At 43.2% G+C, this 72,089-nt stretch overlaps 2 non-coding genes across 2 annotated transcripts; one reads left to right on the plus strand and one right to left on the minus strand.

Moving 5' to 3' along the window:
• Positions 1 to 1,608: 1,608 nt before the first annotated feature.
• Positions 1,609 to 1,746, minus strand: LOC119935327. Its single transcript, XR_005453213.1, has one exon. It is a non-coding gene; the product is annotated as a small nucleolar RNA SNORA7 (small nucleolar RNA).
• A 38,769-nt stretch (positions 1,747 to 40,515) lies between these two features.
• Positions 40,516 to 40,653, plus strand: LOC119935434. Its single transcript, XR_005453317.1, has one exon. It is a non-coding gene; the product is annotated as a small nucleolar RNA SNORA7 (small nucleolar RNA).
• Positions 40,654 to 72,089: the final 31,436 nt, after the last annotated feature.

A 72,089-nucleotide genomic window follows, 5' to 3' on the forward strand; every position in this document is an offset into this window, starting at 1 on the left:
CTCTGCTTGCTTCCTGTTGGTATTTGCAGAGAACCCATACATGGATATGTTTGGCTTTAGCTCACTGAACCTTGATCTCATCTTTCTTGCTGCTGACCGCTTGACCACATCCTCCTCCGGGCCCAGAACTCCCTTCCCCTTCATAAATGGGAGACGATCACTCTCCCTATCTTGAAGCCTTAATAAAAACATATCTCCTCCAAGAGGCTTTCCCAGATTTCCCTTCTGAGCCCCCTGTGGCACTTGCGTCTGTATCCCTTAAGCACCTTGATATTCACTCCTCCCCCAGCTCCACAGCTCTTATGTACATATCCACCTGTAATTCATTTTTATATCAGTATCCCCCTATAGTCTATAACCCCCTTGTGGGAGGGGATCATTTTGTACTTTCTAAAGTGCTTAGTACAGTGCTCTACACGCAGTAAGTGCTCAATAATTACCATTGATTGATTGATGTAGCTGAAAAGGCCAATGCGTTATTGACAGTACCTTACATTGTGTATGCAGTTATCCTTTTCTCTGTTTCATTGCTATTTGTGCCTGTGGCAGCTTTCAGTGTTGTCTCTTGGGATCATATTCTTCCTGAGTCTCTGCTGTAAGAAGGATACCCTATCCTAATTGTTACGTGGCTAGTTCGGCAGTTTTGATTTTTTTCTAAGCATTCCTAAACTACACTGCGCAGGTTAAGCTGGTGTTTTACTGCATCAAATGGATGAAGGCTCAGCGGTATCTGCTGCCATTGAGGTCTCATAAATTTTCTATTGGGTGACCACAGAGTGCACCCATTCTCCCTCCCAGCTCTCCTGTAGGGGAGTACCAGGTGAGAGAGTGGGAATGGCTCCTGGAGAGCCATCACTACTGCTCTAAAAACGATTCAAGCACATATGCGGCTGGCAGTAGGACATAACTTTCCCCATTTAACCAATGGTGTCTGATCAAAGGTTTCAGCTCTCTCCCCACTGCTTATACTCATTCCTCTTCAACTGTACTCCAACTCATATGCCTCATTCCCCTCAGGCCAACCCAGTCCCCATGCCTCATTCTCAACTCTATAGACTGTGAGCCCACTGTTGGGTAGGGACCATCTGTATATGTTGCCAACTTGTACTTCCCAAGCGCTTAGTATAGTGCTCCGCACACAGTAAGTGCTCAATAAATACGATTGAATGAATGATTGAACGAACTCTCTGGCTCCCCTCCTCTTGTTCACACTCTCCCTTCTACAGGCTACTCCCTCCACTGTCATGGCAGACCTCTGCTATCCTCCCTGAGGCCTTTCCTGATTAATCTCTCATCTTCCCTCCATATTTCCCCCTTACTGCCATTACAGCACTTTTGTGCCACTCAAACATTTGGGTACTCACTCCATCCCTAACATTTATGTCCTGTCTTATGCCGTCGAGCTGTTTCTGATCCGTAGCGACGCCACGGACACATCTCTCCCAGAACGCCCCACCTCCATCTGCAATTTTTCTGGTATTGGACTAATAGAGTTTTCTTGGAAAAAATACAGAAGTGGTTTACCATTTCCTCCTTCCATTCAGTCAACTTGAGTCTCCGTCCTCGACTCCCTCCCATGCCGCTGCTGCCCAGCACAGGTAAATTCTGACTTGTAGCAGGTGGCCTTCCACTCGCTAGCCACTGCCCAAGCTAGGAATGGAATGGGTAGGCCTCTGCTTGACTCTCCCTCCCACAGTCGAGACTGGTAGAGTACTGGAAACTCACCAAGTGTGATCCTGAGAGGGGAGCATTTATGTACATATCTTTGAATATTGTTGCTTTCCTCTACCTGTAATTTATTTTAATGTCTTGTCCTCCACTAGACTGAAGCTTGGTGAGGGCAGGGATTGTGTCTATCAGTCAATCAATCAATCAGTGGTATTTATACATAAATTATGTGTGGAGCACTGTACTAAGCACTTGGGAAAATACAACAGAGTTGTATTGAGTGCTACAGTATCTCCTAACTCTCCTGAAGGCTCTGCACAGAGTAAGTTCTTAAATACTATTGATTGATTGATATCTACTATATTTTCATGTGGACATGTATTTCAGGGAAGAAAGTGTGTAAGAAATTGTCTCAACAACACTCACTCATGGATGCATTCTCACCATTGTCAATGGCATCTTTGAACTAAAGGACTACTAAAATAAAATGCTTATTTTGCCCATTTGCTTACAGCTCCCATGTATCAGTTGATGATTTAGCCACTGTTTAAATGTCCTTCATTCTCCCTCAGAGTCCTGTGAAATTATAATTCATTCATTCAATTGTATTTATTGAGTGCTTACTGTGTGCAGAGCACTGTACTAAGCGCTTGGGAAGTACAATGGAACATGAATTGTTTCAATAATAATAATAATAGTGGTATTTGTTAAGTGCTTAACTATGTGTCAGGCAATGTAGTAAGGGCTGGGGTGGATGCAAGCAGATTGGGTTGGACAGAGTCCCTGTCCCACATGGGGCTCACAGTCTCAATCCCCATTTTACAGATGAGTGAACTGAGGCCCAGAGAAGTGAAGTGACTTGTCCAAGATCCCACAGCAGACCAGTGGCAAAGACGGGATTAGACTCCCGGGTCTGGGTCTAATAGAGCCCAAACCCGGGCTCATCATCATCATTATCATCAATCGTATTTATTGAGCACTTACTGTGTGCAGAGCGCTGTACTAAGCGCTTGGGAAGTACAAGTTGGCAACATATAGAGACAGGCCCTACCCAATAGTAGGCTCACAGTCTAAAAGGAGGAGACAGAGAACAAAACCAAACATCCTAATAAAATTAAATAAATAGAATAGATAAGTACAAGTAAAATAAATAAATAAATACATGGAGTAATAAATATGTACAAACATATATTCATATATACAGGTGCTGTGGGGAAGGGAAGGAGGTAAGATGAGGGGGACGAGGGGGAGAGGAAGGAAGGGGCTCAGTGTGGGAAGGCCTCCTGGGGGAGGTGAGCTACTCTGAGAGTAGGGCCTTGAAGGGAGGAAGAGAGCTAGCTTGGCGGAGGGGCAGAGGGAGGCCATTTGAGGCCCGGGGGAGAACGTGGGCCGGGGGTCGATGGCAGGACGGGTGAGAACGAGGCCCGGTGAGGAGATTAGTGGAGGCAGAGGAGCGGAGGGTGCCGGCTGGGCTAGAGAAGGAGAGAAGGGAGGTGAGGTAGGAGGGGGTGAGGTGATGGACAGCCTTGAAGCCCAGGGTGAGGAGTTTCTGCCTGATGCGCAGATTGATTGGTAGCCACTGGAGATTTTTGAGGACTCTATTCTATATGATTTTTGAGGGCTCTATTCACTATGCCATGCTGCTTCTCTATGTTGGTGAACTGACTGTGTTCCAGGACCTCAACTATTTGTGATCATGTCACGACATTTGAGAGTGATTAAAATATATAGCCATAGTTGTCAGAACCCAAAAATTTGGATGGGATGACTTTGGTAGGCTGAAACGAAAGAGCCCGTGCTTCGGAGTCAGAGGTCATGGGTTCAAATTCCGGCTCTGCTGCTTGTCAGCTGTGTGACTTTGGGCAAGTCACTTAACTTCTCTGTGCCTCAGTTACTTCATCTGTAAAATGGGGATTAAGATTGTGAGCCCCACATGGGCACAACCTGATCACCTTGTATTGCTTCCCCAGCACTTAGAACAGTGCTTTGCACATAGTAAGCGCTTAACAAATACCAAAATTATTATTAGTATATACAGCAGGGGCTAACACAATGGCTATTTGGTAAACTCCCAGTTCAATCTGAAATGTAATGCCACATTGCTTTGGCACCATGCTCCGCCTACCACTCTCTCAAAGCCTACGCTGGGCCTTGTTGACTGGATTTTCTACCGTTTGTCTATTAACCCATCAGTTGTCAATATGCTTTTTTGGAACAGAAATCAGATGACATTCAAATTTAACTCTGAGATGTCAATGGAACTCTTTGACTGATGTAGGACTTCTCAGTTATAGATTGGTACTTAAAATCAGTTTGTAATTCTTGGCTAATTCACAGGCCACACAACTTTGCGATTTCTACAAAGCAGTTCATTTTTTTCCTCCTCCTTGTATTGTGTTTACAGAGCACAATCAACTTTGTATAGCAGCTCTTGTATGCTAAGGAGGGAGCAGGGGCCTGGGAATCTGAAGGACCTGGGTTCTACTCCCAGCTCTGCCGCTCATCTGCTGCGTGACTTTGGGCAAGTCACTTGACTTCTCTGTGCCTCAGTTACCTCATCTGTAAAATGGGGATTAAGACTGTGAGCCCCATGTGGGACATGGACTGTATCCAACCTCATTAGTCTCTATCTACCCCAGCTCTTAGAACAGTGCCTGGCACGTAATAAGCGCTTAACAAATACCATAAAAAAAGTTCACACCTGTTGAACTGGAAGAATTTCCCAGAGGATCAGAAACATTCACGAATGCCAGCTTCCAGCTCTTCTACCCTCAATCATGCAGTGTTGGATAGGTTGAACAAAAACGGGGCCCGCCACACACAGCAGTGCTATACTTTGTTAGTAAGATTCAGACTAGGAATGCCAGTACTGACGTGACTAGCCATGCCATCATTTGAGACGATATAGGATATAATAATATATAATAATAATAATAATAATAATAATATAATAATATCGAGATGATATAATCCACCAATAAACTTTTCAGATCAACTGAACGTGTCTAGTAGTTGGCAGACTTGCCCATGAGGTTAAACCGAAGTGCCTATAAAATGGGTTGGAGGGTGGGGCTTGAAAAAGCAAAAAAATCAGAAAGGCTGGGGAACACAAAGAGAAAAAAGCAGAGAAAGAAAATCACAGAATCAGACAGGGGAGACAAAGAAAGGAGAGTGAGTGGGGGAAGGCAGAGGATACTTTCATTCATTCATTCTATCGTATTTATTAAGCGCTTACTGTGTGCAGAGCACTGTACTAAGCGCTTGGGAAGTGCAAGATGGCAACATATAGAGACGGCCCCTACCCAACAGCGGGGTCACAGTCTAGAATGGGGAGACAGACAACAAAACAAAGTATATTAACAAAATAAAATAGAATAAATATGTACAAGTAAAATAAATACATAGAGTAATAAATATGTACAAACTTGACTCTGAAGGTTAGGGAAGTATGGGAAAATTCCAAGTTTTCCTTCCTTCACCCCTTCTGTTCTAAATGACTTCACTCCGTGTACTCTTCAAAACAAAGGTGTAATACTTAGATGCTCAACTGAATTATATTCCCGAACCTCCACTGGCTTCTCACACCCCATATCTTTTCTCCCTCTCTGATGGATCTTTCAGCCTATATCCTACTTGTAAGAATGCTCTCTAATTTCTTTAGTCCTAGTGCCCTACACTGAGACCCCTTTAGGGCTAATCAGGAAACTGAGGCATAGTTGGGAATGCAGGTTAGTTGTAGAACTGGAAGCGCGAACTCAAGTCTTCTGAATCCACCAACGCTGCTCAGCTGTAGTTCAGTTGAACTTGATTTTGGAATTCAACATTGACGGTGGCCTAGGCGCCTCAGAAGGTAATGGGTTCTAATCCTGGTTCTGACACATGTCTACTGAGCGACCTTGGGCAAGTCACTTCACTTCTCTGAGCCTCAGTTACCTCATCTGTAAAATGAGGATAGAGACTGGGAGCCCCACGTGGAACGGGGACTGTCCAGCCCGATTTGCTTGAATCCACTCCAGCCCGTAGTACAGTACCTGACACATATCAGGCACTTAGCCGATATCGCCATTATTATTATTATTATTACTGTTACCCCAGACTTTGCACTTTCAGCTCAGGAAGTATGAGACTCCGTTGGCAACTGGTAATATGAATTTTAGCAGCTTTTGCTACATCCACACCTGCTGCCTCTTCTTCAAGCAGCCATATTGGCAGCTTCAGTGCTCTTCTGCATCTGAACTCCATTTTCTTTTGGCCTTGTCGAATGTAAGAACAAACAGCTAAGGATCAGAGAAAGTTCCTCCCCTCCGTCCCCCGCCCCCTGCTCCCCCCGCCACAAGGCAGGCAATTTTAGGGGGGTCAAAAAACCATTTCTCTTGCGTGGCGTATTCTTTTGCCATCACGATTTTCTATTTGAACATTTTATTGAAGCATGAGGTCTGGCAATTGAACTAATGCTTGGTTCTTTTTATTAGCACCTTGGTGAAAGGCAGAGTTTTCATTGCTTTGAGGTGGGAAGAGGTTTTATGACTGACGTCAGGGTCTGTGGCAAAAGCTCTGCTCACAGTGTAAGATACAGTGCTGACTATTTTATGGCTACTAAATTATTTATTCATATTAACGTCTGTCTCCCCCTCTAGACTGTAAACTCATTTTGGTCAGGTGACGTTTCTGCTAATTCTCTTGTACTCTCCCAAACAGAACAGTGCTGTGCACACAGTAAGCATTCAATAAATACCATTGATTGATTAATAATAATGGCATTTATTAAGCGCTTACTATGTACACAGCACAATTCTAAGCGCTAGGGAGGTTACAAGGTGATCAGGTTGTCCCACATGGGGCTCACAGTCTTAATCCCCATTGTACAGATGAGGTAACTGAGGCACAGAGAAGTTTAGTGACTTGTCCAAAGTCACACAGCTGACAAGTGGCAGAGCTGGGATTTGAACCCATGACCTCTGATTCCAATGCCCGGGCTCTGTCCACTGAGCCACGCTGCTTCCCCAATTGATTGGTACTAAACAAATAGTATCCTGATGAAGATGATTGTGCAAAGGGAGAGCCATCAATCATTTTATTCCACCACTGGTTTTAAAGTGAATGACTATGATGCAGAACACAGACACTCCCAATCCCTTTGGGGATGCAGATAGGATATGAGGAGATTGCGTTAGCAAGTTCTGCTAAGATTTTGCAAAGTACCATAATGTTGCCACCAACTGTTGTGGCTGATTGCAGCCGCTAAAATAATTACCATGGTATTTGCTAAGCGCTTACTATGTGCCAGGCACCATACTAGGCACTAAAGTAGGTACAAGATAATCAGGTCGGACTGAGCCCCTGTTCCACATGGGGCTCACAGTCTAAGTAGGAGGGAGAACAGGTTTTTAGTCCCTATTTTACAGTTGAGGCACAGAAGTTAAGCGACTTTCGCAAGGTCACCTAGTAGGCAAGTGGCAGAGCGGGGATTAAAATCCACATCCTCTGACTTCCCACTTGGCCATACTGATGCTATACTCACCCTTCATCATCATCATCATCAATCGTATTTATTGAGCACTTACTGTTTGCAGAGCACTGTACTAAGCGCTTGGGAAGTACAAGTTGGCAACATATAGAGACAGTCCCTACCCAACAGTGGGCTCACAGTCTAAAAGGGGGAGACAGAGAACAAAACCAAACATACTAACAAAATAAAATAAATAGAATAGATATGTACAAGTAAAATAAATGAATAGAGTAACAAATATGTACAAACATATATACAGGTGCAGTGGGGAAGGGAAGGAGGTAAGATGGGGGGGATGGAGAGGGAGACAAGGGGGAGAGGAAGGAAGGGGCTCAGTCTGGGAAGGCCTCCTGGAGTAGGTGAGCTCTCAGTAGGGCCTTGAAAGGAGGCCCTTCGCACCCTTCCACCCCCCAGAAAAACCCCACCAAATCATTTGAACCAATACATTTTAAAACTCAAACCTTGGTTGCCATACAAATTTCATGGAAGCAGGAATGGTAAGAGCGTTGGGGAAGAGAGGTCTGGAGGTGATGTGAATGTTGCGGCAGATTTGCATCTTTCTGAGTAGAAATTATGTCTTGGTATTTGAATTTACCTTTCACTCCTGGAACATGGTCTTCCCATTCTCACTGTAATTTCAAACCTATGAAACCCGGGGCCAAATTTCTTTTCCTCTTCAGTGCACCTTCTCTTACCCTCATTGGTAGTAAGGTTAAATTGCCTTTAATTAGATAAGATGACTGCTTTTATTCACCTTCTGAGTAAATACAAGCTATGCGCTTGATCATTTAGAAGTACCCCAAATGCCAGGTGCCCAAAATGCTCTGACTTGAATAGGAACTGCTGAGAACTCTGTTACTTCGCAGAGATGGCTGCGTTGTATCAAACAGTAACCACTGCTACTGAAGGGATTTCGAGATGCCCTAGCTAATCTTCAGGCCTACGTGCCGGTAAACACAAGGCCCCTATTCTCGAAGTGTTCTGAGGAAAATTGCGACCCCTCAGTTGCCTCAATTTGGAGGCTGGCATTTTTTAAAAGCTCCTTCCATATTCAAGCCAAGAAGGGAAATTCCATCAGGGAAGGTCCTTGGCGAAAGAGTTGGAAGTAGTGTTAATGGGGAAGGGGGTTGGGAGCGGAGATGGGCACAGTTGTAAGGAAAAGCTACTTAAAGCAAATGCTAATGATTTAAAATGTTATTCCTTCTGTGCTTTTAGAAAAAAAAATAAAATTAAAGTAATAAAGACTCCCAGCCTGTACCTCATCTCCAGTCACTCCGCTCAAATTCCCGAGGGAATCTCCGACTCCCCTCTCCCCTCTTTAAAAATGGTCGACCTGGAACCACTTACAGGAGGGATTTAATAAGAGGCAAATGTGTTTTATATTTTGTATCTTGTTAAGTGAAAAAAGATGGATTCTCACAAGTAGTCTCCTGGTGCAGATTTGAGTGGTCTGTGCAGGCAAACGTTCTGATGCTTCGGCTGCTAGCATCTCCTTTTCAGTCCCCCTTGGCTACTTAAAATCCCGCCCCACCCCTCCCCCAGACCTGGCAGAGATGAAATTGCTTGCTTCATTTGTAGAATGGATCTGCAGATCTAGAGAACTTGTTTCTATCTGATTTGCTGATAATTTCCTCCTCATTTGATTTCAAAAGAAAAAAAAGAAGGAAGAAAGAAAACGACATCTCAGCTCACATATCCCTTCCCTAAGGAAAGAAGGGTGGCTCTGTGGTCTGAGGAAATCATGATTGAAAGCAACTGAAAAAATTAATAAAGATTTACACAAAGATTGCCAATTTATTAGAGGAAAAGGAAAAAAAAATTCTCACATCTGTGGCAAAGAGGCATAATTCTTTACTTACATTCAAATTTCCTGGAGACGGTTTTAAAAAATTCATCTTGAGTTCTTTATTTAATCTTTTCATTTTTTTCATTGAGACCCACTCCCCTTCTGATGCTCTTTTTTATGACCTTTGGTGCAAGATAGTGCCATGCATGCTGTCTGCTTTCACTATTCAGTGTTGAGGAAACCCATTCTATCTGTCTTTGATCCAGAGATCTGGATTGCTAAAACTGATGGCCACAATTAAAGACAGTCCTGTTGAAAACCTGACCTCTGTCTGCTCTCAACTTCATGTAAACTTTTCAATATGGATGTAATTTGGTATTAAATTACCCATGCTTTATTGCTTTTTAGTACAGCGCTGTCTGTTGCCTTTTAAAGATAAAGGTAACATAAAAGAAAAATTGTAGTGTGTCTGCATAATTATGTAATTATAAACTTGTTTTCCTACATTCAGAAAATCCTTTGTGTATGTGTGCATCTATTGAAAAGTAATAGGCTGATAGTATTTGAGAAGAAACTGTTCCATTTCCCCCCCCCCCCCCATGCTTTGCTCCATTTGGGAACACGCTTTCCTAGATAGTGTTCCTGAATTTAACAATTCTGGTCTTGGTTTACATAGGCTATTCTTGATTTAGTCTTGGACAAGATTGCACGTTGTGTCAGTTTGGTTATTCTTTAATGATGGCGAGGCCTGAATGGAATTAATTCTGAGGTTGCCAGATGGAACTTGCCTAGTCACCATTCATTGTTCAGGTCCGTTATGTCAGAATAATCATTTTTTTTAAAGTCTGTTTTCACATTTTGATGGTTTATACTGAACTGCCCTTGAAATGAAATGATTGCACATTTTTAGTTTCTTTCCCTTTTGGTTTTTCCTCCTGCAAAAAATTTTGATGGGGAAGAACCAACGTGTAACTAGATACTTTCTCTACTCAGTACACTCACCATCTTTACATTCCTCTCCTTCTATTCCACCCCTCTCCCTTAGAGTTTAGAGCCTTTGCATTTTAATTGTATTTAACTAAATTTTCCATTCACAAATTGCCTGTAATTTGTTTTGTTTCTGTAGTATCTGGTCACTTTTCAGGCCTGAGCAGGTACCGCTCCCTTTGGGTCCCATCAGGTTCTTTGGTTCTTTGTCTTCTTTTCTCCACTCTTGTTGCAAGATGTACCTCTTGAGGTTTATATTTCTCCTCTCTCAGGGGTCTAAATCCTAGGGTGTGTTCTTCACCTGTGCATCTGCTTGGTTTCGTGAGTATTTATTTGTGAATTTTAAGTACTTAGTTTGTGCCAACCACCCTATTGAGTGCTGGGGAAGGGTACAAGGGTAATAATTCATTGTCTGCTGAGTGACCTCAGGCAAGTCATTTAATTTTGTGCCTCAGTTACCTCATCTGAAAATTGGGGATTAAGACCTTGAGCCCCATGTAAGACAAAGACTGGGCCCAACCCGATAAGCTTTTATTTACCCCACCAGAGCTTAGTACAGTGCCTGGCACATAGTAAGTGTTTAGCAAATGCCATTTTTTTTTTAAAGAAAGATAGGGTCTATGGACGCAGAGGGTTCTCACTATAAAGTGGGGAAGGAGAACTGGTGATTCATCCTTGAGGAAAGAATCAGTCGATAAAACAAAACCAATAAATAAAATGTGCACCAGGAAAACAGTAAGAGCTGCAGTACATTCCCGCTGAAGGGCAGTTCTCCATCATCAACCAATCAGTCGTATTTATTGAGCACCTACTATGTGCAAAGCACTGTACTAAATGCTTGGGCAAGTATAACACAACAGAATTAGCACATTCCCTGCCCATAACGAGAATCTTTAAGTCCTTCAGATTTTATGGGACGCCTCACTTTCTGCCTCTCTACCAGGTTGCTTGTTTCTTTTCCCTGAAGAATTCAGTCCCGTTCCAAATGGAGCTCCCGTTTCTCTTTCTTTGGTGTTCAAGCTATGTGTACATTCATTCATTCATTCAATCATATTTATTGAGCGCTTACTGTCTGCAGAGCACTGTATTAAGTGCTTGGGAAGTACAAGTCGGCAACATAAGAGAGGGTCCCTACCCACCAACGGGCTCACAGTCTAGAAGGGGGAGACAGACAACAAGACAAAACATGTAGGCAGGTGTCAAAACCATCAGAATAAACAGAATTATAGCTCTATGCACAGCCTTAATAATTAGAGTAGTAAGTATGTACAAGTAAAATAGAGTAATGAATATGTACAAATATATACAAGTGCTGTGGGGAGGGGAAGGAGGTAGAGCAGAATGGGGGGCAATGGGGAGGAGGAGAGGAAAAAGGGGGCTCAGTCTGGGAAGGCCTCCTGGAGGAGGTGAGCTTTGAAGGGAGGAAGAGAGCTAGTTTGGCGGCTGTGTGGAGGGAGGGCATTCCAGGCCAGGGGAAGGATGTGGGGCAGGGGTCGATGGCGGGACAGGCGAAAACGAGGCACGGTGAGGAGGTTAGCGGCGTCAGAGAAGCGGAGAGTGTGGGCTGGGCTGGAGAAGGAGAGAAGGGAGGTGAGGTGGCGAGGTGATGGACAGCCTTGAAGCCGAGAGTGAGGAGTTTATGCTTGATATATCCATTTCTACATCATTGCACATCCATTTCTACCTGTCTGCCCCTACCTTCTCTTCTCTCTCCTTCTTCTTTGGCATTTGTGGAGTCTTTCTCACAGGCTCCTCTTCCTCTTTCCTGCCTATTCCCTCCCTCACTATTTTGGCTTTGCTTTCTCTTTTTTTAATTGCTTACTATGTGCCACGCACTGTACTAAGTCCTGGGGTAGATAGAAGATAATCAGGTTGGACATAGTCGCTCTCACCCATAATAACAATGTTGAAAGCTCTGGTATCTGTTAAGAGCTTACGATACGTCAAGCACTGTACTAAGGGTTTACTATGTGTCAAGCACTGTACTAAACACTGAACTTGACACAAGATAATCAGGTCCTGTATGGGGCTTACTGTTCAAATAGGAGGGAGTAGAATTTAATCCCCATTTTTCAAAGGAGGAAACTGAGGCCCAGAGAATCTGTGACTTGCCCAAGGGCACGCAACAGGCAAGTGCCAGAAGTCTAAAGTTCATGGGTTCTCTTCCCGGCCCAGCTGCTTGTCTTCTGTGTGGCCTTGGGCAAGTCACTTCACTTCTCTGTGCCTCAGTTACCTCATCTGTAAAATGGGGATTGAGGTTGTGAGCCCCATGTGGGACAGGGAATGTGTCCAACACGATTTGCTTGTATCCACTCCAGTGCTTAGTACAGTGCCTGACACATACTAAGCGCTTAACAAATAGCACAATTGTTGTTATTAACCCAGCTCCTCTGATTCCCAGGCCTGTACTCTTCCCACTAGGCCTTTCTGCTTTCTCTCCTCACTTGCCATGCTCAAAGCTCAGCCACCTCTCATTTAGCCTTCCTTTTTGTTCTTGTCTCCCTTTTGGCTTTCCCTTTCATATTAAGTCTCCTGTTTTCATTTCATTCATTCATTCAATCGTATTTATTCATTCATTCATTCAATCTTATTTATTGAGCACTTACTATGTGCAGAGCACTGTACTAAGCGCTTGGGAAGTACAAGTTGGGAACATATAGAGACGGTCCCTACTCGACAGTGGGCTCACATTTATTGAGCACTTATTGTGTGCAGAGCACTGTACTAAGCGCTTGGGAAGTACAAGTTGGCAACATATTCATTCATTCATTCAATCGTATTTATTGAGCACTTACTGTGCACAGAGCACTGTACTAAACGCTTGGGAAGTACAAGTTGGCAACATAAGGAGACGGTCCCTACCCAACAGCGGTCTCACAGTCTAGAAGGGGGAGACAGAGAACAAAACAAAACATATTAACAAAATAAAATAAATAGAATAAATATGTACAAATAAAATAGAGTAATAAATATGTACAAACATGTATACATATATACAGATGCTGTGAGGAGGGGAAGGAGGTAAGGCGGGAGGGATGGGGAGGGACCATATAGAGATGGTCCCTACCCAACAGCGGGCTCACAGTCTAGAAGGGGGAGAGAGATAAAACAAAACATAGTAACAAAATAAAATAAATAGAATAAATATGTACAAGTAAAATAGAGTTATAAATATGTACAGACATATATACAGGTGCCCTCAGTCTGTTTTCTCTTCCCCTTTTGCCCATCTATGCCTGTTTCTCTCCGTTTACTTGGCTTTCTGCCCTCCTCAATCTTTCTCTCCGTGTTCAGTTTACTTCCTGCCTCTCCACTGCACTTTCAACAATTGTCCACACGCATGCAGAGCAGTCAGGGACAGATGTTGAAGGCTGCTATTATATTAGATTCAGAATTAGATTTTTTTCTATCCACCTCCCTGCTTAATTCCAAATCAGTGAGGTTTCAGTATCTCTGTATTAAGGGTATCGGGAGGCTGTCTCCCTGATTTTCTAGAAGTGACTGCTGTATGGATCGCTACCTCTGAGTACTCCCGTGAGGTTGTAGGTGGTACCCGGGAAGTGTTGGTTGGGAGGGATGAGGCGTGAGATGAGTAGGAGCCAAAAAGAGGAAAAGGCAAGAATCTTATACGACTGTGACTCAAGAGCTTTGAGCCATCAGTAGATGGGGGGACAGAGAGGGAAGGAGGGAAAGAGAGCGAGAGATAGGGAGGTGGAAGTGAGGGTGAAGGTAGAGACAGGGACTGAGTCAAGGTTAGAAATATCCATGTACTTACCAGCTATTTCTACTACAGTATTTATAGCTGCGAAACTTTGTCACATTCTTTTTTTATGGTATTTAAGTGGTTATTATGTGCCAGGCACTGTACTAAGTGCTGGGGTAGATTGAAGATAACCAGGATGGACACTGTCCATGTCCCTTATGGGGTTCACCCTTAATCCCCATTTTATAGCTGAGGTAGCTGAGACACTGAGAAATGAAGTGACTTGCCTAAGGTCACGCAACAGACAAGTGGCAGAGCCGGGATTAGAATCCAGGTCCTCCAACTCCCGGGCCTGTGCTCTTTTCAGTGGCTCATGCTGCTTCTCTGTTGCTTCTCCTTTTGGACTCTCATATATTCCTTCTTCAGTCTGTTTCCTACTAGACCCTTTTATAATGTTTTGCCGAAGTTCTGTATATTTTCATTTCCTCCCTCCTCCATTCCCATCTTCCCTTTTGGAGTCTTTCTGTCTTCCCATGATCGACTCCTTCCGTCCTTCTCTCCTCCAACTCTATGCCATTTCCCTACTAACTACCCTGTCTCATTTTCTCTGTCTCTGTCAGTGTACTTTGTGTTTGCTTCTTGCAGTTTCTTGATTTCCCAGAAGCAAGTTTTTCCGCAGGTTTCTTGCAGCCTGCATTTCTAAGTACCGCTAACACAATGGGGATAGACAGGGCAGGGTGGAAGAGGAGGACTGGTAAAGGTCTGCTGGTAGTGCCCTCTCCCCACACTATTTTGCTTTTTTTTTCTTATGGTATTTGTTAGGTGCCCACTACGTGCCAGGCACTGTACTAAGCACTGGGGTAGATACAAGCTAATAATAATAATAATAATAATGATGGCATTTGTTAAGCACTTATTATGTGCAAAACACTGTTCTAAGTACTGGAGGGGGATACAAGGTGATCAGGTTGTCCCATGTGGGGCTTCCAGTCTTAATTCCCATTTTACAGATGAGGAGAAGTTAACTGACTTGCCCAAGGTCACACAGCTGACAATTGGCGGAGCCAGGATTTGAACCCATGACCTCTGACTCCCAAGCCCGTGCTCTTTCCATTGAGCCACACTGCTTCTAATCAGGCCGGACACAGTCCGTGTTCCACCTGGGGCTCACAGTCTTAATCTCCATTTTACAGACGAGGTAACTGAGGCACAGAGAAGTGAAGTGGGCTTAGAGAAGCAGCGTGGCTCAGTGAAAAGAGCACGGGCTTTGGAGTCAGAGGTCACGGGTTCAAATCCCGGCTCCGCCAGTTGTCAGCTGTGTGACTTTGGGCAAGTCACTTAAATTCTCTGGGCCTCAGTTCCCTCCTCTGTAAAATGAGGATGAAGACTGTGAGTCCCCAGTGGGACAACCTGATCACCTTGTAACCTCCCCAGTGCTTAGAACAGTGCTTTGTACATAGTAAGCGCTTAATAAATGCCATCATTATTACTAAGTGTCTTGCCGACGGTCACACATCAGGCAAGTGGTTCTGTCCTGTCTCTGAGGCTTTGGCAGCCACATGGGATGCAGACTGCAAGATGGGGTACTGATGGGGAAGCAGTAGCAGCTGGAGAAGTTAAAAAAGTGTCACATGCATCAGGCCTAATTATGGATGGGGGGCTGTCCTGGCAAGGGGAAGTTGTGGGGGGCCCCTTGGGGAATGGGAGGGATAAGTTTGGGGCAATGAGATGCTGTAGAGGTTTGGGGGAAGGAGCTTTCTAAGAGCTGCGGGAGGGAATTGGGGGAAGGGACAGAAGACAGCGGGGCTTTGAGGGAGAGTAGGGCTTCGGTGCAGAGGGAATGGGAGAGGTGTGGGCAATAAGATAGGATTCCATATAAAAAGACATCCAATGGGATTCATGAGGAAGTAATAGTAACAATAACTGTGGCATTTGTTAAGCACTTTCTATGGGTCAAGCACTGTACTAAGTGCCAAGATGGATAGAGGATAATCAGGGTGGACTCAGTTCCTAGCCCACATGGGACTCAGTCGAAGTTGGGAGGAGAACAGGTATCAAATCCCCATTTTAAAGAAGAGAAAACAGGCTCACAGAAGTTAAGTGACTTGCCCAAGGTCACAGAGCAGTGGACTTTGCCACTACTCTCAGGGTTTCTGCAAGCTGTTTTATAATAATAATAATAATAATGGCATTTATTAAGTGCTTACTGTGTGCAAAGCACTGGGGAGGTTACAAGGTGATCAGGTTGTCCCACGGGTGGCTCATGGTCTTAACCCCCATTTTACAAATGAGAGAACTGAGGCCCAGAGAAGTGAAGTGACTTGCCCAAAGTCACACAGCTGACAGTTGGCGGAGCCGGGATTTGAACCCATGACCTCTGACTCCGAAGCCCGTGCTCTTTCCAATGAGCCACGCTGCTTCTGCTGCTTTTATGTTGCTCTCTGCTTCTAGGGGACAGGATAAAATCCTTCCCACACCTCGATGGGGTCCTACAGGCGCCAGGCAGTCTCCCTGCTTGTTCCACTAATGCCCAACAAACTAAACCTGACCCCAAAACTGCCACTGGCCCTTTATCTTGGATTGCCACCCCTAGTTGGTTTGGTTCCCCCAAAGCCTAAGTGATGACCGGAGCCCCGGCAACGTATTCTAGAACTGCAATATCTGTTTTGAGGTACAGTTGAAATCCCAAGCCTGTCATTAAACCTGGAGGAAGAAAAATTTGCAGGCCCCTGGAAATGTGCAATAATTCTGTGTTTAAATGGGATTTTTTGGCGTGCTTCCTCTTGTTAAATGTACCATAGAATGATTTTCCAGTAGAACCGTGTAAAAAGCCAAGCAGATAAAGAAACGGATATCAAAACAAACAAACCAGAGGAAGGAAAATCTCTAGAAGGCCTAAAATACAATAAAGCAAAGATTTTTAAGGGGGTAAAAAACACAGTCCACCTAATGTCTCTCGGTTCTTCCCTTGATCCACGATGCCTCTGGTCTCATCTCCCTTCTCTACCGAAGAATTGCAACTCGATCCATGTTGTAATTTATCCAGGTGCCTGTAAAAAATGCATCTTGTGGAAAACATATGCTGCATGTGGTTTTATCGGCTCCCATGCAAAATGTAATTCCAGAATATCTAGGATGTTTTGAAAATGGTTTCCGTGCCCTATTTTTTTTTTTCTGAGCAGTTTGTTTGCGGATAGAAAACGCTTTATAGTGAAAGTAAGAACAAACACATCGAAAGTGAGGCTACAGGTGTTGTTATATTTTTCAAGCTAATGTTTAAATAAGGGATCATCATCTTTTTTTTCCATCCAACTCCCTGCTGTTGTGTTTATTTCTTTCCCATGCTTTACCTTTACCAATAAACTATTGTAGGTAGGAATATAAATAAAGGTATAGACCGGAATCAGGAGCCAATATGGAACAGCGAAGATGTGAATAATTCATGTATCACCGGCCTTGTGATTCCCAAGAGAGTGGGCACATTTATACATGAGATAACTGCCATAGCATTTGGAAAGAAATGAAGAAAGTTAACAATGCCTGGCTACTGTTTAATGGTGCAAACGTTACTGGCTTTATTTGCCGTCTAACGGCAGAGGGTTTAGTAACTAGTCGTATTACGGGACTCAGGATGGTTCACCTGGCAACTCCTCAGCAGATTTGTGATGGGTGTTCCTTGTGTTTTCCTCCCATTTGAGCTAGGAGACAGCAGAGACCGGGAACTCTAGTCATTCTGTCCTACTTCCCATATTCCTGGTAACAGCACAGAAGCCACGTAGGGTAGCAATTTGGGAGGCTGATGGAGATGAGGGAGTAGAAGGGCCTAAAATGATCTTTTTCAATCTAGTTCACAGGTTGCTGTAGGAATTGCCTCCTGCAGAATTATAGTGCTTATAATAGATTCTGCTTAAAACAAAAACAAAAGCAAAAAAAAAAAAAAACCCCAACAATTCCCCAAATGTGCTGACTTTGTAAAACCGTATGAAAATCTTGAATTAAGAAAGCCAAGACAAAAACACTGGGACAGTGGATCCTTTGAGTCATATGGTAATGATGGTAACTTAATTTGATATTCTTATTTGAATGTTTTGATTGGTATGCATAATTTGGGGGGGAAAAAAAGAGAAGTCAGTTTGTCTTTTTGACCTTTCTGAGCTCAGCTAGAAAGTTCCTGTTAGCAGCATAGGTATGTGTGTTATTCAGAATTGCTAATAGAGCCACTGTTTTGACTTGCTACACCAGAAGCAGCAGCAGTTAAAGAACTGTACAGAACTTCTCCCCCTTCTCCAAAGCCAAACTTTGTTATGCAATTGTGGGGCCTTATACGAAAGGGAAATTGAAATAATAATTAATTTTCTTCAAGTCCTTACAATGCTACCGAATTCTCATGCGGCTATGGAAAACGTGGCGATGAATATGTCCATGCTGCCTCACTCTCCAGTAGCTTGACTACTGCAACTGAGAGATACCGCCCTTCGGCTGCAGCAGCCCAATGCCAACTTCCGGAAAAAATAGGTTAGGCACTGTGGACAACATTGTAACACCGTATTCAACACAATTTGTTCTTTTTCCAATTTCTTGCCATCATTATTTTTTTAATGACTGGATCAGGGCCCTGGGTTTTGTTTCGTTTAATTTATGCTACTATGACCATCTTTGCTATGAGGTTTTTACAGAGAAGAGCCTTCTGCCTCAAGGTGATTGTAATCCAGGGGAGGACTGTATACTCTAGAGGAGGCATTCACAATCTTTGTGGAGTAGATAGAACCTTTTCTGCTAAACACTTAGTGCCACCTTAATTTTGTGCTCATTGGAGGCGCCTCTGGATAGCCCACTGTCACTTCTATCTTTGTAGGTCTAAAACTGAAATACTCCAACTGAACTTTCCCATCACAGTCAATATAATAATGATGGCATTTGTTAAGTGCTTACCATGTGCAAAGCAGTGTTCTAAGCGCTGGGGAGGTTACAGGGTGGACACAGGGCTCACAGTCTTAATCCCTATTTTACAGATGAGGTAACTGAGGCACAGAGAAGTTGTGACTTGCCCAAAGTCACACAGCTGACAAGCGGCAGAGCTGAGATTTGAACCCAAGACCACTAACTCCCAAGCCCATGCTCTTTCCACTGAGCCACACTGTTTCTCAATATCAACAGTGTACTGCCTGTTTCAAAGCCCCCAACCTTGGGACTGTATTTGAGTCCTTGCTGTCAATCGACTCTCGCGTTCAGTACTAAATCTAGCCACTCTTTTCTCCACAGCACTTCCCGAATCTGCTCTTCTTTACGGTATTTGTTAAGCACTTACTGTGTGTCAAAATCTAAGTTCTGGGGTAGGTATAAGTTGATGAGGTCAGACACAGCCCTTATCCCACATGGGGCTCGCAGTCGAAGTAGGAGGCAAAACAGGTATCCCCATTTTACAGTTGAGGAAACTGAGACAGAGAAGTGAAGTGACTGGCCCTAGGTCACAAAGCAAGCAATTGGCAGAGCTGGGATTTGAACCCTGGTCCTTCTGACTCTCAGGCTACTCTCTCTCCACTAGACCACACTGTTTCTCTGCTCTTTCCTATTTTGCCCAACAGCCACCACTTTGGTCCAGACGCCCATCATATTCCGGCTTGATTGCTATATCAGCCTTCTCACTGGTCTCCCTGCCTCCATTCTGTTTCCATTCCAGTCTCTACCTCCCTCCTATTTGATTCTGGATCAAGCAGAAACTACTGACCAGTGGCTGTAAGACACTACAGCTCTCTCCCTCTTACCCTGGGCAAATCACTTCACTTCTCTGTGCCTCACTTTTCTCAACTGTAAAATGGGGATTCAATACCTGTTCTCCCTCCTACTTAAGACTGTGAAACATGTGGGACAGGGACTGTGGCTGACACAGGTAACCTGTACTTACCCCAGCACTTAGAACAGTGTTTGACACATAGTAAACATTTAACGAATACCTTAAAAAGAGTACTTACTATATGCAGAGCACTATAATAAGCACTTGAGAGAGTTCAATACCATTTTGATACAATAACAGTAGAGTTGGTAAACTACACAAGAATTCTTTCACAGCAGAATCTGTGTCTCCTCATTTGTACTCTTCCAAGCATTTAGTCTAGTGTTCGGTTCACAGTCATTGCTCATTAAATATTATTAATTGATTTAAAGCCCTTACCTTGTCTCACAGAATGTATGTCTTTGGCTTAAGTCTGAGTAACAGAGTGATTGAAGTGCCCACCGTGCTGGGTATAGGATTACCTTGCTGCCTCTCCTGAACATCTAATCTTGACCATGAATCTCCCTCTGAATGGACCTATCAACTGTCTCCTGTCCATCTTCGACTTTGACTCTGAATGTGTGTTCTCTTTTCCTTCTCCCTCTTCTCATTCATTCATTCGTTCAATCATTTATTGAGCGCTTACTGTGTTCAGAGCACTGTACTAAGTGCTTGGAAAGTACAGTTCAGCAATAAAGAGAGACAATCTCTGCCCACGACGGTCTTACAGTCTCATTTCACCCATAATATTTGACATGTAGCCGACTGCTTCCCTCCCTACAGCCCTAACACACACACACACATTTCCATTTCTGTTTTCTTTTTCCCCCCATCCTGCTGCAGGCACTCACTAAGCCTGTTACTTTCCCTAGGAGATCATCATCATCAATCGTATTTATTGAGCGCTTACTATGTGCAGAGCACTGTACTAAGCGCTTGGGAAGTACAAATTGGCAACATATAGAGACAGTCCCTACCCAACAGTGGGCTCACAGTCTAAAAGGACTAGGAGATGGAGCACTGGGCTCTATCTCCAAAGCCCTGTAGCTGTAATTGCTGCTCCACCTGTTCCTCCTCCATTCTGTTCTCAAGCATTTCCAAGGTTGTATTTTGAATTTTTCCTCTACCCCGTTCTTTCCCCCAAACCCACTGCCACTCCAGGAGCCTTAGGAGAGACTCTGGAATCCAGGCTGAGGATGAGACGAGAGAGGCAGCACAATCAAACAATCAGTGGTATTTATTGCCTGCTTATTGTTTTCAGGGCACTGTACTAAGTGCTTGGGAGAGTTCGGCATGACAGAGTTGGTAAGCATGTTCCCTGTCCACAAGAAGCTGATAGTCTAGAAGGGGAGACAGACATTAATGTAAATGAATAAATTACGGCTATGTACGTAAGTGCTGAGGAGCTGAGAAGCGGGGTGAATAAAAGGTACAGATCCAAATATAAGGGTGACGCAGAAGGGAGAGTATTTAGGGGAGTAGAGGAAATGAGGGCTTCGCTGGGGCCTAGTCTTCCATCGGATTTATTCAGAATCTTCTTAACCTCGAAGCCCACTAGGTGGCAAATAAACCTTGCTAAATTCCTCTTTTAACCACAGCCTATCCAATTCTAGGTTCAGACTCCACGAACTGTTTTCAAACTGGTATTTTTTTTTTATCACATGCAGGACAGTCACCTCCATGAATATTGTGATCAAAGTGACCTGGTAGCAAGCTTAATCCCTCTCTACACTGTCCACATGGGATCAGATGGGATGGAAATCCAACCGAATAGCCAGGTGCTGCTCAGAGGTATAGAATAGTAATAATTAAGGCCTGTGTTAAGCAATTACCATGTGACAAGCACTGCACTAAGTGCTGGGGTAATAATAATAATAATGTTGGTATTTGTTAAGTGCTTACTATGTGCCAAACACTGTTCTAAGCGCTGGGTGGGGGTACAGGGTAATCAAGGTTGTCCCACGTGGGGCTCACAGTCTTAATCCCCATTTTACAGATGAGGAAACTGAGGCACAGAGAAGTGAAGTGACTTGCCCAAAGTCACACAGCTGACAATTGGCAAAGCCGGGATTTGAACCCACGACCTCTGACTCCAAAGCCCGTGCTCTTTCCACTGAACCACGCTGCTTTATGTAGAAGGGAGAACAGTCCCTGAAGCCTCTCGAGTGCCACTCAATTTGCTGTATTCATTCATTCATTCATTCATTCAATTGTATTTATGCTGTACAAATGCTGTAATAATAGTAGTTCATTCATTCATTCAATCATATTTATTGAGCACTTACTGTGTGCAGAGCATTCATTCATTCATTCAATTGTATTTATTGAGCGCTTACTGTGTGCAGAGCACTGTACTAAACTCTTGGGAAGTACAAGTTGGCAACATATAGAGACGGTCCCTACCCAACAGCGGGCTCACAGTCTAGAAGGGGGAGACAGACAACAAAACCAAACATATTAACCAAATAAAATAAATAGAATAAATATGTACAAGTAAAATAAACAGAGTAATAAATCAGTACAAACATATATACCTATATACAGGTGCTGTGGGGAGGGGAAGGAGGTAAGGCGGGGGGGGATGGGGAGGGGGAGTAATCACGCTCTGAAGTCCAGTTTTGGCGTCCTCTTGTCAGCTAGCTCCAGACTGGAGGGCAGCTAGGCTCCTTTCTCGAGCTGTTGTTCCCTGCCTGCCCCACAACGGTAGCACCCCTTTAAGAGTCTGCGCAAGGTCTCATTCCCCCTCTCCTCCGTAAGAGAAGCAGCATGGCCTGGTGGCAAGAGCCCGGGCCTGGGACTCATGAGGTCATAATAATAATAATAATAATAATAATGATGGCATTTATTAAGCGCTTAATATTGCAAAGAACTGTACTAAGCTCTGGGGAGATTACAAGGAGGTCAGGTCCCACGGGGGGCTCACAGTCTTAATCCCCATTTTACAGATGAGGGAACTGAGGCCCAGAGAAGTTAAGTGACTTGCCCAAAGTCACACAGCTGACAATTGGCAGAGCCAGGATTCAAACTCATGACCCCTGACTCCAAAGCCCGGGCTCTTTCTACTGAGCCACGCTCCTTCTCTAATGGGTTCTAATCCCGGCTCCACCACTTGCCTGTTGCGTGACCTTGGGCAAGTCACTTCACTTCTCTGGGCTTCAGTTACCTCACCTGGAAAATGGGGATTGAGACCATAGCTCCACGTGGGACAGCCTAATGACCTTGTATCTACCCCAGTGCACACAGTAAGCGCTTAACAAATGCTGTAATAATAGTAGTTCATTCATTCATTCATTCAATCATATTTATTGAGTGCTTACTGTGTGCAGAGCACGGTACTAAGCGCTTGGGAAGTACAAGTTGGCAACATATGTGAGCCAACAATGGGCTCACAGTCTAGAAGGGGGAGACAGACAACAAAACATATTAACAAAATAAAATTAATAGCGTAGTAAATATGTACAAGTAAAATAAATAGAGTAATAAATCTGTACAAACATATATGCAGGTGCTTTTGGGAGGAGGAGGAGGTAGGGTGGGGGGGATGGGGAGGGGGAGAGGAAGGAGGGGGCTCAGTTTGGGAAAACTGCCCTCTCCTTCCCTGCAGGAGATATTTAAAATGGTCATTATGATACATGCACAGTATCATAGCTGGGTGTTGGGGAGGGAGGGCGGGGGAAGGGGAACAGGGCCTCAAGCAGTAAGCGCTCAGTAAATACGATGGAATGAATTACACGTCAATTGTTGTGCCAACCCAATCTTTCCGATGGTGCTTGTCCCAGGGTCCTTTGTTTGCGGCCCCTAAATCCCCTTTTTGTCATTCCAGCACTATTGATGAGTCGAGGATAATACCAAGATGGCATGTTTAAGAAACAGGCTTGGGAGTCAGAGGTACTGGGTTCTAATCCCAGCTCTGCCACATGCCCATTGTGTGACATTCAGCAAGTCACTTAACGGCTCCTGGCCTCAGGTTCCTCATCTGTCTCTTCCCCCCTTTCCCCCCTTTCTCCATCCCCCCGGCTCTCAACACTCTCTGCTACTCTCCCATCCTTCCCAGCGGTATCCTCAGAGGAACTCTCCTCCCTCCTCTCAAGTGCCACTCCGGCCACCTGTGCTTCTGACCCCATTCCCTCTCATCTTATGAAATCTCTCGCTCCATCCCTTCTCCCCTCCTTAACTTCCATCTTCAACCGCTCACTCTCCACTGGTTCCTTCCCTTCTGCCTTCAAACATGCCCATGTCTCTCCCATCCTAAAAAAACCCTCTCTTGACCCCACCTCACCTTCTAGTTATCGTCCCATATCCCTCCTACCATTCCTTTCCAAACTCCTTGAACGAGTTGTCTACACGCGCTGCCTAGAATTCCTCAACGATAACTCTCTCCTCGACCCCCTCCAGTCTGGCTTCCGTCCCCTTCATTCCATGGAAACTGCGCTCTCAAAGGTCACCAATGACCTCCTGCTTGCCAAATCCAACGGCTCATATTCTGTCCTAATCCTCCTCGACCTCTCAGCTGCCTTTGACACTGTGGACCACCCCCTTCTCCTCCACACGCTATCTGACCTTGGCTTCACAGACTCCGTCCTCTCCTGGTTCTCCTCTTATCTCTCCGGTCGTTCTTTCTCAGTCTCTTTTGCAGGCTCCTCCTCCCCCTCCCATCCCCTTACTGTGGGGGTTCCCCAAGGTTCAGTGCTTGGTCCCCTTCTGTTCTCAATCTACACTCACTCCCTTGGTGACCTCATTCGCTCCCACGGCTTCAACTATCATCTCTACGCTGATGACACCCAGATCTACATCTCTGCCCCTGCTCTCTCCCCCTCCCTCCAGGCTCGCATCTCCTCCTGCCTTCAGGACATCTCCATCTGGATGTCCGCCCGCCACCTAAAGCTCAACATGTCGAAGACTGAGCTCCTTGTCTTCCCTCCCAAACCTTGTCCTCTCCCTGACTTTCCCATCTCTGTTGACGGCACTACCATCCTTCCCGTCTCACAAGCCCGCAACCTTGGTGTCATCCTCGACTCCGCTCTCTCATTCACCCCTCACATCCAAGCCGTCACCAAAACCTGCCGGTCTCAGCTCCGCAACATTGCCAAGATCCGCCCTTTCCTCTCCATCCAAACTGCTACCCTGCTCATTCAAGCTCTCATCCTATCCCGTCCGGACTACTGCACCAGCCTTCTCTCTGATCTCCCATCCTCGTGTCTCTCTCCACTTCAATCCATACTTCATGCTGCTGCCCGGATTATCTTTGTCCAGAAACGCTCTGGGCATATTACTCCCCTCCTCAAAAATCTCCAGTGGCTACCAATCAATCTGCGCATCAGGCAGAAACTCCTCACCCTGGGCTTCAAGGCTCTCCATCACCTCGCCCCCTCCTACCTCACCTCCCTTCTCTCCTTCTACTGCCCAGCCCGCAACCTCCGCTCCTCCACCGCTAATCTCCTCACTGTACCTCATTCTCGCCTGTCCCGCCGTCGACCCCCGGCCCACGTCATCCCCCGGGCCTGAAATGCCCTCCCTCTGCCCCTCCGCCAAGCTAGCTCTCTTCCTCCCTTCAAGGCCCTGCTGAGAGCTCACCTCCTCCAGGAGGCCTTCCCAGACTGAGCCCCTTCCTTCCTCTCCCCCTCGTCCCCCTCTCCATCCCCCCATCTTACCTCCTTCCCTTCCCCATAGCACCTGTATATATGTATATATGGTTGTACATATTTATTACTCTATTTATTTATTTATTTATTTATTTTACTTGTACATTTCTATCCTATTTTATTTTGTTGGTATGTTTGGTTCTGTTCTCTGTCTCCCCCTTTTAGACTGTGAGCCCACTGTTGGGTAGGGACTGTCTCTATGTGTTGCCAATTTGTACTTCCCAAGCGCTTAGTACAGTGCTCTGCACATAGTAAGCGCTCAATAAATATGATTGATTGATTGATTGATCTGTAAAATGGGGCTTCAGGACCTGCTCTTCCTCCTACTAAGACTGTGAACTCCAGGCAGGACGGGGACTGTGTCCCACCTGATGAAACTTGCAAATGTCCAAGTGCTTAATACAGTGCTGCAGACATAGGAAGAGCTCAAGAAATACCATTATTATTGTTATTATTATCACCATTATTATTATTGTTTTTGTTATTAGATGGAGAGTGTTTCCAGGAGAAGGGTGTAGTCCGCAAGTCTAAGGTGACTAAGAAATCAGAGCATAAGGATAAAATAGTCTGTTTGAATAGGTGATCATTGATAAGCATTCTGTGTATGAGGATTCATTCTATCTCTTTACATTGACACTACTGATGCCCGTCTACTTGTTTTGTTTTGTGTTGTTGTCTGCCTCCCCACTCCTAGACTGTGAGCTAGTTGTTGGGTAGAGATCATCTATCTGTTGCCGAATTGTACTTCCCAAGTGCTTAGTACAGTGCTCTGCACACAGTAAGCGCTCAATAAATATGATTGAATGAATGAATTCAACCAAAAACAGCAGGAAGCACTGAGGAAAGAATAAATGAATCAGTAAATGACAAAATAAGTCAACATATACATAAGGATGAAGGTGGCTACTTGTTTGACACAATTAGTTGAGGGCTTCCTCCCGGGGGAGTTGGGGTTTTTTTTTCTGGATAATTTTGAAGGTCGGAAGGATCGTGATTTGGTGGATTAGAAAAGGGAGAAGCCACTGGATCCATAATGCCACAGTAGCCATTGTGTGATCGGTGGAGTGGGATCTCTGAGAAGCAGCGTGGCTCAGTGGAAAGAGCACGGGCTTTGGAGTCAGGGGTCATGGGTTCAAATCCTGGCTTGGGCACTTGTCAGCTGTGTGACTTTGGGCAAGTCACCTAACTTCTCTGTGCCTCAGTGACCTCATCTGTAAAATGGGGATTAAGGCTGTGAGCCCTCCGTGGGACAACCTGATCTCCTCATAACCTCCCCAGTGCTTAGAACAATGCTGTGCACGTAGTAAGTGCTTAATAAATGCCATTATTATTATTATCCGTGACAGGGTATATAAAGCAGGAAATAAACCCATGAAAGACCTGCAGAACTAGATAGTTTAGGGTGACTCTTGGATTTAACCAGGAAGAGGATGAAAATCAGTTAATACATGTGCGGCGCTCGTGATACAAACCAGATCACTCGTGCAGCCGGTCTGCTGGAGTAGGATGTGATCCCAGGTGGATGGTGACCTGGTCACCACTAGGACTGTGCATGCTTTATTATTCTTTTTTTCACCACTACTGCTCACTCCGTCATCCTACAATAGACTTAACAATGAAGGTTTGGCCTTATTTCCTCCCTCACTAGTACCAGTAAAGGTAGAGACTCCCGGTGCCGGCCTTAATTCCCCAAAGGAGGAAAAATTGAGATTTATGTAGATCCCTTTAAATCTGAAGCAAGAGAAGATAAAAAGGTTGCATTCAACATTCTGTAAAGCAGACAGTGGGTATAGGTGAATTCTGAACGAAATCACATACTGTACCAACCCTCTGGTTCTGGAGACTGTGCTCATTTTACCAATGACATAAAAGCCGTTTTAACACAGCAGGACTTTCAGGTTTAGATTAGGCATTTACAGTCAAAATGCCTTTTATTTTTCTGTCCAAGTTGATTTAAAGATCAGTGCGGATCTAGCAGGTTTATGAGATTTTTTCATCACTTGGAACAAATGGAAACTTCCCAAACAGGTGAGCTGCAGGATTTAGGTCAGACTGACCTCTTGGCGAGTCCTTGGCAATCCACTTTTCAGTGGAGGGGGGTTCATAGGGACCAACTTTGGGTACAGGATGGGGACAAGCACCTCCAGGAGGGAAATTGGGGAGGCTGCAATTTTCATTCCCATATAGTCCTACGGATATGATCCCGGACTTTGGGGAGCAGAAGAAAACCCTGCTAGGCCAGTGGACAGTGCTTTATATACATATCAAAAATATATAAACGTGTATATTTATTTCTATCCACACCTATGTGTATGTATATATTTTGCCTTTGTTTTCAAAGATGCCACTCCTGAAAGTAACAGTCTGTCCATGCGTGCCATGCGTGACTGCAAAGACAGATGGGTGAACAACACTCCCTTTCGCACTGTGTGTATGTAAGGATTCACAACTTCTCTTGAATCCACTCTTTCCTCTGCATCCAAACTGTTACCATGCTGATCCAAGCCCTCATCATTTCCAGCCTTGACTGCTGCATCAGCCTCCTTCAGCACTTCCAAGTGTCCATAGATTGTAAGCCCCATGAAGTCAGGGGTCATGTCTACTAACTCTATGGTCCTAAGGGCGTACTACAGTGCTCCACATGCAGTAAGTGCTCAGTAAATGCCCCAGATTGATTGACTGCAATCAACTGGCGCAGCCAAGCATAGAGGCCTTGACACAGCAAGGCCAGACCTCAGGCTTCAGGTGACTATGCCCTGAACTATACGGGACCGGTAATAATAATGAGAAGCAGTGTAGCTCAGTGGAAAGTGCACGGGCTTTGGAGTCAGAGGTCATGTGTTCAAATCCCGGCTCCACCAATTGTCAGCTGTGTGACTTTGGGTAAGTCACTTAACTTCTCTGTGCTGGTTACCTCATCTGTAAAATGGGGATGAAGACTGGGAGCCCCCTGTGGGACAACCTGGTCACCTTGTAACCTCCCCAGTGCTTAGAACGGTGCTTTGCACATACTAAGCGCTTAATAAGTGCCATTGTTATTGTTATTATTATTATTAATAACGATGATGTTATTTATTAAGCACTTGCTATGTGCCAACCATTGTTCCAGGCACTGGGGTAGTTACAGAATAATCAGGTTGTCCCACGTGGGGCTCACAATCTTAATCCCCATTTTACAGCTGAGGTCACTAAGGCACAGAGAAGTAAAGTGACTTACCCAAGGTCACACGGCAGACAAGTGGCAGAGCTGGGATTAGAACCCACGTCCTCTGACCCCGAAGCCTGTGCTCTGGCCACTTGGCCACACTGCTTCTCTGCTAAGCTTCAGAAAAGCCCCCTGAACCCAGACCTTGGACCCAATTCACAAAGTGGAGCCTGAGGCATAGAGGCTAAATCTCTGGGGAGCTACTGTGAAAGCCAGGGCACCTCTTTCCTCTGTTTTTTATTATGCCTGCCCTCTTTTCCTCCCTCTTCTCATCTCTTCCCCCCTTCTTCCTTCCCTTCCCCTTCTTCTCTTCCATCTGCCTCCATCCCCACTACAATATGGAAGAGATATGTGTCAACAAGAGCACATGTCTCCTTCCTGCATCGCCTCTAGCAAACTTTGTATTTTGGGAAAATAAACATGCCTAAAGTGGGTTGTGGTGCAGACCCTTAAATTTTGGAGCATCTGTAAATCCTTCTTAAAATCCTTAAAATCCTTCTGACTAACAATAATAATGATGGTTATGATTTTTGTTAAGTGCTTATTATAAGCCAAACACTAATGAGCGCTGGAGCAATAGATTCAAGATAATCAGGTTAGACACATTTCCTGTTCTGCAAGGGAGAACTTAGCCTTCCCGCCTAAGTGGTAAAGAAAGGGATCAGGGGTGTGACACCTACAATTCATTTACAGCACAAATCCTCTCCCTCTCCTCTTCCTATCAATCAAATCGATGGTATTTATTGAGCCCCAGGAATGTAGAGGACTAGCCCCTATTGCTATTCTTTAGGAGTGGCCAGCCAGAAGCTGTCTGCTAGAAGCCGTAAGAGGGAGAGGACCATTTAGGGGTGAAGGGAAGAATTGGAAAACCCTCTGTTCTTGGACACCTGATCAACATTTATGGCCAGGTGCTGGCTGCCCCTCGGACCTCCTCTCATGCACTTTGGTTGTGGTTTCTGAAATGGACTTTTAGAGGTTTGCAGAGCTGCAGCTGCTAAGGTTGTCTCACCCTTTTTATTTTTCCAACATAGAAAGGCATAGTGGGGATTTAATGTTTTTCTGGAGGATAGAGCCTTGCGTCTGAAGAAAGCATGCACCCCGTGTGCTGTTAATAGCAACATTATCATTGCGGTATAGAGAGATTTATACAACAGATGAATTAAACGACTACTGCAGACAGAAAACAGACACAGCCCAACACATGGTTTTGGTTATCAACAACAACAACAAAAAAACAAAAAAAAAGGGAAAAAAGGTGTCATCTTTTTCATATTGTTCCCCCTCGCCCCCGGGTTGTAGTCTGGTGCTGAACTACAACTTTTTCCCATTTCTAAGAGCAGCTCTTGGCCTTCTCTGTAAGACAAGAAAGCCAGTTTATTATTATTTATCTCCATTGGTCTTTAGTGGTTATTTTTGTTTCTCTGCAGAACTGAAACGGCAGTTGGGAATGGTATTCTGTGAATGCTGAGAATGCTGCTAAGAGGGATCCAGATCTCCTTTCCCCTCTTCCCTCTCCCCAACCTGCCTCCCAGTTTGTGCTCCAAACATGTGATCCTTTTTCTGTTCTACAAGTCCCCACCAACAACAGCAGGAGAAAAGGTTGGGACAACTAATTACATGCTCAGTATCTAGACCAAAGCGAGAAGGCAAGGCAGAGAGGAGGAGACTGCAAACTCACCCCCTTCTCCGATTTAGCCTGCCATAAGTGCTGCCATCATTACAGCCCTTGACAGAGCAGAGGGAAAGCAGCTTTTCATTGTCCCTTAACTGGAATAATTAGCACTTTACTGGGAAAAACCAAAGGAAAAACCCTTTCCCAGCACAGCTTCTTCGATACTTTTTTTATCTTTCCTTTTTGCTTTCAATTAGTCTCTTTTCACTGCAATAGGGGAAGTTCATCTTATTGGGGTAGCTCATTTTACCGTGGCCTGAAAGGAGTTATACTTGGGCCCTGCACAGGGAAGGGAAGCCGTACCCAGGCTGGTGATGAACCTCAAGTGCTGATCCTTTTAACGAACCCAGTTTGTGGGCACTTGCAGCTCTAAACCATCATCACAAGCCTTGTGATGAAACAGGAGACTATAAAAGGTGCTTACGGTAACGAAGTAGAAAAACCAAGCTGAAACTTCTGGAGATCGTTTGGGCTCTTCTGAGACAACACATCTTGAAACAAGAATCTTAATAACAGGGTGTTCCGTGGCCAGAATCGAAGCAGAGAAAGCCCCCTAAGGATTTGTCATTTGTTTTTCAGAATTCCAGATTCTGCATATTACTTCTTTAATCATATCCAATGCTAAGTGGAACTGGAAATTATTAGCCGCTGGACTCTGATGTTTCTCAGTTTTCGTACTGCCGAACAAGATCCTGGCCTTCATTACTAGATATTTTAGGAATTTTAAAAACAATTAATATAAGGGTTTTGGTCAGATAACCTGTGTCAATTTCCTTTGTGCACATTCAAGCCAAGATGTCTTGGGATAACTTGCATTAGAAACATGTAGTTGATTTATAAGCTGATCAAAGCTTCCTGAATATTTTCACCTTTATTAAAGTTAGTTTAACCTGATGACCCATTTTTCTACCCCAGACTTGCCCAGAAAACCACATTTACTAGTTATATCATAGTAGCTTTTGACGTTTGTTGCAGATCTATGCCTATAGCACTTAGTGCTGTTGTAATTAGGCACAAATGAGGTACTTTTAATAAAAAATGAAGAGTAGTATTTCTCAGGTTGTAACCATTATTGTCGTCTACACTGAGCTTCTAAGGAATTACATATACCATTGTTAAACAATCTTTATCGTAAGGACAATGACACCCTGACGGTAAAACGAATGGGTTCTGTTGCTATTAAAAGAGATTGTCCTAACAATACCAGGCAATCTAAGAAGTAGCTTAACTAGGCTAGCTTTACCTAGAATATTAAAGAGGCACTTTGGTATGGGGAGAAACTTACAAATTTAGATTTCATATCTGCCTCTACTGGGCTGATGCTGAATTATTAACTTAATGTGGTTTCCCAAATACCAGTAGTTAGCCCTGGGCAGAACCTTTACAGATTCTGTCAAATACAGGAATACTGGTGGGGTGTTTTTTTCTAAGCCATCTTAAAAAGGATCTGGGATACACTATCGTTGCTTGATAGTCCCTTTTCACTATAACCTGTATCCGATCTCCTTCTCCAAAAGCTTTTCAGGTGAAAAGAAAGCTGGGGTTTTACAGCTGGCATATGGAACTCATTCATTCAGTCATATTTATTGAGCACTTACTGTGTGCAGAGCACTGCACTAGGCGCTTGGGAAGTACAAGTTCCACCAGCAGTACAAGCTGCTAGAGAAGCAGCTTGGCTCAGTGGAAGGAGCATGGACTTTGGAGTCAGAGGTCAGGGGTTCAAATCCCAGCACCACCAATTGTCAGCTGTGTGACTTTGGGCAAGTCACTTCACTTAACTTCCAGCGCTTAGAACAGTGCTTTGCACATAGTAAGCGCTTAACAAATGCCATTATTATTATTATTAGTCTCTGGGCCTCAGTTCCCTCATCTGTAAAATGGGGATTAAGACTGTGAGCTCCCCGTGGGACAACCTCATCACCTTGTAACCTCCTCATTGCTTAGAACAGTGTTTTGCACATAGTAAGCGCTTAATAAATGCCATCATCATCATCAAGTTGGCAACATATAGAGACAGTCCCTACCCAGCAGCGGGCTCACAGTCTAGAAGGGGGAGCCAGACATGTGGACATGTCCTCGAATGCCCTGGAATCCCCTGTCCTGGAATGCCCTCCCTCTGCCCATCCGCCAAGCTAGCTCTCTTCCTCCCTTCAAGGCCCTAGTGAGAGCTCACCTCCTCCAGGAGGCCTTCCCAGACCGAGCCCCCTCCTTCCTGTCCCCCTCGTCCCCCTCTCCATCCCCACCGCCTTACCTCCTTCCCTTCCCCTCAGCACCTGTATATATATGTATATATGTTTGTACATATTTATTACTCTATTTTACTTGTACATATCTATTCTATTTATTTTATTTTGTTAATATGTTTTGTTTTGTTCTCTGTCTCCCCCTTCTAGACCGTGAGCCCACTGTTGGGTAGGGACCGTCTCTATATGTTGCCAACTTGTACTTCCCAAGCGCTTAGTACAGCGCTGTGCACACCGTAAGCGCTCAGTAAATACGATTGATTGATTGGACAGGGATATTGTGGAATGATGTTCTTTCGCCAGCGCGTAGTACAGTGCTCCGCATACAGTAAGCCCTTAATAGATCAATCAATCAATCAATCGTATTTATTAAGCGCTTACAGTGTGCAGAGTGCTTGGGAAGTACAAGTTGGCAACACATAGATACGATTGAGTGAATGAATACCGGCCAAGGCAGAATGGGAAGCAAACCGAGGTGGGAGGCCAAAAAGGGTTTTATCCGGTAGCGCGCTCCGCTAACTTTTCCAGCTTGGCGATGCAGATTCTGGCCTAAGGAAATGTCGGAGCCGGGAAAGAGCCAGTGAGGTCCACGTATCCATTAGTGGGTGCTACAGGGTTGCCAACGCCATTGCGGCCCTACCCAGTGGAGGTGGTGATCCAGGGCAGACCACAATAAACAATATAGGGAACAGTGAATTTCCCTTTATAGCTATAGTCCTGTCAGGAGAGACACGGAGGACACATGTGGATTATAGCATGTGAAACCATATCCTGCAATTTCGGAAGAGAACAACTTCGTAATTGAGGCGGCCCCCTTCCTTTGCGTTCCAACACGAGGGCGCGGGGTGTCGTCACCCCGATCTCTGTTTCATAGGTATGCGTTCGAAGTTAATATTAGAAGAAGGAAGCCGCTCCCCTCCAAGGTGCGAATTAACACTGCGTTAAAAGAAAAACCTATTTGTTTTTTTTTTCTATGAAGGAAAAGCATTTAATGGGCTGGGTTTATGTAATTCAGTGTATGAAGGGAGCAGTTGTGGATAAGATGTCTATTTGATATTTAGGGAAGAACTTGATGCTTTAATAAGGGAATCCTCCGTCTCCCTCATCCATCATCCGCCATCCTCATCCATCCAAACACCACTGTAAATTTGTCAGAGCCTTTTCCATATTCAGTACTTGTATAAATAATGGCTGCTGTGATTTGCAAAAGGGAAATGTGCGTTTTCAGTCTCTGTTCTCTATCTGATCACAGTCACGGTGGTGTCTCGGAGTTTCTGTTTTGCATTGCTTCCCCTCGGCGCATATAATATCAGCACCAGGGCAAAAGTACATTCGTCTGTTGACCCTTATTGTGGTTGCTACTTGCCAAAATGAAATTAGTTTGGGAGCTTTTCTGCAGCAGATGAAACATAGCCCCTGCTCCATCACTACCCTTTTATCATAGCCCATCGCTTCTTCCTTCTTTTCTGTCCTATCTTAGGGATTATGCAGCTTCTCTGCAATATTCTGAAATTAATCAAAGCAAGCAAAACCTCATGCCATATTATCCATCACTGGAGGAGAGTGATTTCCACAATCCGGGCAGCTTTGTGATGCTGTCCAGCGATTGTACTAGAATTTTATTATCTACAGGATGCTAAGACATACAGTTTTGCTTTTCACCAAATTACACCATTTTATGCTAAATATGCACAAACAGTGGGTCTCCCCACGCAATGAATCTTGCTTTAATTGAAAGGCGGTTTCTCTCATTTAAATGAGAAACTGAGCTAGGAACAATGTCCGTTTCTTTTCTTTGATTTTTTTAGCTTGGATGAACAGCTGTGTGGCACTGATGCAGTTGGGTCAAAGAGGCTTTTTATGCGCGAGTATGTGCAAACTTCAGGGATGCTTATCCAGACAGGAACTTGTGTTTTGGCTTCGATGTTTTTATATCGAGCCCTACACATAATTTCTTTCAGTGAATTAGCAATCGTGATATAAATTTCAAACACCTATCGGTTTGGAAATACCAAAAAGAGGTTATCCAGAGCCGACTCACAGTTCTGACCCAGCTCTCTGTAGAAAGAAGAATTCATTTTTTAAATCCCCCAGCACTTCTGCCATGCTCGGAACACACAAGGGCATCTTAGTTCTCCTTTGTTTTAAGCACAGAAACAGTTAGTATTGGAATGCCTAATCCATCTGGGAAAGCTGGGATTGGAACCATCATACCTTGTGCATTACCATTCTGGAAAGCCACCAAACCAATTTCAATACCTGTGAGCCCCAGTTAGCCTTTCCTTTAAGGGCACATTTAGAGTAGCTTAGTTAAGCTACTCTAAGCTACACATTTAAGCGCTTAGTACAGTACTCTGCACACAGTAAGCGCTCAATAAATACGATTGATGAGTAGTAAGAAAGAGCACAGTTTAACTGATTTCAAAGCAAAAGCTGAGGATGTCAATGCCAGTAGCGTCTACACAACACAAATGAGATGATTTGTACTGTGACTTTTTGAGGATGACTTTTGTATTAAAGTAGAGAATTTAGGCTTGTCATCTCTCTGCCATTTGCTTGGGAAGTCTGGAGTCCCAAGGGTTGGGCCGGTATCAGGAGAAGCCTTGAGAAAATTTGAGAGTGTTGATGGGAGGCTGCTTTCACTGCTGCAGAATTCTTAAATTTTCCAAGTCATAAGGGACGTTTGGTGACAAAGCTTCTTCTGATTCCTACATACACAGACGTCCACATAGGCACGCATGCACCCGCACCTCCCCCACCTCCGATATATTGCCTGTGAAACTGCTTAGGTCTCCGAATGTAGCCTCAGCATCACTGCTCTTGCATGGAGAATTCAGCTGCCATTCCAGTCTTGAAAGTACTCTTCAAAAAGAAACAGGGAGAGACTCTCGAGTTGTGCTGTGGACTTTCTTCCCTAAGCTACTGGTCGGCAAGTTGTCGTGCAGATGGCTCTGCAACAGACATTCAGCTGGACTTATTTAACCCACAAAGTGTTTGTGCTTGTATTTGACAGCCAAGATGGGGAGCAGGGAGACAGTTTTCATCGGGATCCGTCACAGTTGTTTCTCCAAAAGAGAAAAAGCAATTCTTTGGTAAAACTACTTCATTGGCCTTTTCTTTTATGGTATTTGTGACGTACTTAGTATGTGCCAGGCACTGTTCTAAGGTCTGGAGCAGATACAAGAGAATCAGGTTGGACCCAGTTCATGTCTCACGATCTTAATCCCCATTTTGCTGATGAGGTAACTGAGGCACAGGGAAGTTAAGTGCCTTGCCCATGGTCACCCAACAGACAAGTGACACAGCTGGGTTTAGAATCCAGGGCCTCTGACTCCCAAGCCCTACTTTATCCACTAGATCGGCAAGCATTTTACTCGATCTCAGAGGAAGCCATATGATCTAGGAAGATTGGGCTCATCTTTTGAGAAATATTTTGATTACTTTAATAACAAGAGTATTGGTCTTGCAGTCTCTTTCTGAGATTTAAATCATTGTGAAATATCACTTATGAATCCCCCAAAGTCTCTTTTTGTTAAGATTCTAAGTATTGCTTGTTCTGTATTACAGATGAGAAAATGGAGGTGGCAGTTTAGGTAGACTGTCTTAGTTCCAGCAGTGAGTGAATTTCCAACACCCATTACTCCCTCTGGTAATTGTTCTATTCTTTTCTGTATATGTTGATTGTATATTCTGCAATGTCTTCCTCACAGGACTGTAAGTCCCTTGAGGGCATGTCTAATTTTAAACATGCACTTCTGTGCTGGAACAGTGCTATGCACTCTGTGGTTGCACAATAAATGTTGGTTCTTGTATTCACAAGATTACACTAACTATTCACATTGGCGTATATGTCCCCAAAGGCCCTGGAGATATGTTTTCTAATTGAATTTAGCCAGCACTGATTTCCTTTAAAAATAAAAAAAAAGTTTCAGGTTAGTGACCCAATGTGACTTGGTAGAAAATCATTGCAGCAGCCTTCTCCTCTAATCGCCTGTGCCTTCCCATTAAAGAGACACATTTGTGTCAATCCTGACAGCAGTACCGGTGGTGGAGTACCAGAAGAAACCATGATAACCAGTGGTGGTCTTTTAAACGACTTTAAAAAGAGGTTTCAGGTGAGTGACCCAACAGAAAATCACGTTTGGCCCACATTACATTTAAGAGGGAAAACCATTCTGATCATATGCTGTGGTCAGTTGGCAATTCACTAATTCTTTCAACAAATGGGAACTGCAAGTTTTTTAATTTTTGTGGAGCACCACTGAACCTTGCATGTGGAACTTAAACGGTCTTCCATCTTTAGCTGGACTTTTGTTGTCCATTTCCTGGTGACTTTCCAGTTTGAAAGCAGAGATAATCGGGACCGGCGGACTAGAATGTTTCCCCATTTGCTGTTACAGTCTCCCCGTTCATTCATTCAATCATATTTATTGAGCACCTACTGTGTGCAGAGCACTGTACTAAGCGCTTGGAAAGTACAAGTCGGCAACATATAGATACGGTCCCTACCCAACAACGGGCTCACAGTCTAGAAGGGGGAGAGAGACAACAAAACAAAACAAGTGGACAGGTGTCAAGACGTCAGAACAAATAGAATTAAAGCTAAATGCACATCATTGACAAAATAAATAGAATAGTAAATATGTACAAGTAAAATAAATAGAGTAATAAATCTGCACAAACCTATATACAGGTGCTGTGGGGAGGGGCAGGAGGTAGGGCGGGGGAGATGGGGAGGAGGAGAAGAAAAAGGGAGCTCAGTCTGGGAAGGCCTCATAGAGGCCTTCCCAGACTGAGCCCCTTCCTTCCTCTCCCCCTCGTCCCCCTCTCCATCCCCCCCATCTTACCTCCTTCCCTTCCCCACAGCACCTGTATATATGTATATATGTTTGTACATATTTGTTACTCTATTTATTTATTTATTTATGTGTTTTACTTGTACATATCTATTCTATTTATTTTATTTTGTTAGTATGTTTGGTTTTGTCTCCCCCTTTTAGACTGTGAGCCCACTGTTGAGTAGGGACTGTCTCTATATGTTGCCAATTTGTACTTCCCAAGCGCGTAGTACAGTGCTCTGCACATAGTAAGCGCTCAATAAATACGATTGATGATGATGATGATGATAAGTCCACTCCCTAGTGGGCAGTGACTCACCCACATGGGCTATGTGCAGGTGACTGTCCTCTGCTACTTTATTCACTCCTCTCCAGAAAGCAATTTCCTAGATGATTGTGAGAGCCCTGTAGTGACAGGCAGGTGAAGAAATACCCCAAAATCGGGACTGAGAAAATAGGTTAAAATTTCATCTTGAAGGATTTAGGTTGGTTGCATAGGTAAACTTCGTGACTCTAACGGTGGTGGGGCAAGTGAGCCCATTTCTATGTGCAGGAGTGGCACCTCTTTGGATATTTTTAAGAAAAGAGTAGTCTAATAACTCTGAGATTATTTGAATACAGTAATATCCAGAAAAGGAGGAACAGCACAGATGATTTCATGATCTCTGATTGCAGTTTCTTGCGGTTATGAATTTTTGGGATAAGTTGATGGGAACCTCTGTTGCCAACATTTCATTTTAACTGCAGAGGTAAAATGGAGGCAAGGCCCTTAGGGAAGAATCAATCAATCGATGGTACTTATTGAACACTTACTGCAGTAAGTGCTTTTCATTCATTCATTCAATCATATTTATTGAGCACTTACTGTGTGTGGAGCACTGTACTAAGTGCTTGGGAGAGTACAATTCAACAATAAAAGACACATTCCCTGCCCACATTGAGCTTACAGTCCAGAGGGACAGTATAGTACAATTGCTTGGGAGAAGCAGCACAGACCTGGGAATCAGAAGGTCATGCGTTCGAATTCTGACTCCGCCGCTTGTCTGCTATGTGACCTTGGGCAAGTCACATCGCTTCTCTTTGCCTCAGTTACCTCATCTGTTAAAAGGGGAATAAGACTGTGAGCCTTAGGAGGGACAGGGACTGCGTGCAACCCGATTTGCTTGTATCCACCTCAGCTCTTAGTACAGTGCCTGGCACATAATAAGCACTTAACAAATACCATAATGAATACAATACAAATGAGTTGGTTAGACGCGTTCTCTACTCACAAGCAGCTTGCAGTTTAGAGAGGAGCTTATGCAGCATGCAACATGTGGGTGGTGGGAAGACTTCAAAGACATTAGATCAGAAAGATCTGAAAAAAATCAGCCAATGCTGGGTGCTCAAAAATCAGGTCTATAACACCTTGGGTGAGCGAGGTTAGTCTACATCAAACAGAAACTCTCTACCATCTGCTTTAAGGCACTCATTCAACTTTCCCCCGCCTACGTAACTGTGCTGGTCTCCCATTATAACCCAGCCAGCACACTTCACCCCTGTAACACCAAACTACCATTCCTCGGTCTCATCCCTCTCGCTTTCAACCCCTCGGTCATGTCTTCCCTCCTCCTTCATATCCAAGAAAGCATCCCTTTCCCCATCTTCAAGACCTACTATAATCACATCTCCTCCAAGAAGCCTTCCCTGACTAACCTCTCTCCTCAGCCTATTTGCCCTCCATTCTGTATCACCTATGCACTTGGGAAGGAACCCCTTAAGCACTTTGATACACGTCCAATCCCACCCCCTCACCACTTAATGTACGCACCCTGAAACTCTGCTGCTTCCCCTATGTGTAAGAAAAGGAGCCTGGCCTAGTGGATAGAGCATGGGCCTCGGAGTCAGAGGGACCTGGGTTCTAATGTGCCTGCTGTGTGACCTCCGGCAAGTCGCTTCTCTTCTCTGTGCCTCAGTGACCTCATCTGTGCCTCAGTAAAATGGGGATTAGTACTGTGAGCCCCACATGGGACATGAACTAAATCCGCTCTGATTAGTTAACATCTACCCCAGTGCTTAGTACAGTGCCTGGAGCATAGTAAGGGCCTAACAACTACCACTATTTTTTTTAAAAAGCTATTTTAATGTCTGCCTCCCATTCTAGACTGTAAACTCCCCCTCTAGACTGTAAACCCCTTGTGTGCAGGGAACATATCTTCCAACTAACTCCGCACAGTTAGTTCCTCTGTAAAATGGGTATGAAGAATGTGACCCCTATGTGGGATATGGACTTTGTCCAGCTGGATTTACTTCTATCCACCCCAGGGCTTAGTACAGTGCCTGGCACTGTAAGTGCTTAAGTAAGTGCTTAAGTGCTTAAGTAAGTGCTTAACATAATTATAATTATTATTATCGTATGCTCAGAATCACTCAGTACAGTGCTCCATACACAGTAAGCACTCAATAAATACCCTTGATTAATTTGATTGATTGGTAAATCAGTACAAAAATCTCTGTGTGTGTGTGTGTGTGTGTGTGTGTGTGTTTGTGTGTGTGTTTGGAGGGAGGGGGTAACGCTAGTGGATTTGCCCCGAAAGAGTTTTCACCTTTGATGAGAACTAAATCAATCAAAATGAGGCAGCAGTGTGTTCATTATTATTCTTATTCAGACTGTAGTGTTCTAAGATTTTAATTCTGTAACTGTTATTCTTGGCCACCAGTTCATGCAATATCTCTTACCTTAAGCTGTGTTCACTTAAATCTTAGAAATACAGATAATTCCCTCTCTGCTAACTGCTTTAATCTGGAACAGCTGAGCACTTATGTGTGAGGTAAAGGCTGAATGCTCCTCCCTCCTAGTGCTACTCTCAATCTAGTGGGTCTTGGTCATCAAGGCTGCCCAAGGAAAACGGATCTTCCTCTCTAACTACTTTTTTAATCACCAGCGATGTCTCCAGGTGTTGGCTTTCCTGCCTTTGGCTCAGAGGTAATAGAAGTTGTCCTCACAGAATTACCACAGTGCTGTCATCTTTGGCAATGCATCCTCATGAAGCCTATGCCTAGACAGGGAGAATGACAGAGCCCGCAAATAATGAAGATTGAGCTTTTTCTGGCTTTTCCGGGTGATCCTAGAAATGAAATACTGTGTCTTTCATATGACTAATGGGAACTGTCTACAAATAGCAGCAAAGGATTACCACAGATTCTCTCAGAAAGGAGAGAAATGTATATTTGACTTTCTAGTTTTAGCATTGTTTTAAATTTGGATTAAGCAGCGCCCAATCAGTGAAAGCTGCAGGTCAACAGCAGAGTCACTGAAATGCTCGGGATGATAAAAATAAATAAAAATAAAACCGATTTCACAACTTTCTTGGCCCAGAGTAACTTGGAAGTTTTCAGTCCACTAATCAGACGGGAACTTCTGGAATGAAGAATAAGGAACTGGGAAGAAGAGGATGAAAAGGCAGTCTTTCAGAGTGATGACACATATTCAATCTGTAGGCCTACGTTCCCCTTTCGGGGTCACACCTGGAGAGTTTCCTGTACTCTACCACTCTCGGCTACGGGAGGGAGAGTCAAGAAGAGGCCTATCCATTCCATTCCTAGCTTGGGCAGTGGCTAGCGAGTGGAAGGCCATCTGCTATATGTCAAAACTCACCCATGCTGGGCAGCAGAGCCATGGGAGAGAGTCGAAGGTGGAGACTTGCGTTTACTGCGTGGAAGGAGGCATTGGTAAACCACTTCCATGTTTTTACCAAGAAAACTCTGTGGATACACTACCAGAACTATTGCCGATGGAGAGCGTGGTGTTCTGGGAGAGATGTGTCCATGGTGTTGCTATGAGATGGAAACAACTCGACGGCATAAGACAAGATAAGACCTACGGGGGCGACCAGGAGATTGTGACATAGAAAGTAGTAGTATCATTTATAGAACATCCACCTAATACAGTGCACTGTACTAGATGTTCGGGGTGCACATTATTATAACAGAATAATGAAGTGACACACTCCTGGAGGGAAACCATTGTCAGTGTGGTTGATATTTGTCATCCTGAACTCTTGAGTCTTTCTACACCAGTCAATCAATAGTATTTACTGAGCACTCGCATTGTTCAGTGCACTGTTCTGAGCGCTTAGGAGAGTACAATAGGCTTAGCCCACACGATCCTTGCCCTCACTGAGCTTACAGTCTAGCAGGGGAAGCACCTAAAATAAGCATCACCACATCAGCTGGCTAGCCATCCAAACCGTGAAGAGAATTATGTAGAGTTTTGCGGGAAATGGCTTCTATGCCTCTCATTCATTTCATCATGAAGTAAAGTCAGATGGGCAGTTGATGAGATTTCTGCTCTGAGTTAAGATGACTGAAAGATTAATTAGCCACTGGAATAGGTTACCGGAGGAGGATGCAACCCCCTGTGATGTAGCTCATTAAAAATTGTCCAGACAATTATCTGCTTGAGGTTGTTTAGAATTTCTTAGATGGGCTCATTGACTGCTGAAGGTCCATTTCAGCCTAATAAAACCGACTTGTGGTCTGACTTGTTTGTGCCTTATATTGAGGATATGTAGGAATGAGAATTTGAGGAAATACTCTGATGAAACTTCATATTTGGCATTCTTTTTCAAATGCAACATCATTTTGACTCGATCCATTTTAATTGATTTCTACTTTCTTTCCGTGACACGCAACCTCTGTTGATGTTGAAAATATGATAATATGATGAAAACTTGCATCCTCGATCACTAGTACCAGTTCTAAACTACACTCAGAAATGCCAGAAAATATATTTTAGCTATGCATTTTCAATCAGTTAGTGGTATTTGCTGAGCTATTACTGCGTGCAGAACACTATGATAAGTGCTTGGGAGTCGGTTGATAGACACATTTCCTGCCCACAAGGGACTTGACAGTCTAAAGGGGAAGACAGACATTAAAATGAATTACAGATACGTACATAGTACGGTGGGGTTAAGGGTGGAGATATAAGTGCATGGGCGATGCAGAAGGGAGAGGGAGTAGGGGAAATGAGGGCTTAGTTGGAGAAGGCATCTTGGAAGAGATGTGATTTTCATAAGGCTTTGAAGGTTTGGAAAATAACATGATCGTAGAATTATGGAATGTTCTTCCAGTGATGAATCTGTCTGGATATGGTGTGGCCCAGTGTCAGAAGAAGCAGTACCCATATAGGGTTAAACTCAGGGTGTGACAACACAAGTTTTCTTCAGTGTGGCACTCTGAATGATTGTGACCTCCATGTTGTGGGAGAAATATTAGGTGAATTCTGTTTCCATTGTTAAGGATAATAATTTTAATTATAGCATATATTTAGTGCTTGCTCATTCATTCAATTGTATTTATTAAGAGCTTACTGTGTGCAGAGCACTATTATGTACTAAGCCCCAGGTTAGATTCGTTCATTCATTCAATCGTAGTTATTGAGAACTTACTGTGTGCAGAGCACTGTACTAATCACTTGGAAAGTACTATTCAGTAACAAATAGAGACAATCCCTGCCCACATGGGCTCACAGTCAAGAAGGGGGAGACAGGCATCAAAACAAGTAAACAGGCATCAATATAAATAAATGGAATTATAGGTAGGTACATATCATTAATAAATAAATAGAACTATAAATATGTACATATATGCACAAGTGCTGTGGGCGGAGAGAGGGGTAGAGCAAAGGGAGGGAGTCGAGATGATTGGGGGGGCCCAGAGGAAAAGGGGGGCTTAGTCTGGGAAGGCCTAAATTAACAACATTAAGAGATCAGACACAGTCCTTGTCCTACACTGTACTCACTATCTGTTTAATCCCCATTTTGCAGGTGAGGAAACTGAGTCTCGGAGAGGTGAAGTGACTTACCACAGTCATAGAGTAGGCTAGTGGAAGAGCTAGGGCTCAAATTTGGGTCTTCTCACTCCCAGAACTTGGGTCTTCCCACTGGACCATGTGATTGGCCATATCCCTTCAGTGACCTGTGAATTATTATACTGTATTAGAATTGAGAATTATCTGTCCTCTGCCAGAACACTACACAGGAACACTACACGGGAAGCAGTTTGGCGCAGTGGAAAGAGCCCGGGCTTTGGAGTCAGAGGTCATGGGTTCAAATCCCAGCTCCACCACTTGTCAGCTTTGTTACTCTGGGCAAGTCACTTCACTTCTCTGTGCCTCAGTTACCTCATCTGTAAAATGGGTATTAAGACTGTGAGCTCCCCGTGGGACAACCTGATCACCTTGTAACCTCCCCAGTGCTTAGAACAGTGCTTTGCACATAGTAAGTGCTTAATAAATGCCATTATTATTATTATTATTTCACAGTGGTACTGTGTAAGTTTTTGGAGAAGCTTGAGAAACTCTTCAAGCCTAGAGGTTTCAGCCAAAAGAACAGATAACACTGACACAAAAATTTGTTCATGGAAAACCAGTGGTTAAGCAGTCCACCAATAAAGTGGAAAAATCCAGTGCTGTGCCTTCTTTTATGGGACATCTTTCAAAGGTATCTCTTCTGCGTCGTTTAGGCCAGGTTTTGCCCTCTTATTAGGGTTCCCAAATACTTTCTAGGAACAAAGTGAAGGTTCCAAAGAGGCCTGGGTTAAATTCCTTTTCAGACTGTGAGTCCCTCGAGGGACAGGGACCATGTTTAATTCCCACCTAAGCTTCCTCTCCCAACATTCAGTACAGAGCTCTGTGCACAGGAACTGCTTAATAAATACTCAATAATAATAATAATAATGACATTTATTAAGCACTTACTGTGTGCAAAGCACTGTTCTAAGCACTGGGGAGGTTATAAGGTGATCAGGTAGTCCCACAGGGGACTCACAGTCTTCATCCCCATTTTACAGATGAGGTAACTGAGGCCCAGAGAAGTGAATTGACTTGTCCAAAGTCACACAGCTGACAATTGGCAGAGCCAGGGTTTGAACCCATGACTTCCGACTCCAAAGCCCGGGCTCTTTCCACTGAGCCACACTGCTTCTTCTTCTCTTCTACTACTTCTTCTACTACCACCACCAGGAACACTGAAACCCATATAATCCCAGCCAGTGGGAGTCAGATCCAGTATTAAGGGGTATTTCGGATATGATGGAATAGTAACGGGGAAGTGTTTTAGGGCCCAAAGTGGCATAAAAGCTCAGGGAACAGTAGGACCGAGGGATGCTTCAGTCCTTCAGGTACAGATTTCCAGATTCCTTCTAGCCCTGGGATTGATTATCGTCAGCGCTGTGCTGTGGGCTTGTGTACACAATGGGCTAAAGCTTTCTAAGATACCATATGTGTGTACATATTAAATTCCTCAGATATACAGTGCTGATGAGGTACCAAAAGTGTTTACTTTTCTAAATTTGGGAAGGTCTGATCTCCAACTCAGCAGTGGTAGAGTGGCCAGGAATTACAAATGAGTTTTCCCAGGTTATTCCCCAGTCCAAACAAAGATCCCATCATTGTGGTACGTTGTGTTTATGGTTAGTGGAAAAGAAGATTTCTGGTTAAATGTTTGCTTATTTAAATCTTGTTTGGACATTTGGCCACAAATAGCAGGTTTAAATTTTAGGGCTGGATCCCTTGAAACTCATCTGTCTTTCTTGCTTAAACCCCTATAGGGTACTCTCTGCTTCGGGTTAAAGAAAAATAGAAAGGTCAAGCACCATTGAATCGACCCTAAAGAGTAAACAATTATTCTAAACACCATGGTGAATTCACTGTCAATAAGATAGCTTTGGCTTGCCAGTTATACCCGGGCATTCAAGTATTTAGGTCTCCTTAAAACTGTTTCTTTCCTCCACTTGTGTTAATACAGATATTAAGTCTAATAGTATCTACTTAGCATAAACAAGAAGATAAAAATGATTTCTGTGATTGAAATGTTTGTTATTTAGCATTAAGCATCTTCATACTCTCATGCGTTTTGCATTTTAATCCACTCTGTGCTTGGTTTTGGGATTGACAGATTAGTTTTAATCCCCTGTCTAATAGTGGAGTACTGGTGAGATTTATTAAACAGGCAGGGTTTGGTACTTGGATTTAAGAGGACTCACATGCCCTGTTCATGCATATTAAATTTGGGAAACTACTGGTTCATTTTCTAAAGGCTTCCAAGGCATCCTTAATTTCAGACTGGTTTTGTTTCTGTCACATATAGTCCACTACATTTATTCTACTGATGAAAATGTCTTGATTTTATGGGTTTCTTGCCTTTTTTGGGTCAAACTGGTTCTCTACACACACTTATCTGCCTCTGCTCTGTACTCTACCCTCTTTCAAAATGACTTTGGATATTTTCCTTTATTTCTCTGTAGATCTTCTGAAAGAGACATCTAACTAGTTGACTGGAAAATGGGCTCCGCCTAAGAAATAAGCCAAAGAAAGTTTGAGGTTTTATCTAACAAGCAGTCCCAGAGATTGCAAGTAAACTGGGGCTTTCTGGGACTAGCCAAATATACCACTGAAACATCGACCTTGTTTTAAGATGTGTTGCTCAGACATTTGAGCGGTAGTTGTCATTTAATGTTTAAGATTAAATAGTTCTTTAGGTGCAAGTTCCTGTGAGTGTCATCACCTGATGTGATAGCATGATTTTCATGTTTTAATCAGGAGATAAAAGGGTAACACAGTATTCTGCACTTCACTGTAGCAGGGCAGGAAGAAGCTGGGGCTGAGGAGTTCCCCATTAACACTTTAAGGCATGCAGAATGGTATCTGAGGCTGTTGGCAGCGTCCCCTTCCTTTCTTCACTTCCTCCTCCCCCACCTACTGATTTCAGGAGAAAACCTGTCCTCCCTGGAGTGGGGCAGGCAGAAAGTCTCGGGACCTTGGAAACGGTGAGGATCTCAAGGGCTATTTCATCCCAGCAGTAATTTACTGGTGCTTTTCTTGTTACTCTATTTCCCAGTGTGTCTGTCCCCCTGCCACCCTGCCAAGGGTGACATGGAAGGGAGAGGGAGTAGAGGAAAAATCAGGGACAATGCTCTTGGAATGTTCCTAGTGCTAGGGTAGAATTTTGCATAAAATTGGGGAAAATACAAATGTAGAGGGGAGAGGAGAAAGGGGAGATAAAGAGAATTAACATATAGAAATGGGTAAGGAAAGAGAAGAAAGAAGTGAAAGATGCAAAAGGGAGAAAATAAAGGGGAAAATGGAGAGGAGTGAAGGAAGAGGGAAGAAAAAGGAAAGAGGAAGGTGAAATGGAGAGGAAAAGGAGTGATGCATAGTGGTAGTTGTAATAGGAGTAGTAGAGGAGTAATAGTAGCAGCAGCAGTAGTAAAAACATTTATTGAGTGCCCACCGGCTATGATGCATTGTACTTTTGGAAAATACAACTCAAGCAAGTGACTCATTCTCTGCCTACAAGGAACTTACATTATAATGGGGGAGACAGACAGAACAATTTTACAGAGTAATCAAAACGAAAAATTGAATTTACAGTTGAATAAATGCATACTCATAAATTCTGAGGATGGGTATAATTAAGTATATAAATGCTTAGAGCTGGCTAGTGGGTTTATATGATTTGGATGCCAAGAATTAATCGGGGAAGAAATGTTGGAGGAGGTGGGCTTTCAAGAAGGCTTTGTCTTAGAGGTGCCAACTTCATTTTGGACTTGAGAGTGAAAACAGGGCAGGGAATTTAGGAAGTTAGAGAACTAGGAGAGAATAGACTTCAAAGAGCTAATAGGCCAAAAAACACCACATTTTCAGCCCTAATTGGAAACTCTGAGATGTTTTCAGAGACCAAGGTTGAGAATGAGTTAGTTCAAAAAGGAGTGGGGAGCAATTGGCTATCGGCCCCAGAGAGGGGGCACTTATGCCTTGAATATTGCGAAGGGAATTCTAAAGCAGGGAACAATATGAATGAGGAAACAGAGGGAGGCAGGTGGATAGTGAAATATAGTTAGAAGGTTAGTTTGGGAGATACAGAGAGAGCCTGTTGGCAAGTAGCAAATGAAGAGAACAGATTCGTAACGTAGGGTTGATAGAGAACCTTGAAACCAGTTGTGAGGAGTTTTGCTTGTTGAGGAAGCATGTGGGAAGCTAGTGGAATGTTTTGAGGTACAGAGAGGTATGTGCCAAGCAGCGTTCATCATCATCATCATCAATCGTATTTATTGAGAGCTAACTATGTGCAGAGCACTGTACTAAGCGCTTGGGAAGTACAAATTGGCAACATATAGAGACAGTCCCTACCCAGCAGTGGGCTCACAGTCTAAAAGGGGGGAGACAGAGAACAAAACCAAACATACTAACAAAATAAAATAAATAGAATAGATATGTACAAGTAAAATAAATAAATAAATAAATAAATAGAGAAATAAATATGTACAAACATATATACATATATACAGGTGCTGTGGGGAAGGGAAGGAGGTAAGATGGGGGGATGGAGAGGGGGACGAGGGGGAGAGGAAGGAAGGATGATCGTAGCAGCAGCATGTAGAGTAGGTTGGCGAGGGGAGCGAATCAGGACAGGGAGAACAGTAAGGAGGCTACGATATGACCAGAGCAAGTAACAGTGTAGAAGCTACTTGGCTGGAGAGGAAGAGGCGTATCTGGTTGATGTTATGTAGGAAAAGCTTACAGGTTTTGGCAGTAGATTGAATGTGAAAAAAAGAAGAGAACTTCAAGGATGTGTTGGCTGAGTTTGTAGGCTTCTAGAACAGGGAGATGGTAGTTTTATGACTGAGATGAGGGAAGTTAGGAGGGGCAGACTTTGGAGGGAAAATGAAGTTTGCTCTTGCCGTTATCTGGTATTCAATTCAATTCTGATCTTCTTGGAAATATCTCTTCAGTCCACCGCCTTCACAACAGTTAATCTAAATTTTATGAAATAGTGTTATTTATCCATCCCGGCAAGCCACTTATGTTTTTCCTTTTTTTTTATATATGTACCTTTAAATTCCGTATTCTTCTCCTGGCTTATCCCAACAAAGGGGGATGTTTGGGGCAGCATGATTTCCCCATCAATGCCCCATGCCTTCTGACTCATCTGGAATAGAATGAAGTAGCGTGGCTCAGTGGAAAGAGCACGGGCTTTAGAGTCAGAGGTTATGGGTTCAAATCCCAGATCTGCCATTTGCCAGCTGTGTGACTTTGGGCAAGTCACTTAACTTCTCTGTGCCTCGGTTACCTCATCTGTAAAATGGAGATTAAGACTGTGAGCCCCCTGTGGGACAACCTGCTCACCTTGTAACCTCCCCAGCATTTATTACCGTGCTTGGCACATAGTAAGCACTTAATAAATTCCATCATTATTCCACATGCACTCAGTTCTCCTGGAAAACAGGGATTGCATTCTTGCAAAAACCCACGTTAAGAAAAATTCAGTCAGTAATCCCACCTCATGCCTGATGCCTCAGCACATGCCCAAGGCGATTTCTTTCATTACCACACTGAGCTGTAATCAGATGGGCTTTGCTGTTGGAAGAACTCTCCATGATCCTGCCATCACATTCTAGCCAAAACTCTTAGAGGAAAGATGCAAAACCGACTCTATTTTAATTTTTTCTCTATCTCTCCCACTCTTTCATTATCTGTGACTAGGCCTGCCATTACCAAACCTCTGCTAATTGCCAGGACTTTGGAAGTGAGAGTCTCACTCGACTGGAGTGTGTAACTGGGTTCAAGCAACAGGAGCATACCTTCACTCTCTTGACCGGTGCTGTTTGAGAAGTGGCAATGGCATTGACCAATGGCAGTGGGTTAGAAAAGATGCGTTACTGCGTTTTCAAGAATCTCAAGAGAGATTTTCTCCTGTTGAAACACACGCTCATGGGGAAACTCTACCCATCAATAGGGTCACTTTCAAATCAAAGGCCAACCCTACTTTATCTACCACCGTTTCATCATTCTTCTAGTGGAATAGGTCGTATCCACTGCCCTTCCACCATACTTCTGTTGGCACAGATCTTCCACAGACCTGCACTTTAGTGAATGTGATGAAGACTCTGAGGAAGTGCCATAGATGGGAATCATTGTATAGTAATAGAAAAGGTATGAAAATGTATCAGGACAGAAGGTGATGTGCCTCTGAATTTTATGCAGGCTAGCTATGTATAGGGCATAGGACATCCCCAGGAGGTTTAAAAGCCTGATTTCTAGCAGCAAGGGCTAATTATGAGATATCAAACGTGTAACATTTGTCATTGTCAGAGGGGACAAAGGCCCTTAGAAAATTTGGGAATGTTATCACCTCACAGTAGGTTGGGGAGTGTGAGAATTTCAATTCCATTAAGATTGGAGAATCAAGATCATTAAATCTCGGGTCTGGAAAGCCGAGTGTTGTAAATTGAAGTTTATGTTGAGGTAAATCTTTTCCTTGTACCTTCCACCCTACTAATATGGCCCATAGAGCTAAGCAGGATCTCAATGGGGCTTCACAGTCCCTGGTGAGGGTACTGCAAGTTTGCATCTTTTGGCACCAAGACCAGGCTTATAGAGGTCGATGCCTACTTCAGGAAATTCTACTAGGAGTATGGCATCCACCACCCTGTTTCCTTCATGATACCTCCTATTTATGTTCTAGCAAGTGCCATTTAGGAGATGCGTTGAAGGTAAAAATTTTTACCAGTGTAAACCAGTTCCCAACAACTAGGAAGGCATTCTCTCTGAAACTCCCTGAAACATTTCCACCTCATTGCAGTTTCAAAAAGGAGTTGTTGCAAAGGGAGAATTCTGCAGAATACAAGTCACTGTATGGTTTGTTATGGGGAGCTGGGGTTACCAAATAAAACAATAAGGCTCTGCCCTCAAGGAGAATACATTCTGAATAGAATGAGATAGTATGTTGTAAAAGTAAAGGCAGTGCAGTTACCTATAAACAGCACAATGAGTAGAATACATTTATATACATACCATGTCTGTCTAATTGTATTGGTCAAATTGGATCTGAGCAGGGGGGAGGGTGAGCATTTCGCCACCTCCTAGTCTATTAATCATAAACTGTTTCTCCAGCTTTTTTCTTTGTCTAGTTTTTTTTTTATATTGACCTAATTTACATTTTTTTTTAATGGAAAAAAAAGTTGTAAGCAACTGTTCTGCTCCTGAGGGGTGAGCTCACTTCTGAGCCTCCAGTTCCATAAAAGGAATCCCAGGCATCGCCTATACCTGTTTGCCCTGCATTTATATATTTTGTAGGCCATTTATTTCAATGGAAAAAAGTGATGTAGGTATCGGATGATATTAATATAAAAGTTTTTAAATCCCTGCCATGAGTCCAGTGGAAAGGGCCATGACTCTGGGAATCGGGAGCCTTAAATTCTAGTCACTGTTCTGGAAGTAGGAGCATGCGTGCCAACAGGGGATAATGCCATCAGTGGTGAAACTTTTCAACTGAAGAACCACTTAAATTTTTCTATCTGGTGGATGGACCCAGCAGGAATCCTGAAAAATAGTTGGCTGAGTTGCCCCTGGGTGTTCACTGAGGGACAGTAGTGGGGGCAGTTGTGACAATGCAGTGACTGTGGAAAAACACTCTTGGCAAAGTGTTTTGCATGATGTCACGATGTTTTGCTGTGCGCACAGCACGACTGGATGGCGTCAGGCGGTATGAGGTGGAGAGTAATTTTAGGTCCTATCTTAGGGCACCTAAATTCTTTCAGTCGTATTTATTGAGCACTTACTGTGTGCAGAGCACTGTACTAAGTGCTTGATGAGTGGAGCAGGCCCTGCAGTGTTCACTTTGGCCATAAATGGGTCCTGCACATTAAAAAAGCAACAAAAAAACTTTCAGTACACTGAGCAATGCTCTTCACCCCTGCCAGTCTACTTGCTCATTGCACTCCCATCAGGATGTTGAATGGAAGGAATGAGAAAACTGAGGTGGAATGTATATAATAATAATAATAATAATAATAATAATAATAATGGCCTTTATTAAGTGCTTACTATGTGCAAAGCACTGTTCTAAGCACTGGGGAGTTTACAAAGTGATCAGGTTGTCCCACGTGGGGCTCACAGTCTTAATCCCCATTTTACAGATGAGGGAACTGAGGCACAGAGAAGGGAGGTGACTTGCCCAAAGTCACACAGCTGACAAGTGGAGGAGCTGGGATTTGAACTGATGACCTCTGACTCCAAAGCCCGGGCTCTTTCCACTGAACCACACTGCTTATATGTGTGTGGTGTGTGTGTTTGGTGGGGGGGGGGGGTGAAGTAGTAGTAATAGTATTTATTATAAGATAGGGTAGGGACTGTCTCTATATGTTGCCAATTTGTACTTCCCAAGTGCTTAGTACAGTGCTCTGCACATAGTAAGCACTCAATAAATACGATTGATGATGATGATGATATGAGAAGATAGAAGATATGAGATATATCTTAAGATATGAGAAGCAGCATGGCTTAGTGAATAGATCACGGGCTTGGGAGCCAGAGGATGTGGGTTCCAATCCCGGCTCTGCCACTTGTCTGCTGTGTGACTTTGGGCAAGCCACTCAACTTCTCTGTGACTCAGTTACCTCATCTGTACAATGGGGATTAAGACTGTGAAGCCCCATGTGGGACAGCCTGATTACCTTGTATCTACCCAGTGCTCAGAACAGTGCTTGGCACATAGTAAGTGTTTAACAGATGCCATAATTATTATCGTATTTATTACTCTATTTATTTTATTTTGTTAATACGTTTTGTTTTGTTCTCTGTCTCCCCCTTCTAGACTGTGAGCCCGCTGTTGGGTAGGGACGGTCTCTATATGTTGCCAACTTGTACTTCCCAAGCGCTTAGTACAGTGCTCTGCACACAGTAAGTGCCCAATAAATGCAATTGAATGAAAGAATGACTTTGTTAGGTGCTTGCTGTGTGCAGAGCACTGAACCAAACACTGGGAGGAAATACCAGGTGGGAATTAAAAGTCCAAGTGTGGAAGAAGTATGAGACAGACGCAACAGAAGTGATGAAACATTAAAACACAAAACAGACTCAAAGTCTCAGTGGGGATGGAGGAGTCCAAAGAGTATGTAGGAGCATGGCGGGAACAGGGAACCTTGGTGTTGGGAAGGAAAGCGTGGTTTCAAAATGCTTTTCTCGGCATTGACAGGAGTTCGAGAGCACGCGGGAGTAGCTTCTATCCCATGTCTGGTGTGCACAGTACGTGCTGGGAGCAGAGACCTTTGGGGTGGAGGGGGGAAAGCGGCAGTTACCACAGTCCTTTTCTCCATGGTGATGGAAGAGTGAGAGTGTATATGTGTATGTCTGTGTATCTGTACATGTGCCACATATTTGCTTTGGATTTCCTCGAGTAATGCTAAATTCTAAAGCCCTTCCCATTTTCCATTTTTTCATTTCTCTTTATGAAGCAGACAGAAAGGTCCTTCCTTTGCCACCAACTGTGATCTCAAGTGATATTTTTGTAGTAGAACCCTTTAAATGTTTCAGATCTTTCTGAAGAAAATTGAGGTGAAAAGGGTGTTTGTAATTTTGCAAGCATATGTGTGTTTGGCATGTGTGTGTATGTGTGTGTGTGTATGCAAATCCTTTCTCTAATTGTCATATTTTCCAAGAAGATAGCAACATTAGTATTGTTAGAAGGAATGGTTCTATCCAAACCTTTGAATAATTTTTTCCAACTGTTTTGAATTTCATGCACTTGAAAATGTTAAATGGATGTAGATATTGGATTTCTTTTTCATTGTGTTTTAAATTTGGGGAAAGGGACTGTAATTGGAACAGCGGAATCCTAAATACACAGGGATGCCTTGGAAATAGTGTTTTCCGTGGTATTGTACATGTTCAAAGTGCGGCACCACCAATAACATTACTCAGAAACACATCTGATTTCTTCAGTTGTACCTCGTGTGATATTTGTGGTTTAAAATAGCATTAGAAGAAATTCCCACCTTAGCTTTCACTTCATCCTGCTGAAGTTGGAAAGTAAACCCATCTTATATTTTTGTCGGTGAAAACCGGGAAGGGCAAGAGCACTTAACATCAATCAGTTTTATTTCCTTAAAATGGCCCTTACAGGACAAGTCAGGTAACAATAGTGGTGATTTGCTAAGTGCCCACTGTGTGCTAAGCACTGGGGTAGACACAAGTTAATCAGGTCCCACATAGGACTCAAATTCTAAGTAGGAGGGAGTTCCTTATTTTGCAGATGAGGGAACTGAAGCACAAGGAAGTTGAATGATAATTACGGTATTTGTTAAGTGCTTACTGTGTGCTAGGCACTGTACTAAGCTCTGGGGTGGATTCAAGCAAATCAGGTTGAACACAGTCCCTTGACCCACACAGGGCTCAGAGTTTCAATCCCCATTTTACGGATGAGGTAACTGAGGCACAGAGAAGTGAAGTGATTTGCCCAAGGTCTGCACACAGTAAGCGCTCAATAAATACGATTGAATGAATGAATTAATGGTATTTTATTGAGTGCCCTACTGGCTGACCACCATCTTCAACTGCTACTTCACTGTAGATAGCACCACCATCCTTCCTATCTCACAAGCCCATAACCTTGGCATTATCAAACAACTCCTCTCTTTAATTCAACCCGCACGTACAATCCATCACTGAGTCCTGTCTGTTCATCACAATATTGCTAAAATCCATCCTTTCTTCTTCATCCCCACTGCTACCATGTTAATCCAAATGCTTAGCCTATCCTGTCCTGATTACTATATCAACCTCCTTGTTCTCCTCCCTTCCTCCTGTCTCTTCCCACTCCAGTTCCTACTTTCCTCTGCTGCCTACGGTCCATATTTCCCCACTCCTCAAAAACCTCCAGTGGTTGCCCGACCACTTGCGCATCAGAAACACCTTACCATCGGCCTTAGAGCATTCAATCTACCTCACCTCACCACTCTCCTCCCACAACCAAGTCCACACACTGCTCTAATGCCATCCTACTCACCATACCTCGATGTCTTCTATCTCACTCCCGACTTCTCAACCATTTCTTACCTCGGGCTTGGAACGCCCTCCCTCTTCATATCTGACAGATGATTACTCTCCCCTCTTTCAAAGCCTTACTGAAGGCACATCTCCTCCAAGAGGCTTTCCCTGACTAAGCACTCTTTTCCTTTTCTTCCCCTCCCTTCCGCATTTCCCTGACTTGCTCCCTTTATTCATCCCCTCTCCCAGCCCCACGGCACTTATGTACATATTCAAAATGTATTTATTTATATTAATGTCTGTCTCCCCCTTTCGACTGTAAGCTCACCGTGGGCAGGTAATGTCTGTTATGTTGTTGTGTTGTACTCTCCCGTGCACTTAGCACAGTGCTCTGAATGCTGTAAGTGCTCAATAAATACGATTACTGAGTGCAGATCACTATCCACAATAAGCTTACACTCCAAATGGGGAGACAGACATTAATATAAATAAATTGATTATGGATATGTACAAAAGTGCTGTGGGATGGAGGGTGGAGTGAATACCAGGGGCCCAAAGTGTAGAAAGACAACAATGGCCATACGTGGTGTGGGATGGTGGAAGGAGGGGAGTTGCAGGCTGTTGTCAGCTGACAGGTATGGGGCAGGTATCCACTATCATCCCTGAAGGAGCCATCCTCATAAACATTACTCTGTGTGTGTGTGTGTGTGTGTGTGTGTGTGTGCGTGCGCTCGCGCGTGCCTTCTTTTCTCACATTTTCTTTGTCTCTCTTTTTTATCTTTCTCCCTATTCATTCATTCATTTGTATTTATTGAGCACTTCCTGGGTGCGGAGCACTGTACTAAGAGCTTGCTACATCTTTCTCTCCATCTGTCTCTGCCCGTTTCTCCTTCCTTTCTGCCTCCTCCCTTTCCTCCTACTCCCTTAGGGTCCTCACCCCTAGCCTCTGGAGGCCCAGTCTCTTGTCTCACTTGGAGCTCCCCCAAATGTGGTGAACTTAAGTCAGGTCCATAAAACTACCAAATCTCTGATAGTGCGGAACGTTTATTGCCTGTAAAACATTTCCCCTCATTTCCACTGTCTGTCCTCCTCTCTACATCAACTGTGCACTGGGCTTGGCTGTTGTGCCCTTTAAGAACCTTGATACTCCTAGTCCCACAGAACTTAGTTGAGTATAAGGATATTTACATACTACCGCTATTCATGATTTATTTTAATGTCTGTCTCCCCTTATAGACTGTAAGCTCCTTGTTGGCAATTGATCACATCAATCAGCTCTGTTGTATTGCACTTTCCCAAGTGCTTAGTGCAGTGCTCTGCCTAAAGTAAGCACTCAGTGAATACCATAGATTGATTGCCCAAAGTACTCAGTGAATACCATAGATTGATTGCCCAATGATTGATTATTAAGAAAGAAGAGTTAGTTGGGATGAGCATCCTGAGGTGGAGAGATGTAGGGAAGAATCATCTGAAACGTAGTCATCTCTTCTGCATCTGAATTTCCTTCACTGAAATAGTGCATGAATCTTTCTCACTATTCCCAGCAGATTTCAGCAATGATTAAAAGTGTGAGTATGTTAGCCCCCACAATAATGAAAGAGACTTTTATTTGCCTTGGATGATTTCTCTGAATCCCATCATTTTCGAATCCCCTGGAAATAAGAAGTCGCATTTTAGGGGTAAACAGAGTTAATGTCATGCAAAACTCAGCATCTCCTATACTATGTGTATCCACATCTGAGTTCTCATCTTCATTTTAGCCTTCTAATAATTTTTTTCATGGCGTTTGCCAGGTAAGCTCTTGTGAAAAGCAGCACATTTCTCTTGCTCTGAAACCAACACCTTTTGACTCCTATATTCAATCTGTTACGAAAACCTCCGGAGTATTTTTCTTTTCCACTATATTTCCTGAATCTGCCCCTTCCCCTTTATCCACAAGGACACCATCTGGTCCAGGCACTTGTCATACCCTGGCAAAACTACTGTATCAGTCTTGCCATTGGTCTCCCTGCCTCCAGCCTCATCCTTCCCTAATTCCATGTCTGTCTGCTACCAGATCATTCTCTTTTTATTTCTGTCTCTGTTTTGTGTCTGTCTCCCAGGTACATTTTACCTGAAAGGTAGATATTTTGTCTTTTACCTCTGTTGTCCTCTCCCACGTACTTAGTACAGTGCCCTGCACAAAGTATAGTTGCTCAATGAATATTATTGATTGATTGCTCTAAAAATTCAGCTTTTTGGGCAAATTCACAGCTTTCCTTCCAAGTTCTTCGAGTCTCATTATGAGTAGTGCAATGGCATTAAGCCACTGTAGCCAATAGATAATGAGAGAGGGAAAAATGTTCTCTGGGAATCCTGAGTCTATCATTGTTAAATGATCTGAAAATCGGTGGGTGCGAGAAGACCCCCATATATTTGAAGTCTCCCCATTTCCATTGTTGCCTGTAATTCATTCTTGCTCACTTCCCCCAGAATGAATTTGTTGTGGTATTGAAGCTTTCATTCAGGGACAAAATTTCAAGGAAAAAAAAATATATTTTATTATATATTTATTTTATATATATATATATATGTATATATATATATATATATAAAATGTTTCTGATGTATATATCAGAAACCAGGGAGATCGAACTAAGTAATGCATAGGTTTGATGTGTTTTTCCTGTAACACAGATTATGTTAACGGGGCAAGAGGAAAAGATGGAAGTTTAAAATTGGAAATTGTGGATATGTATGTAATAAGCCTGCACAAAAAGCAGATGTGCATAGTAAAAGTCATGTATAGAGTCAATAATCTGTGACAGAAAGATTTCCATAATATTCTTTCAGGGCAAATTTCCCATTTTAGGAAAATGGCAAATTGTGGACTTCATTTCTGACTGTAATGAATCTAAATCAGGTAAATAATTTGCACTCTCAGATTATCGCCCCCAAATCCTTAATGGATCTTTTACAGATTAGAGGGTAAAGGCTACTGCAGTTACACTGACAGGCATGCACAGTATAAATGAAAATATTCCATCTCAGCGGACAGAATCTCATTGATACGGAGGCAGGCACACTTACAATTTTAATCTCCAGATTACTAATGAACAGTTTGAAAACCTACATGTAGATTTCAAGAAGAAAGATGAAAATCTCCCTGAAACTCAGTTGGCTTTGAGGATTCTAGGTGGGAGGTGATGTCCGAGCCCTTCTTTTTGCAATTCCCAGTCTTTGTTGGCAGGCGGGCATCACGAGGTGAACATTGTGTAAAGCATATATGCATTTCTTTCCTTTTTCTCTGGATTTTTTTTTTGTTTGTTTCCCCACTTTTACAGTGGATTTCCATGATATGCAGGGATGCCTCCTAGCAGAGGCAAGGAAAGAACAGCTCTGGCAGCTCCATTCATTTAATCGTATTTATTGAGCGCTTACTGTGTGCAGAGCACTGTACTAAGCGCTTGGGAAGTACAAGTCGGTACCACATAGAGACGATCCCTAGCCAGCTCCATGCTTCAGCGGCCGGGGCTGGTGGTCTTGGCCGGCCAGGTTAGTGCCGCTGTTGTTTCAACAATGTCCCTCAGGATAGAACATGGGTGAAATCCAAGACACTATGGCTGAGCATCCTCATTCAACTGTTTCCCTTGCCTTTTTGTGAAACTTTGAGGTATTTTTGACCCATTCTCTTTAGCCGGTTTTCAAATCCCCTCAACCTTGCCCGGCAACCTGGCCATTTTGTTCACCTGTTTTTGACGGTGCAAATCTAATCCGCATTGCCATATGGCTCAGCTACGAAATTGGTGCTAGGTGATTTTTCGGCATAGGACGCAATTTGGATTTGAATGTATTCCCTAGACCAGCATTTGTGGCTTCCAACTTAACGGAACAATAGTAATAAGCCATCACAAAGGCCTGGCCAGGGTATGTATTGTCCTATCTAAATTACATAGGTTTCAATTAACCTGGAAACCTTCTTGGTTAGTGGAATGCTTAGCCAGAACTATAGTAATTAAATCACTATAATTAACATCCGAAGCAAAGTGAATGATGCTATATGTGTGAAAATAACAAAGGCCTTCGATGTTAATAGGGTGGGGTTTACCTCTATTGCATAAGAATAGTATCCATTTTAGTGGAAGAAAAATTTTTGGTATCTTTTTATATAAACAGATGATGCTAGAAAAGACAAACTACACGATGTTAAAAAATGCTTCAGGGTATTGAAAATACAAGTCTCATTGCACATATTCACTCTGTTCACTTTCTTTTTAGATCACCAGTGTTGGTTCAAAATGAGATGGGAAAGGGAGAGAATTCTAATTAGGTTTAAAAAGGAAAAAAAAATTGCAGTTTATTTGGAGCGTGGGTCTGATTTGCTAAGGCACATCCCTGTTTCAGATGCAGGGGACTGTGAATTATTATTACACATTTATCATCATAAAAATGCTTATTTGGACTTTTTTTTAAAAGAAAGGGAAAAAAATTATAAAAAGGGCAAAGCAAAGAGCTCTCTCTGAAGGGCAGCTATTGCTTGCCCTTGCTTGGAGAAAAAGGCTTTCTCAATGGGATTACGTCCCCTCTCATAACCTATCAGTCGTCTGATCAGAAATTCATAATGCAGACCATCTATTTCTCAGCTCTGCTAGGGCTGCATGATTGAATTTAAATAGGCAAATGCCAGACTTGAGCTTTGACATTCTCTCTGTCTCTCTCAATCTTTCTCTTTCTCCTGCCCTCCCAATCATATTGTCTCTTTTTCCTTTTTCTTTCTTATTTTTTTTTTTACTCCTCCGCACACCACCATTTTATATTAGGCATGAACTAGCGTGAATAGAAGTTATCAGGAAATGGAGGATGGATGGTGAGTGGAGAGAGACACACAGTGAGAGGCAGAGGGAGGGAGGATGAGAGAATGAGATGGAAGAAAATTGTAAATTGTTGCTGTCATGCTCTCACTGGGACAGTAAAATCTGTTTTTAAAGGCCCTCATTTTTTTTTTTTTGCATTTAAAAGGAGATATTTCAGGATAAATTACTTAGTCCGTGTCCCTACCCATCCAGCAAGATGCCTGTATATATAAAGCTTCTTATGTCCCACGGTTTCCCCCCCCTTCTCTTTGTGTTGCCGATAATGAAGAAAATGCACTCAAATCTGTAAGTTGTCAATCTTGGCTTCTTTTGGTTATGTGGAAAGGCTACCCGTAATGGCAGTTTTTTGCAGTTGTAACATGATGACATTTAACTTTTGCCCATTATAATAGCAATTCAACACCTCCCTTCACAAAACATCAGCCCCCCCAACCCCCCCCACCCCACCGCAAATTTGTTTTTAAGCCCCGAAAATATAGGTGAAAGGACAGCCTGCTTAATTGATCATTCGTGGAGAATATCTATGGAATTGAAACATTGAAAGTTGAAGCCTTTTGTGTTTAGACAGATTGGGAGAATACTAATCAAACTGGTTGGGCTTTCCTGAAATGACTGAAAATGAAAATTGCAGAGAAGAGACTGCCTATTGTCCTGTTTTTCTTTCTGGAAAAAAATGACAAAATGCATTCAACTTTTTTGAAAGACAGCTTATTTTTATTAAAAAAAGGGAAAAAAATAAAGAAAAAAGGAAAAACTTTTATACCATCCCTGGGAGGACAGAAGTCTTGTACCTGGAGCTGTGTTTGTGCTAGATTTCCTTCCCCTTGACAGTGCGAGGTCCTTCAGTTTTAATGTTTCTGTCAATAATGCTTAATTTAAAATAAACATTTGGACAATGTTTATTTTTTTTAATTCAGTGATGATTTTATTAGTATTTAAGATTAACCCAGGGGACGGAATCCAAATAAATGTGGGACATATAGGGAAGCATATGTTGGGAAGGGGACGGCACAGTCCTAGTAAAATGATTTTCTGTCTGCTGCAGAGCAGTGTTGGGAAATTTTGCTATGTACATCGCTTAAAGTGTGATCCGTATTAGTGTGTAAGAGCCGTACCCACCCTTCTGTCTTGAACATTGCAGGAGACAAATGGAAACTCACTGACCTTAACTGATGAGTGGTTTTGATAACCAGCAGAGAAGAAATACAGTGAAGCTGGTACAGTGTCTTCAGGGTGCCCATGGCCCAGATATCACTGATATGCAGCAACATGCAGTGTTTCCTTTATAACCATGTTCGTTTTCAAACCTTTTCAATACAACATAGTCACATAACCTAGAGAGTGTCTAATTAGAGCAATATCCATCCCTAAAACTACAAAACAATGCAGCCAGCTGGTTGAACCAATACAATTACAGACCCAATTCCCCTTCATTCTGAGCTCGGCATTCATGAGGGGCATATATTACCATTTCTGCAGCATTTTCTCAGCTGCTCTGCGTTGAATATGGCATCCTTAGTCTTGCGGGATTTTTCAGAGAAGATTAGATGTTTAGAGAGAGAAGCTGCCTTTTTCTATGAGGGGGCAAGGCTTTGGGCTTGGAGGAGGAATGGCCCAGAAACCAAATTCATGACATTTCCTCCTCCCAACCCCCCCCCAGTTTGCTTTCTTTAGCCTGCCATGCAGGCGATATCAACCTCCCCCCACACCCCACACCCCTCCATCCCAAAGACTTGCCAATTTGGGCATGATTATGCTGTGGGTATTGTTTGTGTTCTGTAATAGTGTACTGGGGCAGATTTTGCACAGTTCACGTTAATGAGACCTGCTAAAATTGAGGTCATTGTTCTCAAAAGGGAGCAAGATGCCCTACCTCTTTACTAAATGCTGGGTATCAAATTTAAAGGTTCCTACTTAGTTGGGAATAATAATAACACAATTATTATTGTTACTATTGATAATAATAATTTTAAGCACTTATTAAGTGCCAATCACTGTGATAAATGCTAAGATTAGACACAGGTTAAGGGGAAGAGAGAACAGATATCTGAGCCCTGTATTACAGATGAGGAAAATGAGACACAGAGAAGGTAAATGGCTTGCCCCAGACCACACAGCAGGCAAATGATGGGGCTGGGTTTAGAACCCAGGCCTTCTGACCTCCAGAGGTTCTGTGTTCTTTCTGCTAGAAATTGATTAGGTTGTGTCTGAAAAAAATCAGGCTACTGAGAATTTTAATAAAAATGGAAAAACATGACACATAGTATGACTGTGTCCAGGCTGATTAACTTGTATCTTCCCCCGCGCTTGGAACAGTATTCAGCACATAGTAAGCACTTAACAAGTACCATAATAATGGTAATATTACACTACTTCAGAGTGCAGAAACTTCCCGCTACCAAGTGTAAGTTTACTAGGACCCTGCAGGATGTGGCATAGGCTGGTAAAAATGGGAAGATACAAGGCGGACTAGTAGATTTTAAAAAATAAATACATAAAGACAAGGTGTTTCCCAGGCTGTACATATTTGTCTTTTTGGCTGCCCAGCCATCAACACAGCTCTCTAACCCAGTGCACATTCATCTATTTTGTTTCTCTCAGTGCTTTGCATTTCATTCATTCATTCATTCATTCACTCGGTGGAATTTGTTGTCAACTGCTGCTAATAATACTTGTATTTTTTTTAAGCGCATACTATGTGCCAAGGACTGTACTGAGCATTAGGCTAGATAGAAGATAATCGGGTTGGATGGAGTCCCTGTTCTTTATGGGGCTCACAACCTAAGTAGGAGGAGGAACAGATATCCTTATTTTATAGGTGAGGAAAATGAGGCAGAGATGAGTTTAAGTGACTTGCTCAAGGTCACAAGGGCAGGCAATGGCAGAGCCGGGATTAGAATCCAGGTTCTCTGACTCAGAGTCCCATGCTCTTTCCACTCAGTCATGCTGCTTCTACTAGACTTTGCTGCAGACTAACACTGTACTAAACACTGGTGAGAGAACTCAGGGTGTGGTCTCTGGCTCCTAGGGAGTTCACAGTATAAAAAGAGGCATCTGGCAGGCTGGTGATGGGCACAAGGACAAATTTAAAAGGTGAAGAAAGATAACCTAAGAACACGACATCCACTGAGTGCACTGGTTTCCACTGCTGACCTATGAATCAGGTTCTCCAGACCCTATTTTAAGAACAGCAGCAGGATTCTCCAGTTGCTCTGGACGGTAAGCTCAGTGAGGGCAGGGAATGTGCCTGTTGTTCATTCATTCAGTCGTATTTATCGAGTGCTTACTGTGTGGAGATCCCTGTACCAAGCTCTTGGGAAAGTACAATAAACAGACATGTTCCCTGCCCACAATGAGCATAAAGTCTAGAGGTGGGGAGACCGACATCAATACAAATAAATTACTGGTAGGTAATTTATTTATTATTTATTATTATTAATAATATTGTTATTATATTATAATTATAATATTATGTATTATTATTTATGTGGGGTAACAGTACCCCACATAAAGCACTGTGGGGTTGGGAGGGGGGAAGAACAAAGGAAGCAAGTCAGGGCGACGCATTGTTGTACTCTCCCAAGCACTTAGTACAGTGCTCTGCACACAGTAAGTGCTCAATAAATACAATTGAATGAATAGCTCCACTCTTAAAGTAGCCAACTTCCCTCAAGGTCCTCCCTTAGTATCTGGAAGGTACTGTCTCTGCTTTCTCTCATTCGTCGGGGCCTCTGGGTTTTCTGTGAGCCCTTATACACATTCAGATTGAGTTCTCTCCCAACCTGGCTTTCCATGTCAGGCAACAAGATGTTCCTGGGACCCTCGCAAGTTGCCCAGAGAACAGCCTGGTTGAGAATTCAGTATTTTATTTTACAATTTAAACCAGAGAGGGATCAGCTAGCAATTCAACACCATTCTCAGTTTAGGAAGAGGTCTTATCCGGGGATACATGTAGCTTTTCAGGGGGATTTCACTGTTTATTTTTCCTTCTCTGCTTCTTTATTCTTGCTTTTGTTAGTTTCTTTGGCTCATTCCGCTTTCCTGCTCTTTGGGATCCTGATTTTTATTTTAAGAGCATGAGAAACCACTGGAAAATTGAAGTAGCAATTCTTTATCTCATATTATTCTAAGCAAGAGAGGCTTGCATGGTTTTATATTTTATACTACAAACTTGGATTCAAGTCCTTCTGAGGTTATTCGCTAGAAAAAAAAGTATGTTTTTTGAAACTGGGGCACCGACAGTGCATACCTGTGGTATAAACCAGGCCTCATGAAATTGCAAATGTTTCTCTCCACCCTCTCGACTTGGTAACATGGGAGTGGGACAAGCCAGAAGTAGAAGCTAGTCCCATAATTACCACTAACTCTCTTCAGTGGAATAAAAGTTTCTCAACATCCCATCACTCAGAGGTGTAATTTTCATTAACAATAGGAATGCAACAAGGATTCGTTCTTCTTTTCCAAGAGGGGTCAAAATGGAAAATAAGTAGGTGGCTGAAAAGTTGGTAAGATAAATAAATCTTATTATAAATCTTAGGAGAAGCAGCATGGCTCAGTGGAAAGAGCCTGGGTTTTGGAGTCAGAGGTCATGGGTTCAAATCCTGGCTCTGGCAACTGTCAGCTGTGTGACTTTGGGTACGTCGCTTAACTTCTCTGGGCCTCAGTAACCTTATCTGTAAAATGGGGATTAAAGCTTTGAGCCCCCCGTGGGACAACCTGATCACCTTGTAACCTCCCCAGAGCTTAGAACAGTGCTTTGCACATAGTAAGTGCTTAACAAATACCATTATTATTATTATTATTATTATTATTATTATTATTATTATTATTAAATTGATGAATGACAAGAGGAGTCCTACTTAAACAATGTGTCTTAGTGGAAAGAGCAAGAGTCTGGGAGTCAGAGGAACTGGGTTCTAATCCTGACTCCTTGAGCAAGGCACCGATTCATTCATTCAATTGTATTGAGCGCTTACTGTGTGCAGAGCACGGTACTAAGCACTTGGGAAGTACAAGTTGGCAACCTATAGAGATGGTCCCTACCCAACAACGGGCTCACAGTAGAGAAGGGGGAGACAGACAACAAAACAAAACATGTGGACAGGTGTCAAGTCTTCAGAACAAAGAGAATTAGAGCTAAATGCACATCATTAACAAAATAAATAGAATAGTAAATACGTACAAGTAAAATAGAGTAATAAATCTGTACAAACCTATATCCAGCGCTTTGCACATAGTAAGTGCTTAATAAATGCCATCATTATTATTATATACAGGTGCTGTGGGGAGGGGAAGGAGTTAGGGCGGGAGGGATGGGGAGGAGGAGAGGAAAAAGGGGGCTCAGTCTGGGAAGGCCTCTTGGAGGAGAGGAGCTCTCAGTAGGGCTTTGAAGGGAGTAAGAGAGCTAGCTTGGTGGATGTGTGGAGGGAGGGCATTCCAGGCCAGGGGGAGGACGTGGGCCGGGGGTCGATGGCGGGACAGGTGAGAACGAGGTCCGGTGAGGAGATTAGTGGCAGAGGAGCGGAGGGTGCGGGCTGGGCTGTAGAAGGAGAGAAGGGAGGTGAGGTAGGAGGAGGCGAGGTGATGGACAGCCTTGAAGCCGAGAGTGAGGAGTTTCTGCTTGATGCGTAGTTGACAGGCAGCCACTGGAGGTTTTCGAGGAGGGGAGTAACATGCCCAGAGTGTTTCTGCACAGAGATGATCCGGGCAGCAGCGTGAAGTATAGACAGAAGTGGGGAGAGACAGGAGGATGGGAGATCAGAGAGGATCTCCGGTAACTGCCCATCCATCTCTGCATTAATCAGAAACTCCTTACCATCGACTTTAAAGCACTCAATCACCTTGCCCCATCTACCATACCTCCCTCATTTCCTGCAATAACCAGCCCGAACACTTCACTCTTCTAATGCCAACCTACTCGCTGTAGGTTGATCGATCCCATCTATCTCACCACTGACCCCACGCCCACGTCCTGTCTCTAGACCCGAAAGTCCTCCCTCTTCGTATCTGACAGACCGTCACTCTCCCTGCCTTCAAAGCCTTTTTAAAAACACATCTCCTCCAAGAGGCCTTCCCCAACTAAGCTATCATTTCCTCCTTTTCTATGGTATTTGTTAAATACTTACTGTGTGCCAAACACTATTCAAAGTGCTGGGGTTGGTCCCAGTTAATTAGGTCTGTTGGGCAGAGTCCCTGTCCTGCATGGGGCTCACTGTCTAAGTAGGAGGGAGAACAGGTATTTCATCTGCATTTTACAGTTTAGGAAACTGAGGCACAGAGAAGTTAAGTGACTTGCACAAGGTCACACAGTAAGCAATCAGCGGAGCTGGAATTAGAAGCCAGGTCCTCTGACTCCCAGGTTTGTTCTCTTTCCACTAGTCCATGGCCTCTTCTCCCACTTCCTTACACATCCCCCCTGCATTTGGATTTGCCCCCTTTCTGCACCCCTCCCTCAGCCCTAAGTCACTTGTGTACAAATCTGTAATTTATTTAATATTAATGTCTGTCTCCCCCTCTAGATTGTCAGCTCATTGTGCGAAAGGTATGTGTCTACCAACTCAGTTATATTGTACTCTCCCAAATGCTCAGAAGCAGCGCAGCTCAGTGGAAAGAGCCCAGGCTTGAGAATCAGAGGTCATGGGTTCTAATTTCGGCTGTGCTACTTGTCAGCTGTGTGACTTTGGGCAAGTCACTTCACTTCTCTGTGCCTCAGTCACCTCATCCGTAAAATGGGGATGAAGACTGGGAGCCCCAAGCGGGACAACCTGATTACCTTGTATCCCCCCCAGCACTTAGAACAGTGCTTTGCACATAGTAAGTGCTTAACAAATACCATCATTATTATTACTATTACAGTGCTCTGCACACAGTAAAAGCTCAATAAAAACATTTGATTGATTCTCTGTGCTTCGGTTTCCTTATTTGCAAAATGGGAATTCAAAACCTGTTCTCCCTCCTACTTAGACTGCGAGCTCCACGTGGGACCTGATTATCTTGTATCTATCTCAGTGTTTAGTTCAGTGCTTGGCACATAATAAGCACTTAACAAATGCCACAGTTACTAGGAAGCAGGCAGGTTAAACTTTGCCTTGTGATTACCTTTTCTCCAGTGTTTTCCGCAACATAGCAATGAATTGGGATTCCTCTGCATCAGTTAAAAGGTTATCTTTTACTTTCTTTGAGGGATTTGCTTGATTTTTATGGTGAATATGAGCTTTGATTCATTCATTCATTCAATTGTATTTATTGAGCACTTACTGTGTGCAGAGCACTGTACTAAGCGCTTGGGAAGTACAATTCGGCAACAGATAGAGACAATCCCTACCTGACAAAGGGCTCACAGTCTTGCCATGAAAAAGAGAAGCAGTGCAGAGTGTTAAGGAGAAGCATTCATTAGCAATTCTGACATTAACAGCTTTGATTGGTAGGACTCAGTCATGTTTGCTTGGCGGCTTCTTCCTGCGATGCTAGATATGACATTCATGATTTTGATATTGTGCCAATGAATTGATTTAAAAATTTCTGAAATGTTCCACTTTTGATTCTTAGAAATGAAAAGGGAAGTTTTATATTCCCTGGGCCTTTGAAGCAGTTGAATAAAAGATGTACAAAAAAGGAAAGATACTTGAAAGTTTGGGTAGTTGGCCACATAAGTAAATACAGAAATAAATGCTCTAGATTGTGCTAACTGAAAGAACGGTGAAGCAAATGCTTCCATTTCTCAAATGTTGTTTATGAAGCTTCAGAAATGAGGCCTATGGGACACCAAACTGAAAGAAAAAAAAATCCCACCTTTTCAAAAGTACTCCGCCGAACCTGAATTTCCTAGAAAAATGCAATTTCAGAAGGAGGCTGGACTCTGGCAGAGATGATCAGTGTTTGAACAATTTCCTGATCCTTTTTAAAAAATTTAATTCACCCCGAGACACTGATAAGAACTCTCCAGAAAGCATAAGCAGCATGGCTCAGTGGAAAGAGCCCGGGCTTTGGAGTCAGAGTTCATGGGTTCGAATTCCGCTCCAACAATTGTCAGCTGTGTGACTTTGGGCAAGTCACTTCACTTCTCTGGGCCTCAGTTACCTCATCTGTAAAATGGGGATGAAGACTGTGAGCCCCCCGTGGGACAACCTGATCACCTTGTAACCTCCCCAGCGCTTAGAACAGTGCTTTGCACATAGTAAGCACCTAATAAATGCCATCATTATCATTACTATTATTATTATAAGCTGAATGAAATGAAAGGTCCAATCATGAACAAAACTTTTGCCTCAGATGAAAATTGACTGATAGATTCAGTTCTGCCCTTTGTGTTATGCAACTAATCAGCCTGAATCCGAAGTTTAGTTTAAGTTTTTTAAAGATCAAATGAAAATCAAATGTGGCAAATCGAAATCAAATGTCTTTTGGAGCTTGAATGCCAATGTTTTTATGTGCAAATCAGACTGGTTTTGCTGGTCAGGAGCCTGCTCTTTTTGATCCTCTGCTCTCCATTAGTGAAATTTTATTCTCATTATACAGCAAATGCTGGTATGAATTATTTTGAGGTTACTACATCTATAAGTGATACCATCAAAAGTTTGCTGGTGAAGGGCACTTACTGCTTTGTGTACATTTCAAACAACAGTGAACGTGTGAAATACAAAGACTTGATCTTATTGTACGATAATGTTTTAAGGTTTAGCCATTTACTGTGTGCTTATGTTTAAGAGGACGCTAGTGAAAAATGTTTTGTTTGGCATACAAAACATAATTGTTTGACAGATACAGCCCTTCATCACACTGATCTTCCTATTGTTTAGAGGAGTCCCTTCAGAAGGTCCCCCGAAGGATAGCGTACTCAAGTTGAGCTCCATGAAAAACCCTGAGCACTGTTAACAGGGAAGAGAATTTCCGAACCGTAGTCCACAACATTAGCGATCCCCATCTTGGATGCTTGTGGTTAATAAACTGTACGAGATAACAGAGTCTGCTTGATGGAAATGCACCATTTCCTGTACTTGTATCTGGTTTTATCTATCTTTTAAATGTCTTTTTCGGCCTATGTGGATTTTTAGTGCTTATGACAAGTGTGAGGCTGACAGTCCTGGGGAGTGAAGTTCTATTTATGGATAGCTTAGATTTAGATAGAGCAATGGAAGCAGCATACATTTCACTCCATGGAACTTATTATTAATGCCATTTATTCCTGGTCCAGAGGGAGCACCTCTTTTGTAAAAAAGGAAAGGTATTTCCAGCCTCTGTTTTGCAGCTGACAATGCACTCGGTTATTCTAGAATACAAGTTTTGGCTAGAACACAGCGACAGACCAGGGAACGTTCTTCCGACGATGTGAGCCGGTCTGTATTACAGCGCGATGTCAGAACACAGAGAAGACTACAACAGTTTGAGTTTTGAACCCCACATTTTAGGAGAACTATTTGTAAAGTCATTTAGTATCGACTGTGGGTGCAGAGGCATGGGCAAATACCCACTATGAGGCTGCCATGACAACCAGATTTCACCTAAGACCATAGTTAAACAGCATTTAGCCAAAAGGCAGGTTGAATCAAAAGACTAAGCAGTAGAAAGACTAAGCAGTGGGAAGCAGCATGGCGTAGTGGATAGAGCATGGCCCAATGAGTCAGAAACCTGGGTTCTAATTCCAACTCTGCCACATATCTGCTGTGTGGCTTTGGGCCAGTCACTTGACTTCTCTGGGCCTCAGTTACCTCATCTGTAAAATGGGAATTAAGACTGTGAACCCCATGTGGGACAGGGACTGTGTCCAACCTGATTAGCTTGATTCTACCCCAGTGCTTGGAACAGTGCTTGACACATATAGTAAGCACTTATCATCATCATCATTACCATCATCATTAGAGGATCAGAAGTTTATGGAAGTTTAATTAAAATTCTAATCCCTAGAATTTTCTCCCAAACTAGAAGGTATCCTCTCCCGGGGCCTCGTGAGTGGACTCTCCGTAGCCATCTTAAACAGGCTCAGGGTCCCCCCAGTTGTGGTATTTATTAAGTGTTTACCGTGTGCCAAGCACTGTAGTAAACACTTAGGTAAAAGCAAGATGATCAGCTCCCACGTGGAATTTCACAGTCTGAGCAGGGAGAACCTGTCATGTCCATGGCATAACAGGTCTTGGAAACTCAAAACAAGTTACTGTGCAATGTAACAAGATGGTCCTTATTTGCTGCATCGCGATGGAGCAAAGAAAGCGCCTAGCCCATCAGCGATCTCTTGATTGAAACAGGAAGAAATATAGGTTTGTGAGAAAGTCAAGGCTGGAAATACCACACTGAAAATCATTTGCATACTGCTATTCTTTTAAAGCATCTTTATTAATGGTCAGTAAGGTGGTGGTAAACAGTATATCATGTCTGAGGATGACACTAAATAGGGAAGTGTTACTAATAGCCGGGAGGACAGAGAAGAAATATAGAGAGGCTCCGAGAGTTTAGAAATATGGGCAGGAAATAAGAAACTGAGATTCAACTTGGAAAAATGCAGATAATGCATTTGGGAAAAACTAATCTTCAACCCTAGCAGAGGCAGATATTTGGAAAGCAGCATTTGTTAGAAGATTAGTTTACAGTTATAACTGGTTTTTACAAATCTCTGTTTGGCAGGCAGTAATTTATGGTAAATATATCATTAGCCCTATTTTACAGAAGAGGAAACTGAGGCAGAGACACTGGGAATTTTTCTGGACAATGGATTCACAAATCTGCGCCTTAGTTTGGGGCTTTTTTAAGGTCTTTCATGACAGGAAGGAAATAACTCTATGGGGAGTTCACAAAGCTGTGGCCAGTGGAGAAATGCCTCTCTGGTGCCCTGTCAATTCCCAGTTCTTCTGTTTTTTCTTAAGGTGTATTTTTATTATGCGTTATTGGTAGGTGGCTATTGTGGCATCAGCACTCCTTTGCCTGTGGAATGTAATGATTTACCCTCACAATGCTAATGATATTTACATTGCCAGTTCCCACTACACCAAACCCCAAATATTTCCTCTAAATCCGTGGCCCTTGCTATGCGAAGTTGTTGTTTTAAGTGACTCATCTGCTTGTCAATGGCTTTTTAGATTTGAGAGTGGGAAAAGATGGGTATTTACAATGGATGCCATACAGATGTTAGATAAATGGTAACAGAAAATAGAAGATATGCAGCTACATTAGTTAGGCATCCAATAAATATCCTACATAGATTATAGGTTGTGGAAATGACAGCCCAAGTTAGAAGAAGCAATATTAATGCCTCATTGACTTATTTTATGAGAGTTTCTTGGATATTCCTGAAATTATTTAAAGCAGAAAACCGATATTCAGTGTTTTGTACAATATTGTTGATCTGGCCTGAAAATTTTTAATGCCTGGTGCAAAAATCACTTCAATGTAAGGACATCAAAGATTAAGATTCAACTTTGCTCTTCTCGGTTTCTCCTTGCCCTTTTTTATCCATTAAAATAAATTTGTCCGCTAGTTAAAATATCCATACTTTCTTTTCCTGCTGAACTTCTACTGACATCACTACAGTAGTTTCTACAGTAGCAAAGTGAACTGTTCCCAGAAGTTGCTCCAGAATATAGTGGTTTTTAGACCATATTCAGTCTTGCCAGGGAGGATTTTGTTTATAAAAGGGGTTATGTCATTCTTGTAAGAGTTGATGGTATACCAAAAATCATAGTTTCGCCCTGCTAATGTTGCAGTGCTTTAAAATGGGATCTGAAGAGATGATGTGGTCCTAGAATTACTTTTCCAGACAGTTCCCAATCATTCAGTCATTCAGTCATATTTTTTGAGCGATTACTGTGTGCAGGGCACTGTACTGCGCTCGGAAAGTACAATTCGGCAAGAGTTAGAGACAGTCCCTACCCAACAAGGGGCTCACAGTCTAGAAGGAGGAGACAGACAACAAAACAAAACACTCAAATTTTAATGTACGGTAAAGAATGTTCTTTTTCTATTTTTCAAAAATATTTGTTAAAAATATCACTACTGCACGAACTGTGGTATGTAGAACATGTATTTGAGTGATGCTTGAAGACACAATTAGCATTAGCCTGTTTCAAGGCTGGTAAATAGGAACTCTCAATGTTGGAAAAGAGACCCATTTAGCCTTTGTTAGTTCTTTAGCTTGTTTGCAGTCCAATACCACATTTTCAGTAGATTTGACTTGAAGCTGGTGAAGATGAAAACCAGTGAAATAGCTGTGTAAAGGTTTGTCAGAGTTAAATAATCGAGACAGTGCCAACCAATGGATTTTTAGGATGGGCAAAAAAGCAAGATGGTGGGCGAACAGTGAAGTAGTGAACTCATTTTTTACATCACTATCAGCCTGTTTACTTGGCAGTCTTAAGGCTTCTGGGGATCAGTTCAGGTGAGTAGTCTACATGCTACTGATCTTTGTTTTTGAAGAGCTTTCTAGTGTTTTGTTCATTTCTCCTCATGTGTTTCACCAGTCCCTTCCCTGACTTTTTATTTTCAGATTGCAATCTCCAGGGGATAGGGACTGTATCTAATTCTCACTTTCGTATTCCTCCCCATGCTTAATACAGTGCGAGCACTTAATAAATATTATTACTACTACTGCTATGGTAGTGCCAGTGTACTTCAGTCAATCAATCAGATTTATCGAGCGCTTATTATGTGCCAAGCACTGTATGAAGCACTTGGGAGCATATGATACGACAGAATTGGCAGGCACTTTCCCTGCCCATAACGAGCTTACTGTCTAGGGGGGAAGACAGATACTTATATAAATAAGCTCATACTTCATAATATATAATTTAAAGACCTGTCTATAAGTGCTGTGAGATTGAGGGTTGGGCAAATAGCAAATGTCCAAAGGTCAGAGATTGAAGTGCATAGATGACGCAGAAGGTTGAATGAGCTGGGGAAAAGCTGCCGGAGGAGTTGTGACTTTAGTTAATGCTTTGAAGGTGGAGTGGGATGTATGGAGGAGGAAGGAGTTCCAAGCTGGGGGGAGGGCATTGGACTGGGGTCAGCGGTGAGATAAGACTAGGTCAGGGCAGAGTGAATAAGTTGATGCTGGACGAGTGGAATGTGCGGGTTGGGATGTATAGGAAATTAGTGAGGTGAGGTAGGAGGGGGAGAGCTTTAAAGCCAGTGGTAAGGAGTTTCTCTTGGATAACAGTCTCTCACCAAAGCCCCCTTTGCGACGTCAGAATTTCAGTAGATCTTGTTCTATTATGGCTTGGTTCAGCAAAGGCTGAGATAGGGTGGAAACAGCTGTTTTCTTTTAATTATAGAAATCCACTTGAAGAATATCTACCAGGGTTCCTGGCAAAGTTTCAGGAGGCAAATATGATTCTAGATGACTAAATCTTATTGAATATTGTGATAGGATCTCTAGTATGGAGCCAGACTCCTCAGTTTCTTAAATGTCAAGATTT

The sequence above is a fragment of the Tachyglossus aculeatus genome, chromosome 11 (genome assembly GCF_015852505.1).
Source record: "Tachyglossus aculeatus isolate mTacAcu1 chromosome 11, mTacAcu1.pri, whole genome shotgun sequence".
Taxonomy (NCBI): domain Eukaryota; kingdom Metazoa; phylum Chordata; class Mammalia; order Monotremata; family Tachyglossidae; genus Tachyglossus; species Tachyglossus aculeatus.